The 72,089-nt window shown below is 35.3% G+C and overlaps 1 protein-coding gene across 2 annotated transcripts; it reads left to right on the forward strand.

Annotated features, from left to right (window-relative positions):
• The first annotated feature begins 24,797 nt into the window (after positions 1–24,797).
• Positions 24,798–54,611, forward strand: LOC132273665 (uncharacterized). Of its 2 annotated transcripts, XM_059774664.1 has the most exons (17): positions 24,807–25,728; positions 25,805–25,847; positions 26,629–26,750; positions 33,730–33,837; positions 38,918–39,062; positions 39,178–39,269; positions 41,254–41,347; positions 41,478–41,970; positions 45,515–45,657; positions 45,956–46,308; positions 49,558–49,725; positions 52,448–52,738; positions 52,868–53,284; positions 53,364–53,408; positions 53,506–53,591; positions 53,929–54,019; positions 54,199–54,611. In XM_059774664.1, the coding sequence occupies exons 1-17, from the start codon at positions 25,552–25,554 to the stop codon at positions 54,274–54,276; spliced, it is 2,946 nt and encodes a 981-aa protein (XP_059630647.1). In that variant the 5' UTR covers positions 24,807–25,551; the 3' UTR covers positions 54,277–54,611. The 2 variants fall into 2 exon arrangements, with proteins under 2 accessions (XP_059630648.1, XP_059630647.1); XM_059774665.1 differs by lacking the exons at positions 53,929–54,019; positions 54,199–54,611 and having other exon boundaries at positions 24,798–25,728; positions 52,868–53,279; positions 53,506–53,565.
• Positions 54,612–72,089: the final 17,478 nt, after the last annotated feature.

The following is a 72,089-nucleotide window of genomic DNA, read 5'->3' on the forward strand; positions in this document are numbered from 1 at the left end:
CATACCTAAGTGGCAATTAGTTCTTTGAAAGTTTACCGGATAATCACAAGGGTATGGTTGATGCATCTATGGGTGGTTCTTATCTTGATAAGCATGAAAATGATGTTTGGCAATTGTATGAAAGCATGAGTGAGAATTCAATGCATAGATCTTTGTAATCTAAAAATGGTAGAAATTTAGGTGGAAGGAAGAATGTCGGCTTATATCAAGTTGACAATTCCAATGACATAGCTGCCGAGGTGAAATCTTTATCTCAAAGGTTTGATCAATTTTTGATCAACCAAAATTCGGTGAATCAAGTGTCTTCCTCCCCTAATCATGTTCATCATCATAATTCTAATGAATCATGCATGACTTGTTCTAGTGTTTTACATTCTACTCCCAATTGTCCCCATGGACATGTGCAAAGTGAGCACCATGAACAACTAAATGCCACATTTGTTAATCACGGGAATAATCCCTATGGCACACATTACAATCCCGGGTGGAGGAACCATCCAAACTTCTCTTGGAAAAGCCAAGGGGAAGGTTCAAACCCTCCCGAAGGTGGTTTTCAAGGAAAGTATGTTCCACCCCCAATGCAAAGGCAAGGTTCCCAAGGTTATAGATGATCTTTTCAATCACATGGAAATCAATTTTCTAACTCTCATTTTCCTAATCAATCATCTTATTCTCAAGAAAATTCTAGGAGTCCCGCTTTTGAAGAAAAAGTGTTGACCGCTTTAGGTTCTTTAGAGGCAAACACTCAATTGCTTCATTCTCATTCTCAATCCATTGCTAAGCTATAAACCCAAGTCGAGCAAATCGCAAGTACTTTGAATGCTAGAGAGAAAAGGAAAATGCCTTTAAATGTCCCTCCAAAGTAACAATGTGTTATGGAGACCCATTCCTCATCGGAAAGTCCCACAATTGAACATGTCAATGCGGTGACAACCTTGAGAAGTGGAAAAATTGTTGACAATCAAGTATGTATTTCCAATGAAGAGAGTGAACCGGTGCAACCAAAAGTTGACACCCGTCCCGTTTCACATTTTATTCCTCCTTCATTGCATGTGCATGATCATCTTGTTGAGAAAATTGTGAAACATGATTTGAAGAATTCTTGTGTTGAAAATGATTCAAAGAAAGTTTTTGAAAAAAAATTTGAGCTAAGAGCTCCATTTTCGGATGCTTTGAAATGATCCATCTCTCTTGAAAAGTAAAAGACCAAGACCAATGAAATAATTGAAGTGTTTAGACAATTGAGATTAATCTTCCACTCTTGGATGCAATTAAGAAAATTTCGGCTTATGCCAAATTCTTGAAAGATCTTTGCACCCAAAAGAGAAAGAACAAAAGCCAAGCACCAAAGAAAGTGGTCTTAATCGAGCAAGTAAGCTCTATTTTGCAACACAACACTCTCCCAAAATTCAAAGACCCCAGTTCACCTACTACTTCTTGCAACATTGGTGACCATGTCATTAATTGGGCTCTTCTTGATTTAGGAGCAAATGTTAATCTTCTTCCATATTCAGTGTATATTAAATTGGGCTTAGGAGACTTAAAACCAATGTCGTTAGATTTGTAACTTGCCGACCGATCCATCAAAAAGCCCCGAGGTATTATTGAGGATGTGTTGATTAAAATTTATAAATTCTTTTTCCCGGTCGATTTCGTTGTTATTGACACAAAACCGGGTCCAAATCCCAAGAGCCAAATTCCCGTTATCCTTGGTTGTCCCTTGTGACGGCCCTGGTTTTTCAAGCCAGTGCGTCCTGTGATGAACCGAAGAGAGACCCAATAATGGATTTGAATGCGGAAGCGAAAACAGAAAATAAGACTTTAAGAAGTCAAAGTGACCTTCCATGAGGTCGTGGAACTCAATGAGAACAGATGCGGAAGCAGAAGATCGAAAATATGATAAATAAGCCCCCAGGGGCAAAATAGTCATTTTACATAGAAATGACGTCCCTAGAATATATATTATTCCCGAGACACATCCATGACTTCCCGTGAAGTCATGAAACTCAAAAGAAAGTAGCAGAAACAAATTAAAAGAAAACCGGACAAATTTAACCCCAAGGGCAAAATATGACCTCTCAATGGCCAAAAGTGCCTTAAAATGCAATAAAAGAAACAAAAATGTAAAACCTATAACAGAACGGTGTTTGGCCCTTGGCCACACCTCATGCATGATCATAGAGACCCTATGAAAGAAAAAGAATAGAATTTCCACACCTGATGCAAACATGGTGAAGTAAGGACTTAACATTTTCCAATATTTTCATAACATTTTGTGAAATCAATAATTACATAAGATGCAATATAAATGCCACTGGCCTCTGGCCTTAACTCACACAAATCAAATACATCGTAAAAGGTGTACTTATGTACACATTACATATATGGAATCAAAGATACAAGTTTTAACATACAAAGCTACAAATAGGATTTCATGCCAACATATTCATGAAAACGATACTTCAAGTCTACAAAACTTCCATGGCTTAGCGTGCATTCCGAATCAAGGTCCTTGTACCTGAAAAATGTCCCCACTACGTAGGTGAGTAACATAAATCTACTCGTAAGAAATGAGCATGCATCGACCTAACGTTTTACTAAGTTATTACATTAACTTAAAATAATTCAAAAGGGTCATGCCACCTAACGTCTATGTTAAAAGTGAGACTCAAGGAGCATCCTAAGTTACCATAAAACATTTATAGCATAAATCACATCATTCATGCAATTAAAACAACATAGAAGCATGTTATACAAAGTAACAAGATATAGATCTTCAAAGCCATTGACTTGAAATCTAAAATGCGAAAACAACTAAAGTGGGTCATGCCACCGAACGTCTATATTCCAAATGAATCTATAGGATCATTCCTAAGTTGCACTTGAACAATATAGTATAAATGTACTTAACAACATCAAAAACCTACAATGATTCATCAAAAATCCTAATGCCTGAATGTACTTAACATCATCAAAAACCTGTAATAATTCATTAGAAATCATAATGCATGAATGTACTTAACAACATCAAAAACCTGCAATGATTCATTAGAAATCATAATGCCTAAATGTACTTAATAACATTAAATTGCCAATAACCAAAACCACAAGTCATAATTAAACATTGGTTGCCAACTTGGAATTGAATACGAAATCAAGTAGTGGAAGACTTGGATATCAAATCTTGGATAAAGTCAAGACCTAAATGGTTATTCCGGGCATTAACCCGCTGGGAATACCACCCTAAGTGCGCACTATAAATGGGGAGAACTCATACCTCCTACACTAGAGCCAAACTCTAACCATGTCTCTGTAACAATGTCCCAAGTGACTGCAAAATAAATAAGTTAACAACTTATATACGAAATATATATAAAGCACGAAACTACATTCCATGCATAAGTAGGTTGTAACCATATAGCTCATGCTCTAAATCCACAACTACTATAGGATGACAAATGTCGAATCTTTAAAGCGCGATTCGTTACGTGCTATAATAACATCACATGTCGAATCTTTAGTGTGTGATTCGTTACACGCTATAACAATATAATTCAATATTGAAAGCAGAAACTGAAGAATCTAACACAAGTCTAAAATCATGCTTTAAACATACCACCAATGTCAACTCATTATTAAATCTACAATGCGATAGAAACGGAAATTAATCAAGTAAACTAATTAATTATCTAAGTTTCAATTCTCAACCAAATGGTCCCTAATTAACACATGACATACAACATAACTTGATCATTACATATATCAATTCAAAAACTTAATTAGGCCATTGAAACAACAAAATGGAATTTAATTAAATCATGATAATCAAATCCCTAATTTCTAAGACAACATCAAATGGTTCCAAATTAACATACGCTAGTATACAAGTCCTAGTCATCACAGTTATCAAATTAAAAACTTGATTAAGCCAATGGAACCCTTAAATTGATTTTAATTAATCCTTTTAATTAAAATCTCTAGATTTTCAAACTCATCCAAATGCTCTCAAATTAAAGTATGTTAAAGAATATGTCAAGACTTAATTTAAAAGCATATCATAAATTAATTTCATGCAAGGCACGGCCATGTGAATTAATCTTTCACAAAAGAAAAATATTAAATAAAAGTTGCAATTCTTATTCAAATGATCCAAATTTAATATATGTTAACAAACATATTAAGGCTTAATTTATCATCATGCCACAATTCAATTCTAAGCTATATGCATCTTTGTAAATTTAATTTTATATAAAGAATTAAATATTACTAATTTTCTAGATTTGATACAAGGTATGCAATTTCCAGCAACTAGCTTGCAATTTCAAAAATTCATAACTAATTCATTTTAAATCCAAATTACATAAAACCAAAACTAAATGAAAGTTAATTGATTATATTTTCATATTCTATATTTAATTTGACAAGATTAATTTCAAGTTAAAACAGTTTAAGGGCATAATACAAGTCATTCTCTTCTATGCATGTAAAACACTCAATAATGACATAAAAATACTTCAAAATCATAAATCAATACCTCACTAGAGTATTGAATCTCTAGATACCAAAGCAAAGTTAGGAGTTAGGCTAGATCCTTCAAGGGTTTTGTAAAGGAGGATGAGAGGAAGTTTTCTCTCCCAAGCTTAATATCAAAAGATGAGTGGAAGGGGCAAAAAGTGAGCTCACAAGCTTCAGCATCGAGCTCCTCTAATGGTGGCTAGGGTTTTTGGTGAGGGAGGAAATGAAACAATAAGATAAAGTGTGAGTAGAGAAATTAGAAATTCTCCACTCACTATGTGATCTTACACCATAGTCAACACACACAAGTCTTAGTCAATTGCACAAAAACCCCTCTTTAAAACCATAATCCCAAAGTGGCCCAAAAATAATTGTAAGACTTAATTTGGAGCATACACTTGTCACTCATCCAAGCATCCATTGTGGGTTTAATCCTAAGCCTACACTTGTTAACCATCCAAGCCAACAAGTGCACCTATCCTAGGTCAACAAGTGGTTCAATCTCCACCTTCCATATGTCATCATCCATGGCATCAAAGTGTCCCCACACAAATGCCAACAAGTGGACCAATGAAAATGTGACACTTGTCACACTTTTTCGAAAATTGCAAAAAGGTCCTTTTTGAAAATATCTTCCAAATTAAATTGTAAAATGGTCCCTAAAATGAAAAATAATTACTTTACATAATTACACTAAAGTTTAAGAAAATTACCAAAAGTTATGCATCCATGCCCTTTACAAGAAAAGTAAACATTTAGCATGGTTTTATACAAAAGTAAAAATGTAGATATCATAGAAATTAAATATCATGGATGCATGCAAAGCCGGAGTCAAATCCGAGGACAAAAAGTGAGGTTATGCAACGAAAAAGGAAACCGGGAAAAGATAAAAAGTGAATAGTGACGAAAAATGAAAAATGTGGAAATGCCTCGGTCCTTAAAGGAAGTTGTCAATCCAAATGAAAGAGTCTCAGAAATCATTTTCGAACAATCGAGATGACACTAAGTGATGAGAAACCAAACATCGAAAGGAAAAGACAATGGAAAAAATTTATCCGTAAAATTTGAGAAAAAAAGAAAGGAAGAAAATGACCGGGTCATTACAACCTACCCTCCTTAAAGGGATTTCGTCCCTGAAATCAGGAACAGACAAAAGAGAACCGAACAAAATCAAAGCAATATCAAACCAAAGGACAAACCATAAGGTGCTAAAGGACAACTCCAAAAGCCCAAAGGTCATTCGAAGGGACACAAAAATCAAGAACTGAGTGACACTTCCCAAACGAATCGGCATATCAACTTAAAGTCAATCACCGAGAGAATCCCCAAGACAACGACAAGTCAAATCATGACAGATGGCTAAGAATGATATGATAGTACGAACAATGACCAAAACCCGCCTACACTTACTCGTCAGTAAGGTAGCATGACAGTATAGTGCATTAGTTCATAACATGCCCTCAACAGATTAATTCAGAAAGAAACTTTTCAATACAAATGACATTAATATCGAAAATGATCATTACCAAAAGCACCACGGGAACCAAGCATCCGCGAGAGTTGGGGTAGCTAATCCCAAAACTCTAACAACAATGTCATTAGCACCGTTACGCTTAAGGCCTTAAATCCTTAACGCTAGAGTAACTAACGACCCCCACATTTGAAAATGCAACAACAGCAGCACCAGTCCCGAATCCACAGCCTAACGAGTCTGTGCCCCCAAGCCAATGGATTGGACCCACAAAACCAAAACCCTAAGCCCCGGATCTGAAGTAGACCTACCATAAGGCTACATACAGAAGACAAAACATTGGGTCTAAATCCCTATCATAGGCAACTAAAACTCAAAACACAAGTCTACTACGTAGCTCACTCATGAAAATCCCGACATCCAAGGTCACAAAACCCCAACATAAGGGCAAGAAAGATGAAACAGTATAGACAAAATACTCATATAGTATATGCTCGCAAAATTTTAATGACATAAATCAAATTATATCATAATACTAAGCACAGTACACATAAGGTAAACCAAATAAACCATCTATCACATAGAGGTTAAACAAATAGCAATGCGCTACACACCACCAACGGCATAAACATGGTAAGTAGATACAGTATAAGCAACGTATCATATACATGCACACACGGACTACCACATAGTCATAAATCCTAAACATATTTCTAAGGTATGCCCGAAAACAATGGAGCACATAAACATGTAAAAGTGATTATACAAATGGCAAGTTCGTAAAATCAACAGAAATAAATGGAATGCCTCTCAAAAAACAGCACGCAAAAATGCAACACAAAACCTGGATGAGTCTAATCTCTCATTACGAGGAAAGGAACCATCTTCCAAACCAAGATGCCAACGAGCTCTATAGAAACTCTACAGGATTCTACCAGAACCCTAACGTAATGCCTTAAGTCTCCAAGGACCAAGGAGAGCAATTAATTGTGCTAGTGCAATTAATTACACGGAACGACTCACATCCTAACCGTAGCTCGTAAGAGCTAACAAAGGCAACACAAGAAAGATTCTAGGTGAACACACCCATCCAAATCCCGAAACCATCGTCCTAAGAAGGTAAGACACAAGAACCTCGCCCTGAGGCTCACAAGGCAACTTCCCAGCTCCTTAAGGAAAAATTCGAGTCAGTCCTGACTCATCGTCCCATGACACTAAAAACAAAGGCCTCCATGACATCAATGACGTCAAGACCACTACGAAGTCCTAAGAGATGACACCGACACCTCTAACACCACCATGACTACATCACGAAAAGACAAAAGAAAATGGGACGAAACGGTGCCTCCGTGGCTTACGTTTCATCTCGCCAGACAGAGACTACAACTCTACATTCACATGAGACCTAACGAGAAGACTCTCCGCGAGTCAAAACTGTGACGCTATATGCATAAAAAGGAAATGAGATCAATAATAACACGAGTTATTATGATTGAATGCAACTCACATAATGAATGTATCAAATAAGTAGCACATCAATGTATGCAACATACAGTTATGCTAAAGCAATTAAAGGAAGTAGTTTAAAGGGCTAAGTACTTAAGCAAATATGCATACATGTCAAAAAAAAAAAAAAAAGGATGCTTTTAAACATATAAGCATATAAGTAAATAGACATGTCATAATACCAAATGTGTTATCAAGAAATACATAAACATGTTATAAAACCGAAGCATGTTAACAATTAGCATATACACACGTATAACATAGCAACAAAAACGTGATATGCACCCAAAACCCGTCGTCCAAGGTATTCAAACCCAGGAGCTCTGATACCACCTGTGACGGCCCTGGTTTTTCAAGCCAGTGCGTCCTATGATGAACCAAAGATTGACCCAATAACGGATCCGAATGCGGAAGCGACAACAGAAAACAAGACTCTAAGAAGTCAAAGTGACCTTCCATGAGGTCGTGGAACTCAATGAGAACTGATGCGGAAGTAGAAGATCGAAAATATGACAAATAAGCCCCTAGGGGCAAAATAGTCATGTTACATAGAAATGACGTCCCTAGAATGTATATTATTCCTGAGACACATCCATGACTTCCCGTGAAGTCATGGAACTCAAAAGAAAGTAGCGGAAACAAATTAAAAGAAAACCAGACAAATTTAACCCCAAGGGCAAAATATGACCTTTTAATTGCCAAAAGTGCCTTAAAATGCAATAAATGAATCAAAAATGCAAAACCTATAACAAAATGGGCTTTGGCCCTTGGCCACACCTCATACATGATTATAGAGACCCTATAAAAGAAAAAGAATGGAATTCGCATACCCGATGCAAACATGGTGAAGTAAGGACTTAACATTTTTTAATATTTTCATAACATTTCGTGAAATCAAGAATTACATAAGATGCAATATAAATGTCATTGGCTTCCGGCCTCAACTCACACAAATCAAATACATCGTAAAAGGTACTTATGTACACATTACATATATGAAATCAAAGATACAAGTTTTGACATACAAAGCTACAAATAGGATTTCATGCCAACATTTTCAAGAAAATGATACTTCAAGTCTGCGAAACTTCCATAACTTAGCGTGCATCCCGAATCAAGTCCCTGTATCTGAAAAATGTCCCCACTACGTGGGTGAGTAACATAAAGCTACTCGTAGGAAATGAGCATGCATCGACCTAACGTTTTACAAAGTTATTATATTAACTTAAAACAATTCAAAAGGGTTATGCCACCTAACGTCTATATCAAATGTGAGACTCAAGGAGCATCCTAAGCTACCATAAAACATTTCTAGTATAAATCACATCATTCATGCAATTCAAACAACATAGAAACATGCTATACAAAGCAACAAGATATAAATCTTCAAAGCCATTGACTTGAAACCTAAAATGCGAAAACAACTAAAGTAGGTCATACCACCTAACGTCTATGTTCCAAATGAATCTATAGGATCATTCCTAAGTTGCACTTGAACAATATAGTATAGATGTATTTAACAACATCAAAAACTTGCAATGATTCATTAAAAATCATAATGCCTGAATGTACTTAACATCATCAAAAACCTATAATAATTCATTAGAAATCATAATGCTTGAATGTACTTAACAACATCAAAAACCTGCAATGATTCATTAGAAATCATAATGCCTAAATGAACTTAATAACATTAAATCGCCAATAACCAAAATCACAAGTCACAATTAAACATTGGTTGCCAACTTGGAATTGAATGCGAAATCAAGTAGTAGAAGACTTGGACATCAAATCTTGGATAAAGCCAAGACCTAAACAGTTATTCCGGGTATTAACCCGCTTGGAATACCACCCTAAGTGCTTACTATAAATGGGGAGAACTCATATCTCCCGCACTAGAGCCAAACTCTAGCCATGTCTCTGTAACAATGTCCCAAGTAACTGCAAAATAAATAAGTTAACAACTTATATACGAAATATATATAAAGCACGAAATTACATTCCATGCACAAGTAGGTTGTAACCACACAGCTCATGCTCTAAATACACAACTATTATAGGATGACAAATGTCGAATCTTCAGAGCGCGATTCGTTACGCGCTATAATAACATCACATGTCGAATCTTTAGTGTGCGATTCGTTACACTCTATAACAATATAATTCAATATTGAAAACATAAACTGAAGAATCTAACACAAGTCTAAAATCATGCTTTACACATATCACCAATGTCAACTCATGATTAAATCTATAATGCGATAGAAATGGAAATTAATCAAGTAAACTAATTAATTTATATAAGTTTCAATTCTCAACCAAATGGTCCCTAATTAACACATGTCATACAACATAACTTGATCATTACATATATCAATTCAAAAACTTAATTAGGCCATTGAAACAACAAAATAGAATTTAATTAAATCATGATAATCAAATCCCTAATTTCTAAAATAACATCAAATGGTCCCAAATTAACATACACTAGTATATAAGTCCTAGTCATCACAGTTATCAAATTAAAAACTTGATTAAGCTAATGAAACCCTTAAATTGATTTTAATTAATCCTTTTAATTAAAATCTCTAGATTTTCAAACTCATCCAAATGCTCTCAAATTAAAGTATGTTAAAGAATATGTCAAGAATTAATTTAAAAGCATATCATAAATTAATTTCATGCAAGGCACGGCCATGTGAATTAATCTTTCACAAAAGTAAAATATTAAATAAAAGTTGCAATTCTTATTCAAATGTCCCAAATTTAATATATGTTAACAAACATATTAAGGCATAATTTATCATCATGCCACAATTCAATTCTAAGCTATATGCATCTTTGTAAATTTAATTTTATATAAAGAATTAAATATTACTAATTTTCTAGATTTGATACAAGGTATGCAAACAAGTTGTATAATCATGGAAAACACTCAATACAACACATACAAAATCCTAAAACATCTCCTACCTCAATTGGAATGAAAATCCCAATTACCACCGAAATGAAATCGCCCCAAATTTTTGGTCTGCAAGACAGATTTTTTTGGCTTGTTACCTTTAACTTAGAAAATTCATAAAAAAAATTCAATTCTAATCCAAATTGAATGAATCTAAAGCCCAATAAAAGCTTAAACACTGTAATATGATAATATCAATTTAGTTTAACAAAATATTTTCCCAATTGAAATAGTTTTGAGTCACAACTTTGAAACAAATTCTACTCAGAAAACACATTTTCAGCCTGTAGCTTCCAAATTTGAAAATTCATGGAAAATTCATTTGACATCCAAATTAGGCAAACTTAATTTATTTTGGAAGTAAACATATAAGAGTGTTAAACTAAAAATTTAAGCCATGATCCAATGTCCAAAGGTTAGTGAAATAAATCATCTAAAAATATGTTTTCCAGCTGCAATAAAAACATGGCAGCAGATAGTTTCGGATTTTTAATAAAATTGAGACATGCTCTAAAATCGTGAAAAAAATCTGAGTAGTGTAAAACCCATTGGGGAAGTTTCAGTAAAAATTTTAAGGCAATTGAAGTACCACAGCTCCATATAAAAATTCATTTCCGAACCAGATAAAGAAAAGATTTAAATTTCCAGCAACTAGCTTGCAACTTCAAAAATTCATAACTAATTCATTTTAAATCCAAATTACATAAAACCAAAACTAAATGAAAGCTAATTGATTATATTTTCATATTCTATATTTAATTTGACTAGATTAATTTCAAGTTAAAACAGTTTAAGGGCAGAATACAAGTCATTCTCTTCTATGCATGTAAAACACTCAATAATGACATAAAAATACTTCAAAATCATAGATTAATACCTCATTAGAGAATTGAATCTCTAGATACCAAAGTAAAGCTAGGAGTTAGGCTAAATTCTTCAAGGGTTTTGTAAAGGAGGATGAGAGGAAGCTTTCTCTCCCAAGCTTAATATCAAAGGATGAGTGGAAGGGGCAAAAAGTGAGCTCACAAGCTTAAGCATCAAGCTCCTCTAATGGTGGCTAGGGTTTTTGGTAAGGGAGGAAATGAAACAATGAGATAAAGTATGAGTGGAGGAATTAGAAATTCTCCACTCACTATGTGATCTTACACCATGGTCAATACATACAAGTCTTGGTCAATTGCACAAAAACCCCTTTTTAAAACCATAATCCCAAAGTGACCCAAAAATAATTGCAAGACTTAATTTGGAGCATACACTTGTCACTTATCCAAGCATCCATTGTGGGTTTAATCCTAAGCCTACACTTGTCAACCATCCAAGCCAACAAGTACACCTATCCTAGGTCAACAAGTGATTCAATCTCAACCCTCCACATGTCATCATCCAAGGCATTGAAGTGTCCCCACACAAATGCTAACAAGTGGACCAATGAGAATGTGACAGTTGTCACACTTTTTGAAAATTGCAAAAAGGTCCTTTTTGAAAATATCTTCCAAATTAAATTGTAAAATGATCCCTAAAATGAAAAATAATTACTTTACATAATTACACTAAAACCCAAAAAGTTTAAGAAAATTACCAAAAGTTATGCATCCATACCCTTTACAAGAAAAGTAAACATTTAGCATGATTTTATACAAAAGTAAAAATGTAGATATCATAGAAATTAAATATCTTGGATGCATGTAAAGCTGGAATCAAATCCGAGGGCAAAAAGTGAGGTTATGCAACGAAAAAAGAAACCGGGAAAAGATAAAAAGTGAATACTGACGAAAAATGAAAAAATGTGGAAATGGCTTGGTACTTAAAGGAAATTGTCAATCCAAAGGAAAGAGTCTCAGAAATCATTTTTGAACACTCGAGATGACACTAAGTGATGAGAAACCAAACATCGAAAGGAAAAGATAACGAAAAAAATTTATCCGTAAAATTTGAGGAAAAAAGAAAGGAAGAAAATGACCGGGTCATTACAGTCCCTTCTTGGCAACAGCAAATGCCACCTTCAATTGTAGGATGGGGATAATAAAAATCTTATTTGGCCATATGAAAGTGAAGTTAAATATATTTAATCCAACCTCGAATTCAATGGATAAGCATGAAGATATGTGTGTTGTGGAAAAGTGTCTTGAAAATGAATTTGAAAAAGTTGAGTCTTTACTTGAAAATGAAATTTCCAAAAGTTCCAAAAGTCTATCTTCAAACATGGCTTCAAAGAATGTTGAGTTCAAAACCAAGTGTTGAAAAGGCACGGAAGCCCAAGAGTTGCATTGACAAAGGACCATCAATCTCTTTTGAATCAAATCCAATAAGTCCTTTAGGGAACAATTTGTTAGGTCGGATTCAAAAGTCTATTCACCCCATCAAGAAGGGGATGCACAACAAGATTTTTAATCCGGGCTAAAAGAGTCTAATGTCTTGCTAGAGACGTTAAAGACTAGTGCATTTCGTAGGGTTTGATAACCCTATTCCTCCCTCATTTCTATGTTTCTGCGTCGTCTAGATATAAGTTGCATTGAAAAATCTGGCTTGAGAGCCATTTTCTACATTTTGAGTACTGCCAGGGATATTTCGATCGATCAAACTTAAATTCGATGGATCGAAGTCCCACTTCGATCGATCGAATCACCTGTATTAAGGATTTTTGAAATTCCATTTCGATTGATCAAGGGCAGGTTCAATTGATCGAAATCCATTTTGGATTGATCGAAGTTAAAAGTTCAATCGATCGAAGTACTTTGATCAATCAAAATTGCGTCATTTGAAAATTCTCAGAAATCTTTTTCTTTTCTTTTTCTTTTTCTATTTCCTTTTCTTTTATTTTTCTTTCTTCTTCCCTATTCATCTCCTTCTCCTTCACAAAACCCTAGCCACCACCATCTCTCTCTTACCCGAACCACCTCTCTTCGTCTCAATCTCTCATTCTATCTCTTCCTCACCTCAACCACAACACCACCTCACCTCCCTTCTTCTCTTTAACCGGCAAGACCCGAGAAGCTTAAGCCACCACCGCCGCTCCTCCATAAATTTCGGCGAAGTTTTGGCCCAAAAGTGGCTAAAACCGATTTTCTCTCTCCATTCCATCTCGGATTCTCTCTTTTTCATTATCTTAGGCCAATTTAGGCCAAGGAAACGCCGAAACAACCGCCGGCAACTTTCTGCATTTCCCGGTGAGCCTCCGGTTATCTTCCCCAAGTCCGGCGAGGTTGAAAAACCTCCATTTTCACTTCAAGTTTCTTCCTCTACTCCTCTCTACCTTCTAGGTTGTCGGGTGAGTTCCAAATCTTTGAATTTCTATTTTTGCATCATTTTTATTTTTATTTTAATTTTTTTTACGTTCTTGATTTCTTTTTATTTTTTACTTCAATTTTGCATTATTATTTTCATTTCATGTATATATTCTTGTATTTATGAAAATTTGAAAACAAAATAGAAAAATAAAAACAACAAAAACAAGTAAAAATGAAAAATGCAAAATAGCAAAACAAAATAAAAATTTAGTTGAAAATGATTTCTAAAAAAAAAATTGGGAAACATGTGACTTGAACTGAACTTTGATATTTGTGAATGATGATGGGCAAACATTGGAAATGGATTGCGGATTGTGATTGATGTTTGTTCTTGTTTGTTCTTGAGTAGAAGGAGGACGGCAAAAATTGAATTGGATTTGTGAATTTTTGTGGGCAGTGTCCCTTATTAAGATTAATTCTAGATTGTGTTGAATTATATATGGATGTTTGTTTTGTTTGAAAAATTTTGAAAAGTCCATTTTTAAGGGGAAACCATGCCGGATTTTCATAAAATTTTACACTTAGATTTTAAAATCAAAACAAGGCATGTAGTTTGATTTTTGGAGCTTGAGATGAAATTTGAAAAGAGTTTTAAAGTTGATTTTGGAAAGAGAAGTAAGAAAATGTTAAAATGTTTTCCAAGTTGAGATATTGATGTTAATTTTGAAATGGCATTGCAAAGTTTTAATTGTTATGAGCATGGTTCCGTCTTGTCTCATTTAATTGAATTAATTGTGAAATGCATTAATGTATTCCAAGTTCCCTAAATTAATTGCAAGCATGACTTGACTTGAATTTGTGCTTTTGAAAATGAGAATGCTAAGTCTTGTCTTAATACATGTAAAATGTTCCAAATTGACCTCTTGAAAAGTTTTGATTTGATTGAGTGCATTATTTTGGTAAAATGAACTTTCATTGTCAAAATGCTTTGTGATTACACTTGTTGGGTTTCAAATGATTTAAAAAAAGAAATTTTTGAACTTTGTTTGAAAATGGGAAGTTGAGTTGCATCATTCCTTTAACTGATTTTCATTCGTTGTATGATTCTTGTCATGAAATTTTTCTATAATGCAATTGAATGTCTTGACCCCAAAGTTTTCAAAAATTTCAATTTTGGCCCAAAAATGTTGAGAAATTCCATAGTTGACCAAAATGCCCTTCTTTATGTTCAGGCTTGTTCCATTTGATCTTTTGCATCCATTTGAAAATGCTAAGAGCCTTTGAACCTGTTAGGATAAAATTCTTGATTCTTGTCATCTTAGGGCCCAGTTTGATATCTTTTAACCTTCTTCATCATGATTTTGATCTTCTGGTACTTAATGACTTTAAAACTTATCAAATATGATTTCTTTGGAATAACTGTGTGTATTTTTTAATAATTACAACTTCTTTCTTGTATATACACCATTTTGTACACACTTTTCCCATATTGATTGTTTTAAACATTTTATATGCATCCTTGAACCTATCTTCTTGGAAATGATTTCTAACTAAGTTTGGGGGTGTGATTTGTATGTTGTCTCTGTTCTTTGGCCTTAGTTGAGAATATGAACTGAAATGTGAACCAACTTAGGACTATATTAACTTGATATTATTGTATATCTGTTTCATTGCCATTTGCTTAATATCTTATACACTGATGAGCGCTGAAAAGTGCGCATTTAAACTCCTTAAGCTTAGGTATTCTAAAATATTTATCTATCTTATTTTCCCACTTTAGATTGATTTTGTATTATTTCCATTTTCAGGTATTTATCCCCAAAATAAGCTAACTCAGCTAAATAAGAGCATAATTGAAGCAATCTTGAGATGAATCAAAGAAATGAGCAAAGTGGGAGCAAAAGGAAGCAAGTGGTGGAAATTCAGCAAGTTCAATCGATCTCAGAAAATATTCGATCGATCGAAAGTTCATCTATCTCAGCATTTTAAGATGGATCCAAGCTCTTTTGTCCTTATCCAAAGATCCAACAAAGTTCAATCGATCCAACTTTCTTCCGATTGATCGAAAAGATTCCATCTTATCCAGTTGTACTACCCTACCTACCACATTTGTGTCTTTCCCAAAAATATCTTCAAAATATCTCAGATTTGTCTTTATCCAAAAAGGCGCTGCTATAGAGGATTGATCCAGCTTAAGTTTGATAGATCTCAGCCATGTTCGATCAATCTCACCACAAGTTCCATCGATCGAACTTCCCAAAGTGCAAGAAAATCCAATTTCTAGCTCATTAAAAGTTGTCTCATATCCAATCATTGGGGGGAATATTGGTGTACGAGCCCAGCTCATTGGGGGTGATATTTAACCTACCTATATAAGGAATATGAGCCATTTTTTAGAGGAAAGATATACATACACTAGAGACACAATTTCCATATTCTTAGTGAGGAAGAAAAGAATGAAGGAGGCTAGAGACACAAGCTTGGAGTTCTTCCATCAACCAAGAAGATGAGCAATCTCTACCATGGAGTTAGCCCTTGAAGGTTGGAGGACACCATCCATGAGTGGCTAGACATCCTTTTGGGGCTAGAGTTAGCCCTAAGCATGCTTTCTATATCTTGATTTATGTATTTTTGAGGAGATTTGTATTGTGATACATGTTTTGACACTTTTATATATATATAGTCTTGTTTATTCAATGATTTATGTGGTTTAATGTTTCCAATTAATCATTTCATTCTATCAATATGTCTATGTATGCTAGAATAGATGTTCATGTGTTTCTCTTTAGATTTTGTGTTATTGATGCATATCTATGTGTATTAATGCTATAGATCTAGAGATTGTCAAGACATAGTACTTAATGGAATGCTCTTGTGGTTTATTTGATGGTTCATACTCATTTCTTGATGGATTGTGCCTCTTCCTTAGTTTAATTAGTTTAATTTCATGTCATTAGCTTAATTGTAGTGTAGTTATGGTTTAAATGTTAAATGGGAGGACAATCCATGCTTGTTGTTTGATGTTCCATACTTATGAAAACAAGTAGCATATGTCTCTAACCTTATGATGTGTTTGGATTGTGAGCTTAAAGAAATGATTAATAGCTTAGTTTGATATATTGTGCTATCCACCTTGTTGCTTAGACAATATATACTTAATTTGTTATCCATGCTTGTTGAAACAACCACACACACACACACTATGTTGCAATACATGTTTCCCCCCTCATTAATCATTCATTAAGGGTATAGAAAAACTATGCTTAGTGGTGATCTCTAAACCCCAAGATCTCTCTCTCTTATTTTCTCCCTATTGCATTTAATTGTTTACTTTAATTTAAATTGCATCTTAGTGTACTTCAACCACCAACCAATCTTTTGATCACTCGACCTACTAACCCTAATCTCGATTTCACAACCTAATACAACCCACCAATCCCTTAGGACGACCCCTACTCGCCCTAACTATATTTTGAGTGAAAGGTAGTAATGACATATTATAAATGTAAAACTTGGCCACATTCATCATAGCCCTACACCACTCTCTTTTGCACAAACTTTGGGTGGGCCGTGACAAACCACACCATACACTTGTGATCCATTCCTGATGACCGAGGTTCTTTCCGATCCAAATTTTGACTTCCAGATGGTAAGCTTCTTGTATTCTCTATTGTTAAACATCCTGGCTCATTTCAACTTTAAAAGGAATCATGAATTCTAAATGATCATAAGACTTTGATTTTGTTACATTACAGTACATGATATTTCTTTGTCTGGAGTTGTTATTCTTTGTGCATCATTTTGATATATGCTATCTATTTGCATACCATGTCCAGGATTCATTCTTGAACTTGCTTGTCATAACATGCCTTGGATTGTAGTGTTTTGCAACCGTGCATTTCACTTAGTCTTTAGTACATGACTTGCCTGTTTCTTGAGTCCTAGGTTAAAAGTTGCCATATTTCTACACTCCATGTTATCCTGTTTACTGCATTTGATCTTCACAGTTGCCCCCGTAGACTTTCTTGCTAGGAATTGATATGATGTCATCCTATAGTTTACTTGTCATGACCTTGTAGCATCTACTTGACTTTTAGGTTTGTGAATGCACGTTGCATCATTTATGCACATCACAGTCTATATTTGTCATGTTGATCATATTTCATATGTGACTTATTTTCCCTCTATGTGTCATTGCATATCTGATCTATTTTATTAAGTTGAAGCATGTTAGATGATCATTCTGAAGCTCTCTTATTATTTCTTGCACAAGCATGATCCTATCTATATGTTCTATTTGTTTCTACTTGATTCAGGCATGTTTTGTGTTTTCTTATCAATTGTTTACCTTATCCTATACTTGTGCACTGATTTATACTTATGTTTTGTAGATGCAACGTAGAAGAAAGACTCTTGCCAGGAAGAGAGTTCCCAGAGTGCCACAGCCTGCATCTCCAGTTGCAGAGTCCTCCTCTTCATCTTCTTCTTCTTCTTTATCTATCATGGATGCTGAGTATGCTATCATTCGAGAGGTCCCCGCTGAGTCCTACGCTAGTAATGAACGAGAGACAGAGTACAGATTTGATACAGATCTCTTTTCTACCTTGGACCAGACCAAGTGGTCCTATGACAAGTTTGTGAGGCGGGGCATTGATGCTATTATGACTCCAGCAGACACAGCTATCTACCCCCGGTTAGTTACTCTCTTCTATTACCACATCCGGATGGATGAGGATGATAGACTTCTTCTACACACTACTATTGACGGTAAGGAGATTGATATTTCTCTCCCGGCCATAGCTGCTGCCAGTCGATACCCCCACACTTCTTCACTGGCTAATAATGCTCAGAAGCCTCTATTTCTTGACCATCCACCATTTCCTACTGAGTTGACCATGGTAGCCACATTATCTACATAGGTGGCATATGAGGGGCACACATTTGCAGTCCGGGTCGAGATTGATCGCTTGTACTGGTTCTTCAATTCAGTGCTTCACCTCAATGCCTTCCCTACCGGTCATGGCACTAAGAGGCGAGAGGGGATATTTCAGGCTTTATATTGCTTAGATCAGGGATACTGGATCTCTATTCCTGCACTCATTTGGGAGCTCATACACAAGTTTTGGAAGAACTTGCATTTTTCGCCTACCATCAGAGAAGGAACTGGCCTTTACCTTTTGGCCATTTGATCACACAGCTATTCTTAGACAAGGGATATCAGTTTGACCTTGAGGAGATTCAAGAGCCTGATGCCGACAAGAAGAAGAGAGCTTATGATATGGCCAGGTGGACCAAGACTTACAATTCGTACCGCAAAAACAGAGCAAACAGAGATTTTAAGAGATTGCAGGCACAGCTCCAGAGAGAGGCAGCACAGGTAGCCATAGTAGGCGATGTTCCAGAGGATGATACAGCTAATAGATCTCCTCCCAGACAGAGACGTCGCGTTACTACTTCCGGTTCTACCTCCCAGCCAGACGTACCTTCTGCATCTCAACAAACTGGCCTTCACATGTTCCTTCTACTGAGCCGACAGCCCATACCAGCACTGACACAACCCTAACCCGGCACGGTTAAGTAAACGGGTTAATCGTATCAATCCATTTATGACCCGAACCTGTTTAAGGTCAACCCAAACCTGCTTATTTTGTAAGGATGTTCGAGTCGTGTTGGCAGGTCGTGTCGTAATTTGCCCCCCTAGCCAAAGTAATAGAATGAAATACAACTTTAAGTTATTTTCTTTTGCAAATACATATGTACCGGTCATCCCAATATATTTGTACAAATAGATGATGTAAAACTGTGTCTCTTAAATAATGACTGAGATATAGGTCTAAATGGGTGACTTATATTCAACAAATTTAACTCTCTATAACTCCGAGGATGATGACTTCCAAATTCCACCGCCAAGGAGTCGTAGAAAAAAGTAAGTGAACTTCCTTATTGGCAAGTGTGGTGTAGTACGTTTTGTTTTATGTGGTTCACAATTTATAATGTATGCAATGGTAATATTCTTATGTGTGTTTCTGTATGTGAACTAGCATTGAATGTTTGATTCTCATTAATGAAGTACCTGCATATGTAAAATGTCTTCTATAACCACACCTTATGTCTTTTATAAAGTTAACTTTCATATCTCTTTAGTTACTGGTGGGATTGAGTAACATAACCACCCATTATGTCTTTATAAGTGTGGTATCAACTTTGTATGACTAACACGTAGTAATGACAATGGAGTAAGTGGAAATCGCAGTAATACATATTTAGATAATTAAAGTTAACACAATACATACAAAATTTGTATCATATTTAGATAATTAAATTTGTTTCATATTTAACACAATACGCAACAATGTCAATTATGTCTAAAGTAGCATAGATGGAAGTACTTTGGTACTTACGAATATATTGGAATGTTCTCTATAACTTTAGAACGAAACTACCTATATAAATATCGGGATGACTGGTACATATGTATTTGCAAAATAACATAACTTAAGAGGTGTATTTGGATTCTATTACTTTGGCCTTTAAAATTGACTTACGAATTTATTGGGATGTTCCTTAAACTTTGGAATGAAAATATGTACATAACTATTGGGATAGTTTGTACATATGTATTTGCATAAGCTTAGAACTTAAAAGGTGTATTTGGACTGTATTACTTTGACCTTATAAAATTGGAGATACTTTAGACAACACGTGAATTATGTCTGAAGTAGTGTAGATGGAAATAATCTAGTACTTACGAATATATTGGGATGTTCCCTATAACTTTGGAACGAAAATATGTACATAACTATTGGGATAGTTTCTACATATATATTTGCATAAGACTATAATTTAAAAGGTTTATTTGGATTGTATTACTTTAGCCTTGAAAAAATTGGAAATACTTTTGACAACATGTCAATAATGTCTGAAATAGTGTGGATGCAAGTACTCTGCTACTTACGAAGGCCAAAGTAATAGAATTCAAATACACCTGTTAAGTTATAAGCTTTTGCAAAGGTACTTACGAATTTATCGAGATGGTCTCTATAACTTTGGAATAAAAGTTTGTACAATAATATTGAAACTAGTATTATGTGTGAAGTAATGTGAATGCAAGTACTCTAGTACTTTCGAATTTATTGGGATGTTCCCTATAACTTTAGAACAAAATTATTACATAGATGTTGGGATGATTTATACATATGTATTTGCATAATTGTCTAACTTAAAAGGTTTATTTGGATTGTATTACTTTGGTCTATAAAAATTGGAAATACTTTAGACAACCCGTGAATTATGTATGAAATAGTGTGGATGCAACTACTTTGGTACTTACGAATTTATTGTGATGTTTTTCATAACTTTGGAACGAGACTTTATACAAATATATTATGATGATTGGTACATATGTATTTGCAAAAGCAAATAACTTGAGGTGTATTTGGATTATATTACTTTGATCTGCAAAAAGTTACTTACGAATTTATTGGGATGATAAACTTTAAACCACACATAGCATATCATATCATGTTGTTCATGGTCATCTTTTTGACAGCATGCTCTGCATGTCGTCAAAATTATTTTTAAAAAAAATCATTTTCTCTATAATGGAAACAACAATGTCTATCTTGCACCTGTGTTCAATGGTTCAATATCACAAATTATACCTGTCTCCAATGTGAAAAAAGAATCCACACATTATGTCACATCACCATATATAAGAACATAACATATATATTAAAGAGAATAAACAAAATCCATTACTTTTCATTAAACCAAAACCATCAAGCCCAGTACTATGTCTACAAATATTTAAAACCACCATGAATGTCAAAAAAGTTCCTATCCATCCAATATAATAAAGTCAACGAGAAATAAAAAAAATAAATCACTAATTACAAAGTCTTGATGGCAAAAATCGATCCTGCAATCATACTCTGCCAAAAAAAAAAAAATGGAAGAAAGAAAACAAGTTATTACATTTAATTATCACATTAAAGAAGTAGGCGAAAAGGAAAGGGTGAAGGAGATGAAGATGAAAATGGGGACAAAGGTTCAAACTCTTACACATAAAAAATATAATTATATACATTTATAAATATATAAGTCAACACATTTATATTTAATGTAAAACCATTACCTTTGAGACTAAGTTCTTCTAACCAACTTGGCAGGCCATGAAATTGTTTCTCCCTTAGCTAGCAGAAGGTAAAAATAATATTTGCATGCCCTATACAAGGTCACATCAATGTCAAATACAACATGGACCCTAATTTTTCGACATTCGATTCCAATAGGAATACCATCCACACATGATTTTTTGTTCGTTGAATCAATATCTTCAATAACAACTACATTTGGTTCAAACTCTTACAAAAATTTATAAGTGATAGAAGTATTATTCAGTTTAATAACACCTCTCAATCTCAGTATAATAGAAGAATAAGCAACCAAAACAAAATATTCATTTTACTGTGTAAAGTAATGCAAGGTGGTAGTGCTCACAGAGGGATAGGATAGATTACGGTGATGATGAGAGTAGAGTAGAGTAGAAAGGTAATAAAAAAAATAAAAATAAAAATTGTGGTTCAGTAGTAGTGCTCACGGAAAATTAAAAGAAAGAATATGAAAATCATGAACATAAGTTGTATATGTGACTATCACACTAGAAAAATAAAAAAGGAAATGAATAAAAATTACAGTAGTAAAGGGTCAATACCTTTGGAAGAGTCATATTCTTCAGCATGGAAAGTCATAGTGATGCTTGATATATTAACTCCTGTAGCTTCCTTTGATTCCTATACAAAAGATTTTGATCTCTTAACCTGCTAAATTTTGGATTTTTTGTACCAACAAAAAAAAAAAAAAAAATCATATAGTTTGTAAAGAGTTATAAAATACATCAGCAACATGTTATTTCCACTGGGAAAGAGATATGGAACATAGAAAATTTCAATGTATAAAATGAAACAAAGGTCTATAAGAAATATTTATTCTAAACAATCTAAATAAAAATCGACAAGCAAATGAGACATGTTGGAAGATGAGAACCAAACCCATAACGCCCCAAGACCATAGGACGCGATTAATAAGGTTAACAGCAAAAATTGGAATAGCAGTGCTCAGCTAAAGAAAAATTCTGCTGAGCGATTATTCGAAAAATGGTAGAAAATTCAATTTTTATCAGAATGAGGCAAACTAAAATTCTTTAGAAGCTAGACTTAGAGTAAAACGTGACTGAGCCATTCCGGATACTGGCAATACACCAATGAAAATAGTTTTTAGAAGGAATAAAGTTTTCACAGCTTATGCTGAAATCCCACCAAGTGCCGAACTTTGGCCTGCTTAGTCGTTTCTGGAGCTGATAAAATTTTGCAACCTTTGTTTCTAGAAATTAGACACAAGAAATAATTGGAAAGTTTCATAATTTAATGATGTCGGGAAGTCTGTCAAATCATTTTCTCAAAATCAGTCCCCGAACTGTGATAAAAAACTGGGCAGCAGATAGTCAATGATTTTTATAAATATCCACCTGTCCAAAAATTATCAAATTTTACTGAGAGACTTTAGGCACAGAGGGGAATGTATGGTAAAAATTTCGTAGCGTTTGAAGCAATACAGCCCCTAATAAAAAATGGTTTCCAAGCAAGAACTAGAGAAAAATTTTAAAACATAATTTTAGAAAACTACCATGGTTGCAAGAGTTAAAGAGAGATGATATATATATACATTTCCTCCAATTGACCATAGATGATAACTTACCCGAAAATGAAAGTTCCTTAACAACAAAAGTAGTATATAGCTAACAAGCTAGAACATATTTAACGCAACTCTGGGAGGAACAATTATAAAGGATACTTTCTTTTTAAATCATTTATTGACAATATCCCCTCATAGGTTTATTGACATATCTAAAATCTTAAATTGGAAGTTTAAAACTACAAACATGACATGTTATTTATACTCAACAATCATAATTCTCAATTACCATTACAATTGCAAATTGTATACAACATTGCCTTACAGGAATAAAATGAAAAATTTATTCTAAGATTGTAAATTGGAAGTTTAAAACTGCAATCATGTTAAGTTATTTATAATTACCAGTCATCATTCTAAATTACCATTACAAATTGCATACAACATTTCTTTCCAAGAATAGAATGAAAAATTTATTTTAAGATCTTAAATTGGAAGTTTAAAACCTCTATTCCCAATTATTTTGTACATTGCCTTACAGGAATAGAATGGAAATTTTATTTTAAGATCTTAAATTGGAAGTTTAAAACCTTTATTCTCAACTATTTTGTAGTATTTATCACGAATAAAATTTTCAGAATTTTCCACTCATTTTTCCACAATTTAATAACACTTCACAAATAACCAAACAAAACTAATAACCAAACAAAACTAATGAAACAGAATTTAATACCAGAATTTAATATGATTCAATTATATTAAACCTTTGAGTTTGGAAAGGAATAGAGAGAACCCTGTCAGAAAACCTTTGGAAATAACCCTCTAAATTTGGAAAGAAGAAAAGTTAGGGCAGGGATGAAGAGCTCTTTCTTTTTTTGGAAGAAAATATATTTTCTTTCTATATTTTGGGAGAGAAGAAGAAAGAAGAATAGCATTGAAATTTAGGATTTCTTTTTTTGGAAGAAAATATATTTTCTTTCTATATTTTGGGAGAGAAGAAGAAAGAAGAATAGCATTGAAATTTAGGATGTTCAAATTGAATTTTCAAATTGACGCTGAAATTGAACAGTAAAGTATTCTGATTTTGTATATGTGTGTATGTATATAATTTTGTATATGTGTGTATATGTAATATTGTATATTTTTATAATATCTATTTTTATCAAAACACTGTTTTCTTATTTTTTTACTGCCGCTACCGTAGGAACCGATCCTAACAGGACTCCCGTTTGACACGAGATGATTTCAGTCCGTTGAGATATAGGTATACAGCACTTAAATAGGTATGTATATATGCATATATGTAGGTAACTGGTAACAACAATGAATTTAGGAATCCCCTTGGAGTTACCTCTATCAAATGGGATAGGAACTTCATGTATTCAGCGGTAAGTTTTGAAGCGGTCTAAAAAGCCCCACATGAAAAAAAACGAAAATGAAAAAAAAAAAAAAAAAAGGAAAAAGAAAAAAAACAAACATGGTTGATATCCATACAAGTAGTACTCAAATGTCCAGTCCCGTCGTCCATTATTAATCGTTCACTCGAAACAAACGCATATAATAAGACCTTCCCGCCCGCGCTTCCGTTTTTTTTATATCACACACAGAGAACCTAGCGCCCCTAATTTCCCCAATTCAGAGCTCAGAGAACTCCATAAATCTCTCTCTCAACCGGGCTGTCATAATTTAACCTTAACGTGTCAGGGCAGTACGCCTTGAACCTAAATCATTCCTCACCGCTAAGCTTAGTTTTTCGCGCAGCTTGCTCATAGTTCAGGTCCCACTTGTATATCTTATATGACCCTTAACGCACGAGATAGCCCTAGCTGTATATTTTGATTTGGAGGAGCTATTTCCGTCTTTCTTGTTTCTCAGCACACTGATCACGCTGCCAACAAGCTTCACATTTGGATGAATGTACAACAACATCTCTGAAAATGGCTGACTGGTTCATGAATGTGCAGATTTTTCTCTCTTCGATGGTGGGAGATAGCAGCCCGGCCGAAAACTCGATCTAAGTTGAGAAGACACCCATCGATGTCAAACATCTCTCTGATCTATTGAAGTTGAAGACTAAAATGAGTCAAATAGAGGTTCCACCTGAACCGCAATCACAAAGGGCAGCGAGAAGGACGTTGGGGATATATACACACACTCTATACACACATATATGAAAGATGATGACGAAGACGTTCAAAGGAGCGAATGTGTTCATTTCTCGAAACCTAGTGCCGCCCGAAATCTTTGATTCGCTTCACGACGCTCTCAAGCACAACGGAGCTGAGGTTTTCCTCTGCTCCGATCCTTCGCGAAACGGCCCAAACGATTACCATATCATCTCCTCCAACGACCATGTACCAAATCACAATTCATTTCACTTGAACTTCAGTCTAATTTTCCGTTTCTGACAGACAATTCTTTGATTTGCAGGAGAAGTTTGACGATCTCAGATCTAAGGGCTGTAATTTGCTTGGTATGGTTGCAACTTTATCCTCACAATTTCGTCAAAGATTGTCACTTTGTTTTCCCCTTTTAAGTCTCCACTGTGATACTTAGAGTTCTGTATACCCTGATGTTAAGTATTTCAAATTGTTGGTTTTGGATTAGAGATTACTTTAATATATTTATGTAAGTGTCATTTGTTATTTTGTAGTTTCCGTTGTTTTCTTGAATTTATTCAATTGTTGGTGCTGTTTTCTTTTTTATTTCTCACATTATTTCCAAGAGTCAAACAGACACTTTCATGATTTAGTGCATATATTCTTTCCCCACAAATGTATATAATTAAACTCAACTCAACAAAGCCTTTTCCCAAACACGTATAACTACAATTGTAAATTTTTGTATACTTGAATTAGCTGTCAGGTGTCCTGGTGAGCAGGAATGGTCATGGTTTTCAGTAACCAAATTGTGTGATTGATTATGTCAAGTGTCCTATAGTGATTTTCGAACACACAGTCATCAATTTGGGATAGCAGCATGTGCATTGAAATGGTCCATTAAATTACTGTTCTTCATGTCTAAGTTGTTTAGAATGAGAGGGACTGTTACATAAAAAGGTGTTAAGAAAAGATGCTAGATAGCCTATCTGGTAAAGTCTTTAATAAGTCATATTAGAGAAATGAGATAGAATCCCACCTTCATCTGTGTTAGGGGGGGATTTGGGTGGTGAGAGGGCTACTTCATGTCCATTAGCCCAAAGAAAAGGGGGTTGTAAAAAATGTTGATTTTGATGTATATTTTATTTTGTTCAGGTCCTCAATGCGTGCTTTCCTGTGCAAAAGAACACAGAGCACTGCCTAATCAAGGGTTCACATGTTGCCTCGCAATGGATGGGGTCAAATTACTGGCATCTGGTTTTGAGATGGATGAAAAGGTATTATTCTTGTGCTTGAACATATTATATTATTATTGATGTTTAGGTTTAAGTATTAGACACATTTAATGCAAGTAGTCAATCATAGGCTCATGAACTTTGGAAGAAACAAAATCCAATAAGGTTTAGACAATTTGATCTAGCAACTATGACTGCATATGATGTAGAGTTTGTCAATAATGGCTATTTACAGAGAAGGAAAAGCTACTTAATGTTTTAAACAAGTTGTGCTTTTTTGAAACTGGAGCCTATTATGAAGCACGCAATTAAGGGCCTTACATGTTGTATGTTGAGGCAATTTAGTGGAGCCTTTGACGAGTCTAGGGTTCTTTGTGGTCTAGGGGCGTCTTTTGACAACTGTGATTCCTTTAAGCTCTATATTATGATGAATGCATGACTTACATGTTTGTTGAATCTTGCAATTTTGAATACAAAATTTTTACTATTTAAGCCTTATACTCCTATAATCTGTATGTCCAATATTATTTGATCTTATTGTTGCATAATTTAACTTTAAAACACTAGCTATAATTCAGGTAGGATGTCTTACTCCTTCATTACTAGTATGTTTGGATAAACTGGAAGGAAAAGAAAGGGTAGGACAAAATTAATGAGGAGAATTTACCCGCTATTAGTTGAGTATCTCTTGTTTCTCATCTTATATGAGAATCATAGGGAGAAAAAGAAGGATCATATTTTTTTTGAGGAGCAAGTGTTAAATGAGAATTTACTTGTAATTTACTTATTTCCATGATCTTTCCCTCCATTTTCACCTACTTTTTGGGAGGAAAGCAAAAAGACTTTAAAGGGTTAAGAAACCTCGCCTTTACCTTCCTCAATTTTTAACTGAACATTGCCTTTTCCTTCCTTTTATTTTCCTTCTTTTCTTTCCACCTACCTCACTCCTAACACAACGTAGGGAAAGGTGTAGACCGTGTAGGTTTGAAGTCCCATTCCCATCAGGTGTGGGGCTTTGGGTAGGGTGGCTTCCCCTCCTTCTGCAGCCTATGCAGTTAGACTAAACAAGAAAGAATAAAGAATCTGGAATGGTCAGCAATAAATGCTATTTATATACTGATGAGACTAATGAAAAGATATTTTTGAGAAAAATAACGATCATTATGTGATTTTTATAGATTTGAAGAATGCTTATGGTGGAGTCTCTAAATATGTGATATGGTAAAATTTAGAATAGAAAGGAGTCACAACTATATAGATTGACATGGTTAAGAATCAAATAATGGACCTGTGACTATGGATAGTTAGAACAGTTGTGGGAGAAGAAGTGAAATTCCAGTAACTTTATGCGTACACACCAAAAATAAGCATTAATCCCATATCTTTTTACATAATTATAGATGAATTGACAAAACACATTCTAAATGAGGTTGATGATATATCATCTGGGTTGATAAATTTTTTTAATTGATGAAATTAGAGTGGAAAAAGTGCTAAATTAGAGGTATAGTAAGAAGCTCTAGACTCGAGAGGGTTTAAGATAAGTTACACCAAACTTGAATATATGAGATGTAACTTTAACTTAAATAGAAATATAAGTTTGGATATATTTGAGTACTCAATTGTTACTAGATTCTAAAAAGCGATATTTTTGTTATGTAGGCTTGATTATTATTCTCACAAAGAGAAAATGAAGATGATGTTAGTTATAAAATTAAAGCAGGATGAATTAAATAGAGGAGTGCCTTTTTTTTTTTTTTTTTTTTTTTTTTTTTCTCTCCATAGTTGGTACTCACACACACGTCTCTATTGAGACTTGAACCCAAGTAAGAGGCTGATACCGCTAGGCCTTGGCCCGTTGGTATAGAGGAGTGCTTCTAGCAGATTGTGTGATGACATTACGTCTACAATTGAAAGATAAATTGTGAGCATTCTTAGAGCTGCTATATGTAGTAGGACAAAATGTTATTCAGTTAAGAAACAATTTTTTCAAGAAATGAGTGCCAAAATGCAAATATTGATATGGATGTGTGGCAAGACAAGAAAAAATGAAATTAGAAATGAGCACAATTCTGAGAGAATTTTTATCTTATCAAAAACCTGTCAAATAACACACCCACCCACTTTTTCCGTATGGGACTTGAACCTTGACCTTCCACTTTGGGAGGTAGAGGAGATGCTACTAGGTCACAAACCTTTGTGGTATTTCTGAGATGATTGAAGCAGCAACCATCGGTGTTAAATGACATGAAATTAATTAAAATGGTTTCACCATGTGCAGGATGACCAATAATTGCTATAGTGAGGAAAATTGGCGTGGTTCATATTGAAGATAATGTTAGGGGAAGGGGAAGACAAAACTAATATGGTTAAATAACAAAGATAGATATGATAGCAAAAAAATATGATGAGACATGTTCCACTAATGTTATGACCTCCGATGAAGCGGAATGATGAAACAAGTTTCATGTGATTGACCTCAAATGGTTGGAAAAGCTTTGTTGAGTTGAAAAGAGTATGGTCATTTTAGTGACTAGTCTTGTATTGGCTTGGAATGGGATTATTGGCTAAAAATATATGAACTGTAGAATGTAGTGTTGGCCATTTCTTTCTACTGGTGTTATAGTAGGAGGGATGCAAATGAAGTAATGAACCAAGTTGTTCTTGAATAGTTGGGGCTTGGTTTGTCAATGAGCTTGTTCAAGCCTTTTTGATTAACAAATGAGTCGAGCTTGACCTTGATTTTCAAGCTCGTTTCATAAATGAGCTTAGCTTGAACAGACCCACGATCGTGAACAGACCCTCTTGTCTTTTGCGTGTTATGCAAACTAATCTTCCTTTCCTCATCAGTGCATCTATGTATCTTCATTGTACGTGTTGTGCAAACTTAACTGGCAGGTTGAAGAAACGATATCTTTCTAAATGGGGGCACTTAACCCTTATAAAGAGTATCCTTTCAAGTCTTCCTACCTACTATCTATTGTTATTCTAGATTCAAGTAGCAGTCGTGAGGAGGATCGTGCATTTGTAGAGGAACTTTTTGTGGGGAGGTATGGGTGATGAGTTTGAGTATAATTTCGTGAACTGGGAGAGGGTGTGTAGTCTATTCAGATTGAGGGTTGGGGGTTAGGAGGTTGATTCTTTCAACAAAACTGTGCTAAGCAAATGGCTGTGGAGGCTTGGGTCAGAGAGGGATAGGCTTTGGGGGAGAGTCGTTTGGAGTAGATATGGAGAGGATTGGGGTAAGTGGTGCTCTTTGGAGGGCCTGGTGGGTGTATATGTTTTGAAAATTCATTCCACCCTATATGTTTTGGAAATTCACTCGAAAAGGGCTTTGGGGGAGAGTCGTTTGGAGTAGATATGGAGAGGATTGGGGTAAGTGGTGCTCTTTGGAGGGCCTGGTGGGTGTATATGTTTTGAAAATTCATTCCACCCTATATGTTTTGGAAATTCACTCGAAAAGGGTGGAATGAATTTTCAAAACATATTCGCTCTAGGGCGAGAATTAGGAGGCATATCCGATTTTGGACAAATCATTGGTGTGGGGATCGGGCTATTGCTAGTGTCTTTCTAAGACTTTATAGAATTGCGGTGGAGATGATCTCGGTCATGGACAGTTATCGGCTTGATGGTGGAAGAGTGACTTCGGATGTGCAGTTTTGGAGGTAGTTTCAAGATTGGGGGAAGGAGGAGATCATTGGCCTTTTGGATTTGCTATATAGTTAGAGGTTGATGGAGGAGGGTGTAGACGAGTGGTCTTGGGTGGACTCTATCAATGGTAGATTTGAGGTGCGCTCTTTCTACAAGCGGCTGATGGGCTTTCAGGGTCCCTCCTTCCCATGGAAGGTAGTTTGGTGCAGAAAAGCCTCCATTGAGGTGACTTTTTTAGGATGGATGGTGGCTCTAAGGGGAATTCTGACTATTGATAATCTGAGAAAGAGGCGAAAGATAATGGTGAAGCGTGTTACATGTGCAAGAAGGATGAAGAGACAGTGGATCATCTTCTTTTACATTGCTCGGTTGTTAGAGTTATGTTGTTTTGAGTCCATTGGCTGTCACCGGCTTCCACACAGAGCATGCTCGAGTCTTGGAGGAGTTGTATAGTGGGTCCTTTGGTTCGTGATGCTTGGTGGGTGGTTCCTCTGTGTGTGGTGGGGCTCGTGGAGGGAGAGGAATGGCCTTGGTTTTTTGTTATCTCTGGTGCGCTCTCCTTCTGAGCACTTCTAATGAAGGCTTACTTATCAAAAAAAGAAAGAAAAAGAAAGTCTATTCTCTTATTTTTAACTAATGGGCACCATTTCTCCTTCCATGTTGATTATTAAGCTTATATCTTCTTATCACTCCAATTATCCATCTTAACATTCTCATTTCAATTACACAAATGCAATGTTGTTGTTTCTTTTTTTATGCCCAAGAATTCAAATCCATCCATCACCAAAGGAGTCCAAGATGAAGTCACCTCTTCATCTACTCCCATCCTTGAGACATCATATGAACAAAGAGCTCCATTTCCTCAACGTCTCAAGGAACCCTCCTATTTTGGCAAACAAGGGGAGAAAATTCAAGACATGATGGAAGTCTTCAAGCAAGTAAAAATCAATCTACCTCTCCTCGATGTCGTCAAGCAAATCCCTCCATATGCGAAATTTGTGCACATGTGAGACGTGAAGTACACTATAGATGAATAACCACCAACAAAAGCCAAACTGAACAATGATGTGGACCACATATGCCAAAACATGAATAAAAAATGCGAAACTCCCCCAAAAATATCAATTCCCAATCATACATGATACAATAGTCCACTAAATATGACATGATATGCAATACGAGTCCATAAATTCCATAGAAGCAATATCATTGCAAAATAAGCTCATGCTCTTAACTACATCATTTATGCCTTGTTCGGTAGGAAAGAAAAAATTTGGATGGAAGAGAGAGAAGAATGGATGGATAAGACATCCCAAGAGAAGAGATTGTGTATTTCATTCTTTTTGTTCGGTTGGATGAAAGAGAAGAGAATAAACTTATAAATTACTACTATGTTCGTTAAAAGGGAGGAAAGAGAAATTTTAATCGTTTTTACCATTATATCCAATAAGATTTATAATATTGTAATTTATAGAGTATAGTACTATAATTTAAATCTTGTATAATTTAGTATAGTATTTAATTTAAAACTTCTATAATAGTCCCGTTGTCTTCCCTCATTTCTTCTGCCCATTTTTGGGCTGATGAAAATTTGTAAAGGAGGAAGGATGGGTCATCTTTCCTATTCTCCTTTCTTTCCTTGTATCATCTCTGCTGAACAAAGGAAATTCATTCCTTCCTTCCTATTTTCTCTCCTCACCTCTTCCTTCCTTCCTGCCGAACACAGCATTAAGCACAAAAAGATTTCAAATATGGCAAAAAGATGAACAAAATTTCAAAGTAACCCAAAATTTGCAATTCTATTGCCTTACCCAAATGGCACATTGTCATCAATGTGCAATGAGAAAAAAAAAAAAAAAAAAGATAATGAGATAGAACAATATTACCATGGCACTGAGGAGTGTCAGAAAAGCAAACCAAACAAGTAATGGAAAGCAACAAGCAAGGTGGCACACCCCCAAACTTGTAACCAAAAACCTGTCAAGATAAACAACTCGGGACTACCATGTAAGAGTAAACATGTCCCCCCATTGGGGTAAGAGAATAAACATCATCATGCAAAAATAATAGACAGCAAGAATACGAGAGCCATAGAATAAACACACCAAAATAGAATAGTGTGATATCATAAGACATTATACTCTATATATTAGGCCTGATGAGTGATGACCATTCTATAAAATTTTCTTGTAACTTATTTGACTTTTCTTCTTCTTCTTTTCTCTTATTTTTATTTATTTTTTAATAAAAAAAAAAAATTCAAATTGGGCACCACATACTCCATTTTGCGTAAGGCTTATTTACATCCAGTTACTGGTTCTGAAATTTGAAAATTCATCCTGAACTGTCACATTGAAGTGGCTGATGGAATAGCATTCTTTTTATTCTGGAAAGATGCAAAAAATCATGGCACACTGTGGGTATTATAACTGTCAAACCATTACTCATTTTTATGAACGGTTTCAGATTTTGCATGGAAATTTGATTTTGCTTCTCTGTTATGAGTGACTCAAGCTGGAATAGGTAAAATAAAGTAATTAACATCCTGAATAAATTATGATCGGAACTCCAGAAACGGATCAACTACTGATAGTTGATGAACACTCACATATATATATATTTTAAGGGATTTATTCAGTTGATTCTCATGTGCCAAGGTTCAGTTTTTTGAATTTGGTGCACATTAACTTCAATTTGAAGGCGGATACCAATATCCATGTATACAATTTAAAACCCAGGTTCAGTTTTCTATATTAGATATTCAGAATGTGACTGTTAAATTCCCAACATTTAGACTGTTATTTATTATTATTATTTTTGGTAAGAAATTATTATTATTTTGCAACAGCATTTAGACATATGAGACATTAAAGATATCTCTGTTTGAAAGGGGGAGAACACTTGGCTGTTGTGTCTGTGACATTGCATATTATGAAATGATAAATTGAAGAATTGCCCAAGGATTTTATAATCAAAACATCTAATCAGATCCTTACTCGAAAAGGGTGATTTTCTTAATGATAATGTATTCTATATAGTATGGGAATTTTTTTTTTTTCTTAATTACCGTGGGAGTCTCTTGTTTCATTATAAATATTGTATATATTGGAACTTGAATGAGTTGAACTTGATATAACACTTCTGATCTTAAAAACAAGCATCCTTTGGTTGTATGTTAATATCAGTTTTTATACTTTGCAATGTTGGGCTCTGTAATGTCGGTATTTTTCTACAACCTTTCTTTTATGCTATATGGCACTGGACAAACTACCCCCCTGCTCTTATACATGATTCTCTTTCTGTCACTCCCTTCCCTTCCTCTTGAACCCTAACATTAGTGTTGATTCTTTGGTTCATGAACTTGTTGTAGGTTGAGATTGGAAGGTTGGTGACTTCTATGGGAGGAGTGTTGCATTCTAAGGCGTCTATGGATGTTAGCTTTGTTATTGTGAAGAATGTTTTGGCTGCAAAGTACAAGGTTTTCAGTTTTCCTTTCCATTTTTTCTATCAAGTGTTCTATTAAGTGTCCTACTTTCTCTCTTTCTGTGTTTAATAGCTGACTATCGTCTATCGTATGAGGAATGAGCTTCTAAAGTTTCCAAATCTCACACTCTAATGACTATAGTTATTTTCTTATCTTGTTAGATAGACTTAATTGCCACATTGGTTTATAAGATTGTCGGACCACTCTCTCGAGCTTTCCCAGGGGTGTCCATGTAGTGGGTTTCTGAGGGGTGTGGCCTTGTGGAGTTACTCTATCATGATCCCATACTAGAAAACCTTGTTTCATTACTTCCTTACCTCATGGTGATGCTGGATATTGACATACTATTACAGTTAATTTAGTGAGCTTAAGAGTAAGTAGGCAAATAGAAACAGAAGGATGAAATGAAGAAGCAGTCAATCATTAGTTCACAACATTTTTTCTGGCAAATTAATAGAGGATTACACTATCATGCGACCTTATAGAGGACATTCTTTAGTGTGTTTGAATGAACTGAAGTAATTTAATGGATTGTGATTGTTTTGTGCCTAAGCCGTTATGTGCAGGTTATGGGATTTGTATTGCCATATTTCTATCTGGGTCTTTGTGCAGCCTTGAAAGGTCTATTTCCTATTCTTTTCATTATTTCTGGGCTAATTTTTTAATTTTTGAGTAGATTCTATATTTGAATTTAAATGGATTAGATTTACCTGAGAAGAATTCAAGAGATCAGCATCTTTTATTTTATTTTATTTTATTTTTATTTTTTTTCTTTCAATTAATTGTTATCACCTTGTTATCTGGGTCTTTGTGCAGCCTTGAAAGGTCTATTTCCTATTCTTTTCATTATTTCTGGGCTAATTTTTTAATTTTTGAGTAGATTCTATATTTGAATTTAAATGGATTAGATTTACCTGAGAAGAATTCAAGAGATCAGCATCTTTTATTTTATTTTATTTTATTTTTATTTTTTTTCTTTCAATTAATTGTTATCACCTTTTTGCTGCTGTTATCTTCTCATTATTTCTCAATGATGATGTCTTCATTAGATGATCCTGTCAGCTTTTTGTACCCTTTTTTCTCCAATGCAGCAAATACTAATTTTAAGTCAATAGTGGATTCTAATCATGATCAATCTGTAGATCCTAATAGCTCACGTCTTCATTCACAGACCCTAAAATCTTCTGTTGTAACTTGATACTAATTGTAGTTGTCCATTTAATCAACTGTGGGGCACTGGATAACTTTTGAATACTTTTTTGGTTATTTATCAGAGGCTTTTTTTTTTTTTTTTACTCTGCCTTGCTGCAATCCCAATCCCCTCGTAAAGGATATATTATTAAATCTTCCTTATTGCAATCTTAATCGTTGTATCAATCATGACTGATTTCTTCACCTTTTCTTAACAAAGTAAATTTATTTCCTTCAGTTGTCAACTTGTCATTTTCACTAAATCTCTGCAAAAAAGTCAAAGATTGTTGCAGTGGAAGTATTATGGTTCTAAATTATAATTAACTGTCACAAAGATGACCAGGCGGGGTGTCTAAATTATAATTAACTGTCACAAAGATGACCAGGCGGGGTGGGGTGGGTGTGGCAATGTCAAGTGTTGGGCTTAAGTTTTACTATTATGAGTACTCACCGGTCCTGTAAGTCCTTCTATATATTTATTGATAAATAGATACTCTTAAAGTTTCACTCTCTGTATCATCTCAGAAGCTACTTTTAGATCAATATGACATTATGACGCATCGAACTCATGTAGAGGGCCCAGAACTACGTGTTTATGCTGGTCCATTTGATGCCATGTTGTTGATTCTATCATCCTTCATGCTTCCATGGGTTGAGTTCCATTTTGTAGTGCAAAATGAACTCTTCTGATTTGCAACAAAATTAAATTAAACAAGGACAAACGTATAAACACATGGCAACATTTGGAAACAATATAGTTGAACGAAATTTGATTCTGTCACTATCACCGATTTCTACATCTCTGCCATTCAGAACTCAGGTTCACTGTTGGTAGGTGACATACCAATTAAGAAGCTCAGGTTTGTTGTTTCTGTAGAAGTTTCTCTGAGTTGATTGTTAAACCCACTAGTCTGCGACATGTTGTGGCTTGAGAATTCAAACTTGGAGAACAGAACTAGATTGAAAGTGTGTTTAACTGAAGCATGGGAAACTTTGTCATGCATATAAAGGCTTTGACGAGTTCATCATAGTTGACAAGACAAGATCAAATCAAGCTATACATGCTACACAGTGGATTGAGGAAAGAGGTGGCTGTGGAGCAGAATATAGCCATGAAGGAAGCTAAATCCACAACACATTTGAAATCCACTTGTCACAATTCAATTCCATTGGAGAAATGTCTTCAATCAAGGAATCAACAATAGGACTCTTAGGGTTGCATTCAGTGACAGGCCTTCCAACAGTGAAGTTGAATCTGATGCATCAGTAAACTTGTTGAGGGGAGTGCATTCTGCACATAACTCATCACTTAAAGTGTCTTACTTGCCACAATTGGCAATCAGAGGCATGTAATTCCAGCATAGCTGGGAGGCTTTCTGAGTGGTGTGCAAATCCGTTATTGCAGGAAGAGGGCTTGATTGGTGTTTAGGGGTATAGAAATGGCAAAGAACAAGGATTTGTATAAAAATGGCAAAGAATAAGGACTTGTATAGAAATGGAAAAGAACAAGGACTTGGAAGTTGGGTCTTATGCCTGAAGAAGGGCATATGCACCAGATTGTTTTCAGAATATTATGCTAGTTGACATTCTGATGATGTTGGGCCATCTCAATAGCTGTTCATGCACAAAGCTTCATCATATATGCTTTTAAATAGATGTTGATAGGCATTGATGTGAACCTTTCAAAACCATCTAATGAGCCCATGGGCATTCCAGATAGGGTATTTAGTTGGCATCCTGGACATTAACCCCATTCATACTTTAAGAAATGCATGTGACTGGAGTACTAGCCATTCTTATGGTTGCAAAATGCCAAAATGGTAAAAACAATGGGCCAAAACAAGTTTGAACCATTTACACAAGATTTCCATAGTGGTAATGAATAGAAATTGATGGAAGAATTCAGAGTGGGTAATTGGATTATTAGGATCAACTATTTTTTCATTTCTCCTGATTTACTTTGACTGACTTGTTTGAAGGATTTCGGTGGGTGTCCTTTAGTAACCCCATGTAGCCCAATGATGATATTGAGCTGGAACTGTTGGGCTTTGGGCCAACCCCTGACCATTTGCTCTTTATGACCTTCAGATCATCTCTTTGAATATGTGCTGTTTGGGTTCTAGACATAAATTACCATGTCAACAAATGGTTTGACTTATAGGTTCGTGTTAGTTGGTGTTGTATCTTTTAATGATCCACGTAATACTTGTCATCTTCCACATATTGATGCTAACACTATTTCTCTTGCTTTCCCAAATTCTCCATACCAATCAATCTCGTGATCACACAAAGTTCATCTTCTCTACTTCGAACATCAATTTCTCTCCTTAATCTCTCAATTTCTATCCAAAGCAGAACACAGAGTGAGAAATATATATCTATATATATATATATATATATATATATATATATATATATGTATGTATGTATGTATGTATGTTTATATAAATTCAGTAGAGTTCTTGACCGTAAGCTAGAAACCCTAATCGCCTTTTTTAGCCAATATCGTTCTTTCTGCAAAATAAGATTTTTAATTTTGGTGAAAAAAGAAAATTGGATTAGGATTCTGTTAACATCAATAGATTGTTGATTATATGTAATAAGAAAAACATTTAATGACATTGATAATGACATATAATGCAACGCGTTCAACAGGTGAAAAGTCATTTAGGATAGTTATAAATGTATTGAATGGAAATATTAAAATTAATGTTTAAATTGTATAATTTATTGTTTTGGTTCAATTTTTTATTTATTTTTTATTTTTTATCATACTATTGTTCATGGTCGCCGCCACTAATGTAAATTTCTGGCTCCACTAATGTGGGTTTGAAGTTAAGGTGCCAATGTATACTTGAATTTCTCAATATCTTGGTCAAAACATTTTTATTTGGGTGAAATATTTTACCAATATAATATTTATTTTGTTATAAAAGTTTTCTACGCACATGTCAAGTTAGTCTTCTCAGGGTACACAACATACCCTCAATTGCTGTTCTGGGTTAAGTACAGAAACTACTGATGCAGGTTGGTTCCAAGTGACAATAATTGAAACCAGGATGTCCGTCTTATTAAGCGTGATCTTTGGCCAATTATATTAGTTATAAGTTACAAGTTTCACGTTCTGGTTCTGGAATCTGGAATATTAAATCTACTTATTATGAAATAATATATCTTATATGTAGTTGTGTCGTTGCCATGCCCTTTCTTACATTTTTTAGATTAGCTATTTGCTACACCATTATGTCTATGGCATGGTGTCTGTGGCTATGCTTCTTAGGGTCAGATGATTGCTTTATAGCGGTGGAGTCTGGTGAAAATGGCAGTTTGGTTGGTGGTGGCCACACCGATTTTTTTTATTATGGTGGTTGGTTTATCAATGGTTTCACTGCTCAATTCCTCACGTGGTTTTTTAAATAACACCTTGTTAGTTTGGGTTCAAACGAGGTATTTAAACCCTCCAAATCCCTCCCCCAAACCGGTCTTATAGCCCCTCTCACCTTTCTTGTCTGTCTTGTGTTGCTAGGAAATGGCTAAGCCTTTTTGAGCCCCCTCCCTCCTTCAAATCCATTGTGGAATTTTGGAAATCCTTTTGTAATCACCTAAAAGTGGGACTCATTACATTTTGTTGATTTTTCCTATTGTCAGTATGGTGTATGATAGTCTTGGAGAATCTTTCTACTAATAGGGTCTTTAACTCTTCTTTGTTGTTTTCTCCTTGACATTTGAATCATTCTTATGTTGACCATACAGCTAAGTATTCTTAGCTGGTAGGCATACATATTATGGTCTTATATATTTGCGTCTTACTTTTTCTTTCTCCTTTTCTTACTTCAATCGGACCCTAAATGTTTGTCTGATTTTTTATGCATTCAATTTGCAGTGGGCTTCAAACATTCTAAAGAAACCAGTTGTCACAATAAATTGGTTATATCAGTGCTGGAAAGAGCACCGTGTTGTTCCTCAGGACCTGTACAGGGTTCTTCCTTTTTCTGGATTGACAATTTGCGTCACCAGAATTCCTGCAGGTTGACAAGTTAGATAGAAGTTTTTGAAATTAATGGATCAATATTATCAATCTTCTGGTGTTGATTAATATATGTTATTTTTTCTTGTTAAGTTAATGTGCCTGTTTATCTTCAGATGAACGGAAGGAGATGGAGAAGATTATCATAGAAAATGGTGGCAAATATTCTGCTGAGCTGACCAAGAAGTGCTCACATTTAGTCTGTGATATATCCTACACATGATTTTATCAATGGTCATAGTTACTGCTCTGATACAAAAAATATAAAATTGGAACGAAGAGATGGAAGGGAAGATGGAAAAGGTATCTTTAGGGAAAGGAAGGAGCCTTTCCTTCATGTTGTTTAATTGAGTAGAGAAGAAATTAAGAATGAATGAAGAGATAGTAATGTGACTTGACCAATACACCTTTCGACAACCATAATAATTATAAAATAGAATGAAAACTTTTTTGTGAATGTGTAAGAAGTAAAAGAATGAAGGAATATGCTTTTCTCTTCTCTTCTCCATCTACTTTTGAGCAAAAGCTTTTTGGTGGGTCCAGAGGAGACATCCTTCCTTCGCCTTTCCTTTCTCTTAAACATTTCACTTAATCAAACAAGGGAGATCTTCTCCTTCCCCTTTTCACTCCCCACTTCTCCTATGCGTTCTCTACCCTACCAAATATAATATTATTTGGTCATTCTTTTTACTACTTCTGTCCTCAGGATTGTTTAGGATATTTTCTTCCTTGTAGCACCTTTAACACTAACCATATTCGTATATACTGTTGGTGTGACCACTGGACTTTGTTGAATTAGACCTACTTATCTTAGTTAACTTTCCACCATCCTGTCATATATTGATGGTACCTTTATTTATATTACCAATATATTTTTTTTTGTTTCGTTTCTATTCTATTTTCTCATATCAGTTATTCATCACACCATCCTAATTTCACCTGCCCTTATTTTGTGGCATTCAATTGTTAAATTGAGTGATATTTTGCAAAAGTATCTGCCTGTTCATAATAAAAAAATATTCTCAAACTCGGACCTTCCTTTTCATCCTTGTCAGTGCTAGGTTTTGGTATTTCACCAAGCAATGACCCCTAGTTGTGAAGCAAACATTTTTTCAACATTGATTTGCTTTATCCTCAGTTTGAAAAGGGGGGAATTTAGATTTAAGCCTGCCAAAACTAGGCTCCTCAACAGCAGTTCATTTTTTAATTTCTTTTTGTGTCAAAACCATTTTTTTTTTTTTTTGGATAAGTAAAAAAACCATTTTATTTTGATAGAAGAGTCACAATTAGTTTTTATTTTATTTTATTATTATTATTATTAGTTTTTGTAAATAAACTTGGTATACTGCTGTTAAACATAAGTCCATGGAACTGTGACTAAATTATGAGTCTGAGTGGATGCAATTTAATTATGAATAGGTGGCGACTTATCTGTTCATATTTTGCTTCAAGAATTTGCGTTCAATGTAATTCTTCATGTGCTTTAGTGTCCATTTTCTTCTTTATTACTATTATTATTTGAAGTGTTAAAATTCTTCAGTTGTTAAATTTTCACAAATTTTAGATACACTTTTAATTTCATTTCTGGACTTTTAGGGCCTTATGTTTTACTATTGATATCTGAACGAATCTTTAATTAGATTATTGCAACTACTCTATTGTTACTTGTTAACAACCATCTACTCCAAAAGCTTAAGCTGTTAAGGGTGTAACTTAAATATATAAATCCTTCATCGCGCCCCCTAACGTGCGGCCTTCTTTTGATTTACACGTGTTTTCAATTTTTTAATTAGGCTGACGGTGAGGTTTGAACTCGAGACCTTTGGTTCTGATACCATGTTAACAACCATCTACTCCAAAAGCTTAAGCTGTTAGAGAGAGTGTAACTTAAATATCTAAATCCTTCAACATTTCTTGTAGATGACTTTACTATATTGCTGTGCCATCTCTGTACTTTCCAATTCTCTTGCACCCCTTTGAGTGACAGTAAAAGGTTGCCTAAAAAACCTTTATTTGAATTTTCTCTATAATGGCTATGTTTGTGCTTTGTTATGACACAAATTATATTTTCTTCATTTTGAAATCATCTTATGACAGACTTTTCTGAGTACATCTTCCTGTCATATTTGAAGTTAAGGGTCCTTCAATATTATGTAAATATAGGAAACATTTGTCTCCTTGACTTTTAATAAGCTCCTGAAGGTGACAAATACAAAGTTGCCAAAAGATGGGGTCACATTCATATTGTTAGTCGCAAATGGTTTGATCAGTCTGTTGCTCGAAGAGGTAATGCTTTATTTTGATGGCACACTGTAATTTATGGTTATGTGTGAATTTCTTAACAAGATTACTTTTATTTCTCTTGCGAGGAATTCTCAATACGGTATTGACCTTATTATTTTTTTCTGATGAGTAGCATGTCTTAATGAGGAGTCCTATCCTCCACAAGGTGGTTCTGGGTCTTTGATCAATACTAGAAAGATTTTGTCGACAACGCAAAATAGCCAAGACAAGAGTATTGGAAATTTGCAACGTGCCCCTTCCTCGGTTGCTGCAGATTCAAATTTGCAAGATGTTTTATGTGCTGGGAGTGCAGATCCAGATCTAGAAGCTACACTCTCGCAGAACAAGTCATCTACATTTTCAGATGCTCCCATCTTCACGAAGGAGGATAGTGGTGCACCAGCTATGCAGCCTAAAAATGATACAAATTTTGATGGTTGTGTTGCCAATGACTCACAAACTGAAGACAATGATTTGTACTTGTCTGAATGCAGAATTTTGCTTGTTGGATTTGATGCATCTGAAATGCGTAAACTAGTCAACATGGTCCGAAGAGGTGGCGGTTCCCGTCATATGTCACTCAATGATAAACTGACACACATAGTTGTTGGAACTCCGTCAGAGAGGTAAGATCTTCTGAATTTATGTAAATTCTTGTTTATCAGTGCATTTCTTAACATTCTTCTTTCATGCTTCTTTTGAGAAAGTTTTCTAAAATTGATGCTCTAAGTGTGTTGGAACACATTTTTATTTTTTTTCCCCGAACGGTAAACACACATGTTTACATGCTTATGAAGTCCAATGTTGACATTCTATTTGAAAACTGAACCCTAAACATCCAATTGAGATGGTAGTTTCCAACATAGGACAATGGGGTAGACATAATGTTCTCAAATATCTAAACATGTTTATAGCAGCTATGTACTGAAGAACAATCTAGAATGAAACTAGTATTGATGATACAAAAGGTAAATTGTGGGAAGGATAGGTAATTTGATGATGTAGAATTCTAGGGCGGAGTCAAGGTTGAATACTTGGATGGGTACTTTTTAAGTGTTGTTAAGGCTCCATTTGATTAGATTGAAATAGCAAGAAATGAAAGAAATGGAATTCTTTTAAAAACTTTAGGAGTTTGAATAGCATGAAGAGGAAAATTTTGGGGAAACTAATTTTCATAACCACCTAACTTCCCATAAAATTTTCGTATAAGCAACCTAGGAAAGTTTTGATTTCTTGAGAAAGTTTGATGAATTTACAGTAATGCCCTTTACCACGAAAGAGTAATTTTCCATAACTTTATTGAAAAATTTCATGCTAATCAAATTCATGTTGGAAAATTTATTTTCTTTCATTCATTTAACTTTCTTTTACTTTCACTTTTCCCTATTAGTTTCCATCTAACCAAATGAACCCTAAGGTTTGTGGAGGGTAGCTTCCAATGAGTGTTCTCATGAAGAATGAGGAGGGAGAGGCATCTTTAGAGAAATTAAGGAGCAATGAAAAGAATATGGAATAGTCTTGATGCATAAAAGGGGAATTTAGTGTGGTTTTGTACCCATGTGAACAGTTAGATTGTCAAAGGTCTTTGAGACTAATGAAGGAACTTCCCGATTTTATTGATGTTATGCACTTCAATTTACCTTTCAAAGGGGGGTGATTCAGTAATTATCTACACCAACTTTTATTCCATCAAGCCAAGATTGGATTGGATGAAGGAATTTGCTGACTTCACTATTAATTGCTTTACCACAAAAGGCACATCTCACTTTGTACTTGTTATTATCTATTGGGCTACCAAATTTCAACGAAGTACAATCGTTCATCATCCTTGAGAAGATGGCTGAAATGACCATTGCTTGGTCAATAGGACTTATATTGGTATATTTCGTGTCTCAAAACTTAAGTCTGTTTTTTTTTTTTTTATTTCTAGTTTAGATAAATCTTTAAAAGTTATTTAGTGGCTGGTAGTTACCTCTTGGTCTTGGTTGAGGACGATGTAAGTTTCATTCAAGGGTAAAAGCATAATTTTCTACAGCAAGGGTATAAAGGTAAATTGACACTTTTAAACACTCACCAAAACTAGGGTTCACAGATTCATACATTACGACTTTGAGATTCATGATTTGATTTGGAAAATCCTAATTGATTTGCATATAAAGTGTTTTGGAAATTACCCGATTGATTGAGGTATTGATTGAGGTCCACTAGAGTTGCTTCCATCAATCGATGTGTCTCTTGATTGATTGAGCAGTGTGAGATAGCAGTTTCCTTTTCTGCTTAAAACACTGAAAAATCCTATTCTTTCTACAACGCTATTTTGCCTATATATACACTTATTGTAGGGCAAATCCTATATAAACAGAGAATACATTGAGAGATGTATATTATCGTTAACAATAGAGTGCATAGTTTTCTTTTAGCATCCATCATGTGCATTAGTTGGTGAGTGTTATTAAAGTGTGTTTACGACAGAATCGCTGTGGAGCAAATACAAGCTAGTTCAACACAAACATTTATTCATTCAAACCAACATTGGATTGGATGACTAGTCATTGGAGATCGAATCACTGGTTGGAGAAATGGATCATGTTAATGGCGGAGCTGTTGACGAGTGGATTATGTGCCTGGAGACTTGAGTGGAGAGTTTGGTGGATTAGTCTGTGTTAAGAGGTAACTAGATGTTCTTGGCTTAGAGAACTGTTAACCAGGTTGTAATACTTCTTTCTCATAGTGCATTTGGTTTGCTTGAACTAGGTCCATGGTTTTTCCCACTTAGGTTTTCCACTTTAAAGTCTTGGTGTCCAAATTCATGCTTTTTACTGCTTTAATCTATCACTGCTTGATTGGTATGTTAATTAGCGTGTTGCATTGAATAATATTTAATATTTAGTTTTAATTGAATTTAAAATTCTGGTAACTTTAGTTGAGATTTAAAAAGCATTTAAAATTGGTTAAAGTCTATAGCAAGATCTATTCACCCCCTCTAGGTCTAGATCATGGACCTTGCTTAACTTTATATCAGAGCCTAGGGTTTTGGTCCTTACCCCATCAACCACATTTATATGAAAACGTACTATTGAGAACAACAGGGGTGACATTGTTTTTCCCCCAAGACTTGGATGGGACCTCACAGATAACAAGCAGCATAATCACGTCGAGTCTACAGACTTGAGATCACCATGACAATTTCTCTTTTCCAAGACCATCCTCCCTTAAATGAGAGAAACCAACTTTAGGGAAAGTTCAATCCTGAATCCTACTAGGAGAAGTCCACAGGTCTTAGAATGTGGGTTAGCACCTGAACACTTAGATGACCTAGACGATATTGGACTATTTTTTTGCCATACAAAAAATAAAAAAGGAGAGGGGCGAGCCTTGGTGCGACAGTAAGGTTGCTCCATTGTGACCCAGAGGTCATGGGTTCGAAACAAGGAAATAGCCTCCTCGCATGCAGAGAAAAGGCTGTGTACATCTAACCTCCCCAGACCTTGCAATGGTGAGAGCCTTGTGCACTGGGTTTTCCCCACCTTTTTTAAATAAAAACAAAAAACAAAAAATCGAAAGGAAGCAATGTCATGTCTTGCATTCCATCTAGGAAAAGATGATTGGAAATGTGCCAAAATATTTTGCACATTTATCAAAATGTGGGGATAATGTCTGTAAAATCATCATTGAGAAAGGAAGTTCGATAAACATAGTGTCCAAATTGGGTTTCGCTAGAATAGATCTTCGACTTGAATCTCACCAACAACCATATTGGTTGGCATTGGTACATGAAACTTCCTTAGTTGTCTTAGAGAGTAGTTTAGATTTAGGATTAGATTTGGTGCGCAGTCTTACCTACTGATTTAGCCCACATATTTACTAAGATCTGTACTATTTTGTGATGCTTGACTTTCTTAGTTTGTTTATTCATTTGGATTCAGGAATTTGAAGCAGATTTGTGTTGCTGACTTAAGCTAGTGAAATTGGGTACTATTTATTTTGTGGGAAATGTCTTTTTAACAATATTGTTGTACTTGTACCTGATACACAATCAATTCATGTATAATTTGCAACCATTTGTTTTTTTTTGGATATACCTTTCATTTGTGCGAACGGCCCAACACTGACTCAAAGGTCATCCTGTTTAAAGTTTAGCAATTCTCACATGCTTAATCAATTATGCAGTGAAAAGAAGGAGGTAAGGCGCCTTGCAGCTTTGGGTGTCATTCATGTGGTCAGAACCACGTGGCTTGAAGATTGTGATCGTGAAAAGAAAGAACTTCCGGTGCTCCAGAGGCACAATGCTTATGATTCACTTCTTCCAAAAGGTTTGACAACCATTTCATGAAATTTATAAATTGGTTTTATTTGTTGCCCTGCATTAATGTTTTTGCCCTATCACTATGGATGTCGCTGTATGTTTTCGTGAAAAGCAGACATGAGATAACAAATCCGGTCTTTCACTAAGATTTTGAATAGTGGTCCCGAATTCAAGTTGATTATATTTTGCTGCTTGATTAGCATAAGTTATATGGCAGTGAGTTTGCACTTGTGGTCAGTATGTGTTTTGTGCTTCTCTATTTGGCACCCTCATTTTGGTTTTTAAGTGAATTTCCTATTTCGTAGATACTGTATTTTCCATTAAGGGAGCTGCAGTGGGCATGGCTGGTATGAAACAAGTGAAAACCTCTAGTGTTCAGTCCATCGTGCCAGATAATCAATTATGGGAAAATATGAATTCCGGATCTGAAATTTCATCGGAGAAACGCAAAGAACCAGAAGTTATCATGAAAAGTATTTCCTCTCTGAAAGCAACAGTAGTATCTGCCAAACAAAGCCAGCATTCTGTTCTAAATGGCAATGATAAGGGTCAACAGGAGATGCAACATGGTTCCAGCAATGAAATTCGGGATGGGAATTCATCCAATGTATTCAAGGGGAGGCTATTTTGCTTTTCAAGTTCCTTTCCTGAAGATAGGGTAAGCTCTTCAATTATTAATTTTTATTTTTTTATTTTATTTTTTTATAGATTAGCAAAGCCTTTGATGTAGAAATGTTTGAAGTTGATGGTAGTTTTCGCTACTAAACAATTATTGCTCGGGTGAGATTCAGATAATTTAGAAGCTGAAGTTATATTTACAACATATTTTACATGTCAAAGTCTTTTGAAAAATCATTTAAATTCGTTGACAGCATTCATAGTCTTCAGGAGTTGAAGGCAATAGTATCCTATAATGTTGCAAAAGAAATTTATGCAGAACATATATGTGATATTTTAGATGGTGGAAGTGCTCGCGGGTGAGCAAATGTGATGCATTTGATCATTATGCTTGGATTTTGGTGTCATGCAAATGATCATCTTTTCCATCCATATACTTGACTTTTTGTGGGATAGCAAGCCTGCATCTTGGCATCTGAAAGATGCCTATATGGAGTATGGACAAAACTTGTGGCTTTTTAAACTGAATGTGCTCTATTTTATTGGCTCTTAGAAGGCTACATAATTTCTTTGAATTTTTTTAGAAGTTTGGTGAGCTGTATATCTTGCAAATGACAAAATCTAATTATTGTCCTAGTAAGATTCCATGAGGTACGGAAATTAGAAATTGTTCTCTTTAACTTTTTAAGTCTCTGTGAAGCATACACATTCGACATTAAACATTAGTGGTACATCTTAAAATGTGATTAGGAAATGCCTTATTAACACTATAAATACAAATACAATTTAAGAGTTCCCTTTGTAGAGATCCACATGTTCTGTGTAACTAGCATGCTGAGTACTAGAGTAAGTCAAATTATTCAAACAGAGAGAGCAAGACAAATATATGACAAATTTCCCCCAGACAAGAAACATGGTATCCTGAAACTGATTTCAAATTCTATACAACCTTAGAGAGCAAGCAAGTCGAAGATAAAACTGATTATTATTATTATTATTGTTGTTGTTGTTGTTGTTGTTGTGTACAATGTTGGAGACAACTGGCAAAGGCCCCAGTAGCATTAGCTTTGACTCTACTTGAATGAAAGCTTTAGGAAACTTAAAATCGTGCTACTCAGGAGTGACTTATTGTGGATTAGGGTTGTGAAAAGCTTGTGAAGTTAGGATTGAAAGGGTGAAGACAAAAGGGATTTGAAATTGCATTAGGTTTCAAAGTATCTAGTTGAAGAAGATGGGAAGAAGAAGAAGAATCTAAGAGTCCACCTAGAATTCTTTAGGAATCCACCATCTAGGGTCGCACATCACACCATGTTTCATAAGCTTTCCTCAGATTCTCTCTCAATAGAATACCGACGTTCTTTTGGTTCGTCTTTTTTTCCGTCTTCCTCTTTTTCTCAGCCTTCTAAGTCAGCATTCCGATCCCATGCTCTGACACAGAACAGTCGCCAAGGAACCTCAGAAATGTCACAAGGGAAGCTCTTCAATGGCCATCCGAACCTAGGGAGCGTGCATCTGCGTCGCCCTAAGTAGGCATGCTTTTAGGACCACTGGAACTAAAGGGGCTGTCCGCGTCAACCCAATCCTTCCTATCCGTTGTGGGACACCTCCTACCTAACCTTCGGTCTAGTACCGAACCACCTAACCTTAAGACGTAGCCTGGCCCAAGTGGCGCCTACTGTCCACTATGCATGGGTCAGCTCCTGAATTGAAAAATTACGTAGATGTTTGTAGGCTGTTGGACTACTCTTAATTACACTAGGACTAAGACTATAGTACGGAACTCAGAAACTGAAGTCTAAAGACCATTATATACTTACTAAGGACTCCATTTAGAAACCACTAACATGACCCAAAATTAGACCCATGGCCTGCTACAGTCCATGTCCAGTAATTTGAAAAGTAACAGAATATTATTAGTCTTAAAATCTAGTAAAAAAATAAAATACTAGTAGCATAGTAACCTAAAATAAACATTACATAAGATATGGATTAACCAAAACTTGATTGGAAAAGGTTCTTGTTGTGCTTGATAGGACATTTCCAATTTGCCTCTTGTTATATTCTCTACATCACTACTCTATGTTGATTTGTCAAGAATAAAGAAGGCTTTAGGATGAGGACATGCCATGTAGCATGCTAATCAAACCCAAAATAAAATGCCATTTATACTTCCTTATGCAGTAATGAATTATAACAATAGCCTATGAGGGAAGTTTACTAAGTTCAAAAGCTGCTGAAAATTTCTTTTAAGAATGTCCATTGTTATGTGTGGCTTTATTATCTGAATAAACATTGATGATCAAAGAAGCCAAAAGATCAACCCAGTTTTGTTGATTGACTGCAATCAAATGTCTCAAATGTTCTTCCAAGAGACCATTCACATGTTCTGTCTGCCCATCAGTTTGAGGATGATTAGTCGTAGAGAAGTTGAGTTTGCGAGCTCTACGTTTGAAGCTTCAACACAGTTACTCCTTAGTAGCTCGTTGCTACAACTTTTCTTTGGCTCGCCCCTAACTCTAAAGAGGCTTACTCACTTCATTTGCTATCTCTCAGTAGTGGTTTCTTTGTATTTTTGTATCTGATCTTGAATAGCTTCGTTGCTTTCTGAAGAAGAGGAGTCTTCATGTTGCCGTTTCTTCGGCGAGGTTGATGGTTGAGGGTTCTGGGTACCGAAGGCGTACTTAGGTGAAGCTCCAATACCTATTCAGCAGTTGATAAAACCAATTCATTTCAAAGCAAACCACACAAAGAGGTGTAAGGTTATGTAATCAAACCACGTAAAAGTAAAAATGTCGTTGACCATATTAATAGTCTTGATATCATCCACATGATTTCTACATATCCAAAAATTAATAAAAATAAAACATCAACATGAATTCTGAAGGTATTGGATGGATATATAATAAAACCACATAAAAGTGATAATGTCGTCGATCATATTAAAAGTCTTGATATCATTCACATAATTTCTACATATCCAAAAATAAATAAAAATAAAACATCAACCTGAATTTTGAATATATTGGATAGATTATAGATATACTACACATCTCAATATTTTAATTTCCACTTTGATATTTCAAGCCATTAATTTAAATGTCTGTTGATCATTTGTTTGTTTGTTCACTATGCTGGAGTGCAACATTTGTTTTGTTGGAAGTGCTCTTTATTTTTTTTATTTACTTCTTGTATTGATTTTTATTGAGCCATTCCTCTTATCATTTAATCTATAGCCTTCGTTTGCTTCCAATACATTTGATTTTAAATTTTTTATACTTTGTCCATCCAGAGAGCTGAAATTGTTGAATGGGTCAATCAAGGGGGAGGAGAAGTAGTGGATGATCAGATTGATCAGAATGTGCACTTCACCATTGAGTGTCATGGTGTGGTACCTAGTGTGGCTGGTGCTACCAGAAGTATCAGTATATCAAGTCACTGGATTCGATCTTGTTTAGAGGTACTTATGTCTAATTTGTGAATGAATTATTTTTCAATTATCCATTTTTACGGTATGATTATATCTGCTTATAGCACGTCTTCAAAATCTGTTGGATATAAATTTATCTGAGAAAATCATTTCGTTGGAGTATCTATTTTTTTTTATTTTTTATTTTTTATTTTTTATGTTTGTGTGGTCCATGTTTGGAATAATTTTACTGTCTAAGTGACTGTTTTGGATTACATCCATTTTCCTTCGAAATCTTGGTAATCTAACTGTATGTTTTGGATGACATCCATTTTCCTTCGAAATCTCGGTAATCTAACTGTGAAGTGCAGAGACCAGTTAATAACAACGGTTAGAAACTTAGAGTCATAAAGTAAATGAATGCGTTTCTTGTTAGATTTTGTGTCCATTGCCATAACTATGTGCCATGGTGCCTGAACTTTTTGTGTATTCATCCAATTGATTTTTATACTAGTCAATAGGTAAGACTCAATCAATATGCAGCCTACTGCTGTGACCTTCTGAAATCCTTTATTACTAGAGTGATATATATAGAGCAACCTACTGCTATAGTCACTTTCAGAATGGAACTAGGAGCTTCATATATATATTTTGTGGTGGTGTGTTGGGGGTGAGGTTAATGGTGGTGTGATGCAGTTAATGGTCTTGTTAGTAAGAAATTTAATGCCCTAAGTTAATACACGCTTGCGCATTGAGTGAAATAGGTTATTCTTGGAGAACTAATTCTTTAATGTTATCTATATACATATTTATAGAGAGACATTGAGTTACCTACTAAAAAAGAACTGGAAATAAAGATTGAGAAATTCATTGGATGATCGGATCCTTATTGATCTTTATTTTGGATTATGTTTGATGTTTGGATCTCTGCATGCTTGCATTTGCATATTGATTTTGTATCCCAATCTGAATGATCACTTGTATATGAAGAAATACATGGACGGTCGCATGAATGATATAACATAATTACTGAACAAATCAAGATTCAAGAACAACCTCTCGAGGTTTTGTGAACATATTATTGCTTGTTGCTGTGATTTTTGAAATGTCAGTGACCTCCTTTCAGGTTTTGGAATTGTCTTCCTTAGGGAAGCAACTTGTTGGGATAGCGGAAATGCGCGAACATCGAGATCCAATGAAAGTCGACAAAGCAATCACACACAAACACAAGATATAATGTGGTTCACCCAAAACTAGAGCTACATACACGGATGAGAAGAGATTTCACATTGACTTGTAGAGATATTACAACAATAGAGTACCAACACCACCTACATGTCTTTTCACCATGTACCACTCCACAAGCCTACCTCCTTGCTACCAGTGTCATCAGCATTTTTTCTACTCTACCAACCCATAAATTACATCTACCCATCAACTCCCTCATGAGACTACATCTCTCTGTCTCATAAGCCTCAACCCAAAACCTAGGTGCATATTTACAGAGTTCCATACTCAATTCCTTATTGGGCAAGGATTACAATTCCTTGGAGCCCAGACTTGCCAAACAAGAAATTACCTATCAAATGCAACTCTAAAATAGAAACCTAAATAGATTAGGAATTTGAGACACAGTTTCCAACACAACTTAATTTTGATTTATTGCAATCCAAAATCTGAAATTGTATGTTCTCAAAAGGTTGAACTATAAGGGAACTGATTATGAGGTGACCCAACCTAACTCAGGTCTCAAGTCTGGAGGTATTAAAGACAATGGTTACAAAGTTTGTCTTGGAGATGTGTATATATTTATCATGTCCCTGTTTTGTGTCAGAGGTCATATCCTCTCTTAGTTTTCTTTTTTATCTTTTCGTTTATAATTCATGATGGAATTTTGGAAGGAAATGTAATTTACATGGTCGATACTGTAGAAAGAAAATATCATGATGGAATACTGAGAAAATGTTTGTTTAGTAGAGGTGTACATAATATTATTATTATTTTTCCCTGTTTTCTTTCAGAAGGTTGTTTATTCTTCAAGGTGTTCCCCACCCTCCTGACCATCTATAACTTATGACAGAATTTTGGACAGAAATGTAATTTACACAATGAAATACAGGCTAGAAGTTTCACATTCATTGAATTATCTGTATAAAAGCCCCCAAGGCCCTGTTACATTAGGAATAGTCTTAGTTCAATTTGTATTGAAAATTCGAGGACACAGTTGTGGAGGATAATATTGTCATTTTCTTTTTCTTCAGTAAATTATTGACGCCCCCAACTGTTTTTCTTACTTTTTCTCTATTCATGTATTCACCTTCATGTCCTATGAAAAAAGCTCTCTCATTTCTTGAAGTCCAAATGATAGTTGATGCCTCTACTGGATGAATGCAACATGTAATCATGCTGATATACTTTCTTGTGTACATTATGTGTATCTTACCCTGGGCAAATTGAATGGTGTCCAATTTTTTCTTTTCTTAGAGAAACAGTGATTGTAATTTATTCACCACCAAATAATAATAATAATAATAATTATTATTAAATTATTATTATTAGTTTTATAATAATATTAATAATATTGATAATTTCACTGCTTATTATTACTCTTACCTTTTTATAATGTAAGTTGAACATTTATACACACAATGTTACTATTGATGTTGTTTCTGTTCTTCTTAGACTTATTCTACTTTTTAACTTTTGTAGTCATAATATAGTTTTGTGGCCTCAATAAGCCTCGTAATTAACATTCAAAAATTTTCTATGAAAGGATGGATGCTTGCTGGATGTTAGCAGTCACATTCTATATTCTCCACTTCCATGCCAAATTCCTTTACCTGGGTTCAAAGGCTTTCGGTTCTGTGTTTCGCAGTATGATGAGAAAGATAGACTGCTATTAAGAAATTTGTGCTTCGTTCTTGGAGCAAAATTTGTTGAAAAATTGACGAAAAAAGTCACTCATTTATTATGTAAGTTCACCAGCGGCCCGAAATATGAGGCTGCTTGCAAATGGGGGATACAGTCAGTTACATCTGAGTGGATTTATGATTGTGTTAAGCAGGTCAGTTTCTCTCTCTCTCTCTTTCTCTGTGTGTGTTTGCGCGCACGCGCACGTGTGTGTTTTAGTTTGTACCCATGCATGTGTTTGGTTCATCTTCATCTAGTTTGCTCATCATCTCTGTGGGGGCAGAATGAAGTTGTTTCTCCTAGTTCATTTTGTCCAAAAGAAGTTACTTCTAAAGACCAAGAGGCAGGATTCTGCACTATGAGCCAGTATCCTTCACAAGCCATTCGAATGATATCTGGAGATAATGCATCCCAGTTTCCAAGTCAGTCCCAGGACCCGAGAATTCAAACTCAAGGTATTGGTAGCAGAAGTGACAGCTCTAGGGAAGAGTTAAATCATTCAAGTATTCGCAATAAGAAGGCAAGGCTTTTGGGAGATGACAGCCAAAGGGGTCTACTATCTTGTGGAGTTAATCAAAATGATCCTATCTGGAGGATGAGTTCCACGGAAAACAACATAGCAGAAAACATTGAGGAAGTTTCTCCTGCCATACCTGATGTAGCTTCTGCTATTGAGGATTTGTTAGAGCAAACAAGTAAGGTAAAAGATGACGACTTTTCTCAAACTATATTGAGTCTGTTGATCAGTGACTTATCGATTGTCTGGTTTTTGGCATTAGATTCACGATCTGAAGTCACCAGAGGGGACTGCATGTGATAGAAGTGTATCCTTGTGTTCTTTTTAGTTTTGATCATTACGTCTTTTCTATTAGTGTTGACATTTGGTATTTGCACAAGTTTCAATCCATGACTGTAAAAAAGCATTTCTCATCTGATTGTTCAATCATTGGTCGAGATCCTACAGATCCTCAGTCTCCTTTTGGGTTGTCTAAGCACTGGATAAACAGGTGACTTTTTTATTTTATTATTTATTGGTTATCTTTACTTTTGAGTATCTTTGCTATAAACAGTTTCTTTATTTGTAATGTTCTGTCCAAAAGACAAAAAAAAAAAAAAAATATAAGAGAAGTTTGAAGCTAATGGCATTTTTATGCTCTTTTGTTATTGCTAGCAAAATCATTCGACTTTCCATCATAACCTTACTAGAGATTATTTGCACCGAGAACTTAAGCCATGAAATAGTAAAATAATGAATTCTAGAACATCAAAATCAGATATGTAACATTTATGTGCTTTCTCTTGCTCATTTTCTTTCAACTCAGTCTTTGGCTTAATTTGCTTCAGGGCTGATAAAAAGGACGACATCTGCAATCGATCTGAAGATCTAAATCCCGGCATTTATGATGGTTTTAGCGAAACACAAACAGAATCTCAGGTTTCATCTCATCTTTTGCTGTTTTTTTTGGTTGTTTTTTATTATTGTAATTCTCCATAACCTTGATATTGTGTGAACAATGCATCTCCTCAGAAGGAATAATATAAATAAAATGAGATGAAACCGATCTGATCCCATTCAATTTTACATCATGATTGAACTCTGTGTTGCAAATGCAGGTTGTTGGTTATGAAGAGGATTTGTCTGGCAGGCAAATGATAATAGATAGGGTCCGAACGCGGAGTAGCATGACTTGAACCCCCAAGATCTCTTCATTGGACAAAAGCAGGTGAAAGAACATGCTGAACTGAAGGTTCTGAACTCTGAAATTGGCTCTCCACTTTCCGAATCCTATGCGCTGATTGATGTTTCTTCAACTGCTTTTGGCCAGTGCAGCGTAAAAATCTCATTTTGCATTCATCGCTTGAAGGATCTACATGCCAATGTCCTTAAAATGAAGGGTTTATCTTTTAGGGAGTTGATGATACTGTCACAACTGTATTGGTTGTACCTTCAAATGCCATGTTTGTAGAACATTTATGTAATATTGTAAGCTTGTTAGTAAGCATCTAATGAAAATCAGTTTCAAAAATTTATCTCAATTTCACCACCTTGCCTCACCTTCCACCCCCCCCCCCCCCCCCCCCCCCCCCCCCACACACACACCAAACAAACACACACTCAAGCAAATCTTATTTTTCTGTTCAGTGTTGCACTTTATATTCATTTTTGAACTCAAATCGCTCTTGAACTCAACGTGGTCGACAATTTGCTTTTAAGCAAAGCCGATTCTTACACACCACCTGAATCCATCATGTTAACAAGAGTAGCGTAGATGGATCAGTTGTCAGGCATATATGGTAATGGTTATATGTGACAATGTTAATGTCTATGCATTAAGCAACTTATTTATGACCCATTTGGAACTCGGAAAATAACTGATTTACTAAGATGAAAAGTTCACCTTTTTCTTGGGAATTAAATGAACTTATTAAGAGTCCCAAGTCGAACCAATCTGTTCTTCAATACGAGGTCAATGTGCTTTCTATTAAAATCTTTTCAGATGACCATAAATACACTCTTATATGCTCACTTTAAGTTCTCTAACCTGCCATGATTCAGCCACAAGCATACACGCATAACATAACTAGAAAATCACAGCTTTTATACATCAAAAGACCAAGTTGATATTTTTACAGATATTTACATCACACACAACCGTACATGGTTACAAATTCAACAAGCCAAGTGTTCATTTAACTGCCACTTGTAGTACTTCATTACAGAACTTCAAAAGTAGCACAAAAGAAACCAACAGCTAAACAGTTCATCGAGCATAGCTAGTGTGAGATATAAAACTGTTATTGGCATATTTCGATGAACAAAACGAAGTCCAAATCGAGTTGTAATATTTTCATTTATTTGAGTCTCGGTTTCGGAAGCGAAAAATTCAAGTAAAGTTTACTCACGATAATGGACAACAATTAGTCAAGGTAAGTGTGTGAGTGTGATGCCCATGAATTTCCATGTGTAGGTTGGCCAAACCCACACCCAAAGACCAGGGGATATAAAAAATAATTAGGTAATAAACGAACACATAATAAAGGAGGAAATAATAAAATAAATAATAATGCTGAAAAGGAAAACTAAAATAATAAATAAATCTCAAATCCTCTGATAATCTGATGTTAATAATCTCCAAAGTACAAATCGGAATACAAACATCAAGGACCCCAAATAAAACCCATAACTGAAATAACGTCCAAGTCTATTGAACAAAAGATAAACAAACTAAATCAACCAACAAAAATGATCCTATGTCAACGACTCCGGAAGAGTGAAGATGAATGCTCTCTGATCAGAATGAACAACATCTAAGTCTGGAACCGATTGACACCTGAAAAATATAACAAAGGTAGATCAAAACCCACAAACAAGTTCTTTCTATAACGACCCAATCAGAGAATCGATAAGCGATACATCCCTAACCAACTCATGCAATATCTACATAGTCGATATATATATATATTCACACTATAGACTCTCAATGGACTATAGGGTAGTCTTAACTGGATAGTGGGTAAATCATGAAAATCGAACACGAGGTGGTCAAAAGTCCCTTTCTACCAGGGCACACACATCTCCTATATCCAACTACCCATCTCAACCAGCAATACACGCCTCAGTCCTAACCACTGATCCCGAGACCTCAAGCTCGTATCAGGGTACACACACACACACACACACACACACACACATATAACCATATCCCAACGATGACATACATACATATAAAATATCATAGCCATATCCCGACAATGGCACAACATAGAGTGAGTATAAACTTATTAGCCAGCTCACCCACACTACACACATCACATAGCTATATCTCGACAATAGCACAAAATAGAATGGATCTAACTTATTTGTCAGTCCACCTATACTCATCAATTCATCATACCATATCTAATAATGACGCAAAATATCAAGGAGCCTAGCTTAATAGCTATTTCAATGATCCTGTTACAAATATACGTTAAACACATCAAACCATATCTAACAATGGTAAACCATAAAGTACAGTTATGGATCATGCTTATAGATCATTATTACATCAACTAATATGATTAAAATCATAAATCATACTAATACATTTAATTACAAAATTTAAATGTCCTAAAGGTTCAATTTATAACTTAATAGTTAATCAATCTCGAATCAAAATGGCATAATTAAGTTTTATGCAATTTAAATCAAATAACACTGTTCCCGATACCTTAAAACATGTTTGGGACCTTTACAAATCAATTCGAGGCCGTTTGGAACACTTTTGGGGACAAATCAGGTATACAATGCTCAAGCACACCACCACGGTATAGTGTTAGAGCACTGTCTAGCAGTGCTCGAGCACTGGTTCGCAGAACCAGCTCGACAGGTCCATTTTAAGTCCTAAAATCCATCATTAAGGGTCCTAAAGCATGCTTTTATGTCCCAATTGATTTCCATAATTCATATACAACATATATATACATATTAGCACTCAAAAACATGAATTTAACACATTGAATTTAAAACGACCAAAATCCGGGGATTCGGATTGCTAACCGGGTCATAACCCGACCCGAAGTCACATAAGGGTAAAATGGTCAATTTACATCAAAAGGGATATAATATGACTCTAAGTAAGTCAAATGTGGTGTATACAATCCGTTCTAGTCACTCCATGACATTCTAATAGGTTCTATGGGAGTTAGTCATGGTTTCCCACAATTACCCCTTCTCAGTTTGGAGGATTTTCCGACACTACTTCACTAAAAAAATATAAATCTCATTGTAGGTGGAATCTAAGAATGGAGTTGGTACCATTGGAAATCTAACAAAAAATTATTTAATTTAGGTTCAAGAATGACCCCATTGGTTTTCAGATGAATGAGTTATGACTACTCGAAGTTAAGGGTTCAAAACTGGAGTTTTGCCAAGACATCCTGATTCTGGGGGACTTGAACCAGTTCAGGGTACTTGAACTGGTTCAACATGGGCAGTGTGCCTACGTTGGAACCTAATTTCAATTTTGAACAGGTTCAAGGGGGTTGAACCGGTTCAAAATGGCCGAATGATAAAAATGACCTAGAAAAACCTAATTTAAGTGCAAAGGGTTATGGACACCACTTAGGTCCCATAGAAGATCATTAAAATGCTTTTCAACCTGGTTATAACTTAGTGTAGAAGATGTATAAGGTACCAATTACATTTGTATACTAGAATATATATATACCAAAGGATTCAATTACATGCCCAAATTATATCAAAGTAGTCCAAAAGAATAAAGATAGAAGTTTAAGACCCTTAAGGTCATAATTACAACACTTTACTACAAAAATAACAAATCGTCGTCACTTTTAAAAATAATAGTTATCAACTAGCCATTGTTTACAAAAGTTTACAAAAGATGACTCGTCAACTTCAACTATGCTTGTGAAAAAATGTTACCAACCACATCTTTGCCGTGACCTGAAATTTTTTAAGGGAAAGGGTGAGCACGGAGGCTCAGTAGAAGATTCCTAAGGTAACTTTGGACTCCCTTGAGTCACACATCACACATTGGAGATTAAGAAAAATCGGGATCATACTTAGGGGAATTTTATAGCATTCATCCCATATCAATCCAATCAATAACATTAATACAATTTTGCATACTTAGAATGAAAATGCGATGGCAATGCCATGCAAATGGCCACCCCAAAAACACTTACATCATCAACATAAGTCATACACACCAAACTCGTTAATCCAACCCAGTACGAGGTGACTCCCTGCTACCACGAGAGAAGGATTGGTTGCCTATCCTTGACCTAGGGTGACTCTCTAACGTCATTTGGGGCCTAGGCAACTCAACCACGTATGAAGTATTTGCTCCACATTTCATCTAAATTGCATTAACCCCATGGACATAAGGTGACTTCTTGTCATCCAGTTTTGGCAAAAAACCCTTGGAAATCAAGTTTCAATTTTTCATCCCAACCCATGCTCTCTCTTGATGTCATAATGTGCATGTTATATACCAATGCCTCATTCAACGTTCCTACCATGCCATGCATGCAATTCAATTTTATTTCAATCTTTTTCATATGTAACAATGGCATAAACATAACATTTTCTAGAAGTAAGGCACAAACATGGCATTTTATTGAAAGCAACCACAAGTATGCTAATCATAGAATTTCACATCATCTCAAATCATGCTAGTATTTACATTCCATCCAATTCTGCACTAATGCTACATCATACACATTATTAGCATGGAAAAAACACACATTTGTCCACATAATAGCATGTTTTCACCACATCAACATATCACTATCATTTTAATCCACAATTTAACATTCAAGAATGAATTTAAGAGAAATCAACAAAGATGTTCAATGAAAGGCAAAGTTTAGAGCATTAGAAATCTCTACTTCAAAATGCTAGCCAAATAAGGCCTTAGTGAAGCCCTAAATTCGAAATTCCCTAAAACCCTTACAATAATGGTCTCAAATGGATGCCCTTGCCATGATCTCTAACTTCTCCTTCTTGGTCATCATCAAACTCTCACTCTAAACCCCTCAAAACCAAGCTTGAAACAATAGAGAGATAATGTACATAGATAGATATAAAGAGAGAAAGAAAAGGGTTAGAGAGAGAGAGGGTTGGCCAAAAATGGGAAGAGGAGGAGGGGTGTTGAACAACTTCAATTTGGTTCCATGGTCCAAAGGATGCCATGCGTTACATTTTTGTGGATTACTAACTTTATGGTAAGTTACCCTTTTGCCCATGCCTTTCTATTGCAACACCAAGCTTGTCCCCAAAATATCTACCTCAATGTATAGATATAGATGTATGCATATATGTATGAAAAGACCATAATGCCCCTCAATGCAAATGACAAAACTGAGAGAAGTTCCCGAGCCCGGAAATCGTCTCTACTTTCGAAAAATTCACAAATTAATCCCGTAATTTCTAATTAGCTTAAAATAAATAAAAATGCATTCCTAAAACTCTCAATTCAAGAAATAACTAAACGGCCCTTAAGCTCCACATTGCACGTAAAACGAGGCACAAAAAATAATTAATACAAAAATTCAAAAAAAAATTAAAAAAAAAATACTAGACATTACAATCTACCCTCCTTAAAAAGATTTTGTCTTTGAAATCTACCCTCCTTAAAAAGAAGGCCCACAACTGCTCACTTTCCCAAATAACATCGCATAAAGCCTGTAAAAATGCCAACTCACAAATCTTATTGCCTTTGGATGTCAAAAGGCAATCACACACCATTGATACTAGCAACTCGATGCTCGTCACCCTATGTGGGTGCTCATCACACAACATCCTACCACATAGACCATTTGATTCTATACTTAGCTTACAACCGACATCGGGAACACACTACACATCTACATAAAGCTCTGAAGCTCTTAAGAAAAACAGTTACAACACCACTAAATACGAAAGGCTCACCACCCTTCTACAGTAAGTCAATTCTTGCTTAGCCTTAGCCTACTGCATCAATAAGAATGATGTCCAAATACCTTCTGGTGTGGGGCATTGACATCCAACCTTAGCTTATCCTTTAAAGGATACGTAAAACCCAAGACAAAGAATCCCAATTACCACCTAATAGGCCTCAAATCTAAGTCAACACATCCCCGACAAACCACACATACGTTATTTAATTCATTGCTACCCATCACATAACCGGACAAGCGATTACCAACCACAAAAGCTAATGATCATCATACTTAACATCTCTTAAAATGGCTAAATAACAACTTTCCCAACCACTGTGTAAACACGACTCATTTGAACCATAAGGTGTACAATCAAGTACTCAAGACACAGTCCCCCAAACATAACTCATAAATCAAATGATCAAACCATTTATCTTTATCGGACATATAGTCCTGCCTAAAGTACCTATCATCCGAAACAAACAATTTGAATCCACATAACACTATTGTCACCAAATGAAGACCTCCTTCCAACTAAATCCACACTATCACACTTATATGACGCACAACACCACGTTCTCATCGTCACTGACCACTCTAAATAATCATTGACCTTTGACCCAACATCTTGTTAAAGAGGGACTGATTCAGGAGAAATGGTTGGCTAAGCCATTCTCACCATTGATTCGGTCTCAACATTGATGTCGTTCCCGTTTTCAAGTCCAAACCTTAAATACAACCTCACATAGTCCATAAGACAACCACAAGACTTACTCATAATAAACAAAAGACAAGGAAATACTAAATTCCACAATTAATAACCAAACGTAAAAGCTCTCCAGTCCATCCCTAACAATCCGTACTAAAGAAAATTCCATGACATCATTTGATTCAATTCTAATCTTATCGAAACACTTTGTAAGACTGTCTCATGCCTGAAATCTTAAAACCAAAATCAATCATCACAATCTCCCTCAATGAATCTCACATCTACCTTACTAACCACATAGTCCTCAGATGGTAGCTACACTTGTCTTTAAGACACTGTCAAACCAAACATCAATGAAGACATTCGAGAACATGACTCACATCACATCACCTAATCATCTACAAACTTAAAATTCACAACATATCCCCTAGCCATCACCACTAGCATCAATTAATGAGAACACATAGTCATCAATCAACAACTCATGCCTCACACTTCGCCGATCACAACCACCCTCAGAACAAGCTCTACTAAAACCAGAGACATCACCTCCCTTCGTGGGATCAAGTTAATCAATCACATTAAACTCTTATCAGAGACCTCTAACAATAGAAAGAACTGCACATGGGTCTGCTCATCTGCAGGCACACACAATTCTTAAGTGGAGAAACGAGACTCACAACCAACGATATCCTTGCTAGGACCGAAACAAACAGAAAGGGTAACAAACCCCACTCCCCTAAGAGCCTGACAATCCGGACTTAAGTGTACCTAACACCCCGTCATACATTACTCGTCATACGTCCAACCATTATATCCATTCTCACGCGAGATGAAACTGAACGCCCTACACACAAGGAGATGAACCACTCATGACAACACACATGAAACTATTAATCACATGGAATTCCGAGCTCATATCTACACAATCTCGGCACCAATCAACTATCTTGCGCTACCAGTGCCTATCGAACAAATATAAGGGACAATACTGAAACCTCGCATACCCAATGCTAGACAAAATAATTCAAATGCGTAACACCTACACACCAGGTACTAGAGTACAGTGCATAATGCAACTACCGTACAAGAGCATCAATGCTCGCAACACACCAACACTAAGAATGATCGCTGCTTGTCGGACACCGTGTCTCATTATATCTAGAAACATTCCTTCCCAAATAATAACCTATATGTCGTAAAATGATGCTTCAACACCTATTCTATCTCTACTTTCCTAGGTGACACAACTTCAAACACCGTACACACAAGACTCCCAACCCCGGTCACAACAACCCACTGACTTGTCAGTAGAGTGACATTTTTATGCGGCAACACCGCTCTCACTGGCCCAAGAGATGAAACAGTCCACAATTGTCTTAACCAACGCATAACACCATCACATACCTAACCACAGATGACAACCAACTCATACTCCCTAATTCGCATTCAAACCATACTTTAAATTAATTTACTCATCAGCACCAGAGTATCTTGTCTTAGCACCCCTACCACCATCCTTCCCGAATAACAACTCGAACCTATCATTACCTCAAACCAACGAGCTTCTACTAGATCACTTCCCCCTTAGCATCACTAAGATGATACAAACACCATGTGAGATTGTATATTACTCTCGACACTTTCCACAGCGACCATCAACCCGTCACGAGAAAAAACAATCCCTATGCGATAACGCCATGCCGATAAATCCCAAAAAGGGAAAATGAGCACCGTAATCATAATGTTCAAAACACGATTGTCACCCAAAGCCAGCTATAATAACAATCAGTCAGTAACACCTAACTGGTCATTCAAACAACTCTTCATAAGGAAGCATACATACTCATTCAAAGAAACCACACGCCTTGGTGTCAACATCGTTACCTTTTCCCTCCACCATTCCTTAGAACACCCCTGGCCCCAATGAAAAATCAAATGGGCTACCTGCTAAATGATGTGTCTCAGTTTATTACCACTCGCAAATGCACAAATCTTTGTAGGATAGTACTATATAGAGGGTGTCAATCCCACAGGGAGATGAGTGTTCTTTGCTTTGTTTTTAATTAATTAAACTTATTTCTTAGTTTATAGGTAACTGGTTGAATTGATTGATTGATTGGTTGTCACGAACATAAAATAAAATAAAACTGAAATTAAACTAAAGTGATCAGAGAGAGAAAAGTCTTAGGGCTTCGACTTCACCACAACCTTCATACTATGGTTAACTGTTCAACTTTGTGGATTTAACAATTTATATTTCAAATGAATTGAACTCAATAACATTCATTCAATTCGGTTTTTAAAGATAGATGTTTTATGAATTACAATTAACTATAATCTATCTGCGGTTAGTATGGCCTATCCACCTACCTACTTTAACTAATTTTGCAAACAATCCATCTTTCCAAAGCATTGACTATGAAAACATTCATTTATAAAAAACATTGGAACACCATTACATGATCTCCATTCTTATGTCCAGCAGGACTCCACCAGATACCGTCTAATAAGAATGGGGTGAGAATAATTTATGAACAGTTATATCTAAGATAAGGTAATAACTTTTCAGAAACTATTTAAAACATTAAAATCCAATTGAGTTATCTCAATTGCTCATAATCATGTAATCAAAAATATAATATATTGAAAATATCCCAGAGTTAAAACAATCAAACCATAGTACTTAGATCGGGTTACATCAGTTCCCTAAGAAAGGAATTAGCTACTCATGATGATGCAAAATATCATCTGTGTTGTTGTCATCTTCATCGTCACGGATGACACTTCTTTTCTCAAGATCTTCACCTTCTAAGGTCATGGAAACCCTAAAAGCTGCCACCACAATATCAGCATTCTGAATAATACGAGAAAAAGGGATTTCTTCTATCAAGGCCTGTGCCTTAGTTTATAGAAGAAAAAAGGGTTTGGTGGGTTTTTAGGTCTTCTGTCCCATCTGGAATGAAACAAGACATGGAAAAGAATAATCCTCATAACTTATAAATCCAATCTGTCTTGGAAGGCTCGAACTTAAGGAGTAGAGCTCGAGCTATTGGGCTCATGCTCAAGCTTTAGGAACAAAGCTCGAGCTTTCTTGAATTATTGCTCGAGCTTCAAGGAATGGTGCTCGATCTTCACTTTTGTACTTAGTCAAATTTTTTCAACTATTTTCCGAAACGTCTTTTCCATCAACACTTAGAATATTTTGAGGTTTTCTTTTTTTAACATTGCTTAATCCAAGCTTCATAGGGCTTAAGCTTTAGGTACCAAGCTCGAGCTTTTGGGACTTAAGGCTCGAGCTTTGATTGATAGTGCTCGATCCTTGAGGTCTAGCACGAGGCCCTGGGAGCTTAGTTTTCTTTAGAACCAACTCTTTAAATTTCGATGCCTTATGCTCGAGCTTGAAGGCCAAGGCTCAAGCACCCTGGGGTAAGGCTTGAGCACCACTGTGTAAGGCTTGATCTCTGGAGGTACAAGGCTCAAGCTTTAATGCCTTGTTGATTTTTCTTCTTCTTTTTTCTAGGCTCGAGCCTCAGAACTTAGGCTCGAGCTTTGGTACTTGGATTCTTCTAAACGTCATCATTTAAGCTCTCAGTTTGTTTTAGATGACTGACAATGAATCTGTAAGTTTTGATATCAGTCTTTTCATCATAAAGTACCGGTTTTAACCATTTCTCTGGGAAAGTATCTATAAACACACAATAAATATAAATCAGACTAACAATGGATAGAAATATTACTTTAGGTCTTAACATACGTATATTTAGGGGCTCGAATATGCAATATTTAGTGCTTATCACACCCCCAAACTTACATTGTAATGACCCGGTCATTTCCTTCCATTTTTTTCTCAGAATTTTACGGATGAATTTTTTTCGTTGAAATTTCTTTTCTGAGTTCGGTTTCCTGTCACTTAGTGTCGTCTCGAGTGCTCAGAAATGGTTTTTGAGATTCTTTCCATTGGTTTGACAACTTCCTTTAAGGACCGAGTCATTTTCACATTTTTCATTTTTCGACACTATTCACTTTTCGTCCTTTTCCCTATTTTATCTTTTCCCCGTTTGTCACTTTGTTGGCATAACCTCACTTTTTGTATTCGGAGTTGGATTTTGACTTCATGTATCTTCACACTAAGTGGTTTCCATAAAATACGTATCTTTACTTTTGTCGAAAAGCTCTCTGGTTGCTCTCGGTATCCATAGGGGCATGGATGCATAGTTCTTTAGAAACTTTTTCTTTTCTTGGGGTGTTTTTCATAAATATCTTTTGAAGATATTTTATTTCAGGGGTTTTTAAGAAAAAAATTTTGGAAGATATTTTCATTTTGGGTCTTTAGTGAGTTAGCCCTTTTTGGAGGGGCCATTGTGCAATTAATGAAAGTTATTGCAAAAATGTCTCGTTTTGAGCCTGCATCCTCGTGCGGGATTCATTTTCACTTTTTGTCAAGTCTTGTACTCTTAGAATTTTTTTTTGGTTATTTTTCCCCAGTTTTAGGATTTTTGACCCTAGTTGCCGCCGAACTTGTTCGGGGCATATCTCTCTGCTCGGGACTCGGTTTTCGATGCCGTTTCTTTCGTTGTTAATATTTTCTCATTTTGGTTCTTTTTTATTCATGATATTTTGCCATTTGAGCGCGTCTACTCAAATTTCACTTTTTCAGACCCGGCAGGGCCCGTTCGGGGCACTTTTAGGGTTTTACTATAAATAGGGGGTTATAAAATTTAAAAGTCATGGACGACCAGAAGCTGCCATGGTAGCCCAAGGGGGGCTGCCACTCTTCTTCTCTCATTTTAATCTTCTTCCCTTAGGTATTTTACTTTAGTGCCTTAGTGTTTATCGAAGGCCTTGACGATACGCATCTTTCCCCCTTATTAGGATCCATTTCCGATCATTTTTTGAGTTCGGGTTTGAACCCAAGTTAGGATTTTGGTAGGACTTCCTTGGGGTTTATTGTTCACCGTGTTGTCCCCAACAAAACCCCGAAGTATCGTCGGATTCGGAACGGTTTCATTTTGGTGGCTTTTGACGTTTTCATCTCAAAATGAGATAGGGGATGTCTTAGGTTTATATTAATGTTGTATTGATTGTTTTATAAGCATATACAACTTGTAAGCATGCCTTTATTCAAGTTTTAGAATTTAATTTTATTATTTTATATGTTTAAGATTTAATTCTCATGAAGGTGTGTACCTTAGAATTAAATTGTGACATACTAGTAAATTAGGTCTTGGTATGTTTATCAACATATATTAAATTGGGAGCATTTGAATAAGAATTGAAATTTTTATTTAATATTTATCTTTTATGAAAAATTAATTCATGTAGTTGTAACAAGTATGAAATCAACTTGTAATGTAATATGAGGACATTTGGAGTAGTTTGGAAATCTAGAGAAAATTAATTAATGAGTTTACTTAATTTTATTTTAAGTGTTTTAATCCATTGATTAGATATTTGATGTGATATATGTGAAGACTATACTATGTCCCTTAACATATATTAATTTGAGATTATTTAGGATTAATTTCAAAATCTAGAGAATTTAATTATTTTAGTTATTTAAATTCTATATACTTGTTCCATGGATTTAACTATGTCTTAGAAATTGTTTCTATATTTAAATAAAGGAATTGGGCTTAACATGATATAGAATATCATTGACTTGCATGACTTGTTTAAATATATCTTGTGTAGGTATATAACTTATTAGAATATTACAATTGTTTACCTTGAAGTTAGTTACTAAATTGAAGCTTATTTAGTACTTGTGGCCTAAGATGGTAATGTGGCTCAATTGTTGTAAAATATTCTTACTTTGTATATAAATTGCATATTAAGGATATGACAGGTCATATACTATTTAGACTTGAATTCTAGGACATGGTTTATGTGGATTCAACCTTATTTGTGCATGGAATGTGGTAACTTGCATTTGATTTTGTCTAAGTTTTGAACTTATTGATTTTGAAAAGCTTGTGAGGATATAATTTATGTGATGGCTAGGGTTTGGCTCTAGTACATGGACAAGTGTCCTCTAAGTCATAAGTGCGCACTAGGTGATACCTTGTGGGTCGTAATTACCCGAAAATACTTGCTTGGTCTAGCGACCGTATGTCCTAGTCTTTCCACTATTTGATTTCGCATTTAATTTCAAGTTGTTAATCATAGATTATTTGTAACTTGTGAATTTGTGCTTACCTTGCATTTTAGATCTTATTCAGTATACTTGAAACTGTATACTTACTTTGTGCATTAGATCTTATTTAGTATACTTGAAACTGTATGCTTGTTTTGTGTATTTAGATCTTATTTAGCATACTTGAACTTGTATCCTTGGTTGTGTATCTAAACCCTATTTAGTATACTTACGCATTGTATGTTTGATTTGTGCAATTAGATTTCATTTTGTATACTTGTGTCGTGTATGCTTGTCTTATGCGTAATTCATTTAGCTTAGTATACTTGTGCCTGTATACTTGATCATGAGTTTTTCATGTTAATTGTATATTTATATATGCATGTTTAGACATTGCATAACTTGTTTAATATGGTTTAGTATACTTGTAAATGTATGCTTGTATATCGTATATCATATTTTAATATTGACTTGCATACTTGAGCATGTATACTGGTATGCCGTGATTCAATTCAATTGCAAGAGTAGCTTAGGATGATCCTTGAGTCTCACCTTGATATAGACGTTAGGTGGCATGATTCTTCTGAAATGTTTTATGTTAATGTAATAACTTTGTAAAAAGTTAGGTCGATGTATGTTCATTCCCTACGAGTAAACTTGTTTATTCACCCCGAAGTTACTTGGTTATTTTCAAATACGGATACCTTGGTTCGAGGTGCGCATCATTCATTGGATGACTTGTTGCTTTTAAGTTTACATTTCATGCAAATGTTAGCATGAAATGTCATTTTGTAGCTTTATATATCAAAACTTGTATCCTTGATTCCAAATATGTAATTTGTACCTAAGTACACTTTTTGGATGCTTATTTTGTATGTATGACATGAGGCTAAGGGCCATTAATACTAAAGTTTACAATATGTTTTAAAACTTGAGATTTTAGTACTTGGTACTATTCATCGACTTTTTTTGAAAAACATGTCGACCGATTCGAAACTTCTGGGGGTCTTGTGGGTATATTTTTAGGTTGCATTTTCAATTTAGGTAATTTAAAAACCTCTCGAAACCCCATTTCTTTCCTTTGGCAGCAACTCGGAAAGATTTTTACCCTCTTGACTTGATTTTCTTGGGGATATTCTGGGCATTTTACAGTACATTTTCTTTATTTCCGTCCACTCTGTTGGGTAGAAAACTTGAATTTGGGGGGGGGGGGGGGGGGTGTTCTTCTTTGTGTTTTTCCAAAAAAATTCGTTTGATGGCCCGTTTTTGCTCTTAGTTGCGGACAGATCCTGTAGCAGCTTTTTGACCCTCTTGACCTCTTCTGATCTAGGGGAATTTTGGGTATTTCACAGTATTTTTTTTTCATTTTCCTCCGTGTTGTCGAGTAGAAAACTCGATTTTAGAGGGTGTTTCTTCTTCGTGTTTTTCCATAAAAATTTGTTTCGGACCTTGTTTTGGCTCTCACTTCTGGCTGGAACTTTTATTCGCCTAGCATGTCATGGTGCTTGTCGGGGTGCTCATCTTGACGTCCTGACGTCAATTTTTGTTTTCGCTCGTTCTCCTTCGTCCGGACTCCAAATCGAGTAAACTTTTTTTTGAACTTGACTAATTTTTCGTCATCTATCCAACAGTGTGCTCGATTACTCCTATATCTTTCTGAATAATTACTAGTTTACCCTTTTTGCTTTATGTGTCTGTTTTTCTTTGTTTTGCTGTTTCTCCTTCGCCCGGACTCCGAATCATGCGATTCTTGAGTCCATTTTGATTAGTTTTTTGTTGTATTTCCAGCGGTGTACTCATTAGCATCTGAATCCATATTTTTGCAAAATGATTATTTTGCCTTTGGGGTCTTATTTGTCATATTTTTTATCTTTTGCTTCCGCGTCAGTTCTCATTTAGTTCTGCGACCTCATGGAAGGTCATCAAAGTGTCTTAGAGGCGTGTTGTGCCTTGGGAGACCGTTGTTTTATTTCTTGCTTCCGCATCTGGATCCGTTATCGGGTCAATCTTCGGTTCATCACAGTACGCACTGCCTTGAAAAACTAGGGCCGTCACAAGCGGTATCAGAGCTCCTAGGTTCGAAAAACCTTAGGATGATGGGTTTTGGGTGTATATCATGCTTGTGTTACCATGCTCTATGTTTTTAGTTGCTTCTTAATAACATGTTTACGTGTTTATGTGGACGTATGTTTAGAAGTTTACTGTAACTGTCTCAGCATGATACATGTGCTTTTTTACCTTAGTACATTGCATATACTTGTAAGTTTTAGCTTGTTGTATGTACTTGTCTGCCTTAGCATACTGTATATGCTTGTCGGCTTCAGCGCCCTGTCTATGCTTGTCTGTTTTAGCATTTCAATTTACGCTTGTCTACTTAGCATGTGGGTTATGCTTATTTGCCTTAGCATATTGCATATGCTTGTCATCCTTAGCCTGATTGTATGATGCATACATTGACATGCCTTATGTGACCTTACTACTTATGTGAGTATGTAGTCTTTCGCTATGTTACGTGTCAACTGCTTACTTTTATTCAATTTGAGAGAAATGGAGGAATTCACCAAATTTTGCTCATGGATACTCTTTATAAAACAAAAAGGCAAAAGATGGACTCAATGCCCCAAAACCAAGACCAAGGGAAAAGAGGATTAAGAGCTTGAAGAATTGAAAGAAGTTCAAAGCAAAAGAAAAAAAAGTTCTAAGGCATGGATGAACGCTTGTCCAAAGCCTTACGAGTGCTTGTCCGGCATTCATGAGCACCCGGCGCACGCACCATATCACACGAGCTCTCATCCCTCATGGATGAGCACTCCAACTCGAGGCAGAAAAGAAAATGTAATTACAAGCGCTCGTCCCTTCATTGGACGAGCGCTCGTCCGTGCAACACAGATTTAATCCGGACCAGTGAGTAGAAGGCTAATTACGAGCGCTTGTCCCTTCACTAGACAAGCGATCGTCCAGGATCTGCAGACCCAGCTGGCATTTTGAACCTTTCAATTTGATTCCCTCCTTAATTGGGTTATTGGTAAAATGCTTTTAGGGGGCATGGACCTCAATTTTGAAGAGGTTTGGTAGACATCTTGTTTATATGAGAAAGGGTGATCATTGTAAAACAGATTATTAAGTTGGTGGAGGATTATTCTAGAGAGAGAAATATTGAGTTCTTGAGAGTTCTTGTGGGTTTTTGTTGTATTTTTGTTAAAGGTGGCGAAAATGGAAGAGCTGAGTTCTTCAACCTCTTCCTCCTTTGCTACTATTGGTAACTAACTCCCTTCCTAGGGAGGTGATGAAGCTCTTCCTTGTAAACATGGTCTAGTTGTATTTTGATTTGGGGAATGAAGTATGTATATGATAGTTTCATAGTCTAGAGATTTACACAAGTTGTAATGGATCTTTATTTCATTAAATGATTGTGTTGAACTTATTGTCTTGTGTTAGATTGTATTTTCTCATGATTATACTGCTTACATCTTCATAGTGAGAATGGAGATGAGATTATGAAATGGTTTTAATGGCATGTTGTATGGAAATTTTGATAGTCCATTGCTTAGGGCTTTCCTTTGATGGATTATACTTAGTTTTTGACTTCATGTGCTCTCATCATATTTATTGAGGTTTTTGATAGTCCGTAACTTAGTAAGCATGTCTTAGCTACACCCTAGTCTAGGTAGTTAAATCATGTAAAACTTTGATGGATTATACTTAATTCTTGATCTTTTGAATTTCTTGAAGATAATGTAGCAATCATGTATTACTACATATCATGGTCACATATATAAAATGTTCCCCAAGTTAATTACAAGCAAGTACGTTTATATGGTTGGTGGTGGATTCATTTCCCTAACCCAATCTACATAAGTTTTATTCATCTTAAATTCATTCCATTTACTGTTTTATTCAATTTGTAATTCCTAGTTATAAGTGACAAACAAATCAAACCTTACACCTCTTTCATCAAGCAAAGTGATTTTGACAACCTTAGTTGCCATAAACTAGCAATCGTTGTGGTTCGACTTACCCTTACGATAGCCCTATTTTACAATGATTTGTGTTATTACAAGTGTTGATTATTATTGGTAAAGATATTTTAACCACCAATTTTTGGCGCCATTGTCGGGGATTGCTAACGGTATTGTAACCGAGGTTTAAAGATTAGTACCTTTGGTTTGATTGTGAATATAGTGTTGCGTGGATATTTTTCAGTTTGTTTTTGGTGATTTTTGTGTTTAAGTACTCTTGTGAGATTCTAGGAACTCAAGGCTTGTTAAGGGAAAACTAAAAATTGTAAGTCTAAAGGACTCTGGGTAAGTTTTTTAAAGTTCTAATTTTAAAAGTTGTGAATATTTTACATATGTATAATTTGGTGATTTTTGATTGTGAAGCCCTTGTCGAGGCTGTTTTTGTTTTTCTGTTTTACAAATCATTGGTCCTTGTCGCGGCCATTTATTTTCTGTTTTGTTTATAATTGAGGAGAAAGGGAACATTGTATGTGGATGTTATGGTGAAGGGGTGTTGTGCTTGTTGTGTGAATTTTGTTGTTGATGTTGGGCCGTAGGTCATTAACTTTGCCAACTTTTGAAGAACCAATTGACATAAATTCACTTGAAAGGACTCTTAAAAGAAACCTTAGGGACTTCAAAAATATAAGAGGAATCAAACTTGAATTTAATACCATGGTAGGAAATGAAGAAAATTTGAGGGATATAGAAATCAATCTTGAAAGGGCTAAAATCTCAAATGTGGTATCTATGACTCTTAGGAACCATTTCATCCCTACAACTTATGCCTCTCATTCTTGCATAGTGATGCCAAACATCGATACAGCCCAATATGAGATTAAATCTAGCACATTTCAAATGCTTCCATCCTTTTATGGCTTTGAAAATAAAGATCCCTATAAGCATCTTGATGAGTTCCTTGAAATATGCTTTACAATCAAGATAAGGGGCTTCCCTGAAATTGCACTCTATTTGTGTCTCTTCCCGTTTGCTTTAAAAGACTGGGCAAAATATTGATTGAACTCCCTTGCTGCAAATTCCATCACTACATGGGCACAATTGCAACAAGAATTCTTAAAAAAAATATTATCCAGTGAGTAAGACCAATCAAATGAGGCGTTCCATCCTTAGCTTTTCACAAATCGATGGGGAACAACTCTATGAGACTTGGGAAAGACTTCAAGACCTTTTTAAGAAATGTCCACACCACTTAATTCCAAAATGGCAATTAGTGTAA

The sequence above is a fragment of the Cornus florida genome, unplaced genomic scaffold, assembly GCF_030987335.1.
Source record: "Cornus florida cultivar Cherokee Brave unplaced genomic scaffold, ASM3098733v1 CherokeeBrave_3.0.0_Hap2_Chr09, whole genome shotgun sequence".
Classification (NCBI taxonomy): Eukaryota; Viridiplantae; Streptophyta; class Magnoliopsida; order Cornales; family Cornaceae; genus Cornus; species Cornus florida.

Excerpts from the sequence above, each read along its gene's own strand:
- LOC132273665 (XM_059774664.1), top strand. The coding sequence starts at position 25,552 with ATGATGACGAAGACGTTCAAAGGAGCGAATGTGTTCATTTCTCGAAAC. Across the intron at positions 46,309-49,557 it reads GTTCCTTTCCTGAAGATAGG|AGAGCTGAAATTGTTGAATG; the intron begins GTAAGCTCTTCA and ends TTGTCCATCCAG. Across the intron at positions 54,020-54,198 it reads AAACACAAACAGAATCTCAG|GTTGTTGGTTATGAAGAGGA; the intron begins GTTTCATCTCAT and ends TTGCAAATGCAG.